Below are 71624 nucleotides of genomic sequence, written 5' to 3'. Positions count from 1 at the left end.
CATTTACGTGATTTTTGAATCAAATTATGTCCCTTTTTATAGTCCTGGGGCTCCATCCCAGCCCACACTCAAAAGCATGGTTTCAGCCCTCAGCTCCAGTGTGAGCCTATTTCTCTCTGCCCAGCCTCTATGACGGGTCCCGAGAGGGACATGTAGCCAACGCAACTCTGTAACAGCCCCAGAATTCCAGGAGGTTTTAGAAAACAAATATGGCCGGGCATGGTAGCAAATACCTGTAAGCTACTTAGGAGATTGAGGCAGAGGGTTCCAAGTTCAAGGACAGCCTTGGCAATTTAACAAGACTTGTCTCAAAATAAAAAGAGCTGGGTATGTGGCTCAGTGGTAGAATATCCCTAGGTTGAATTCCCAAATGGCTCCTCACCTTTCCAAAAATGCATTTTTCTCTCAAGCGAGGCTACAGGTCAACCATATGTTTCTGCTTCAAAACTCAGGTTGGACTCAGCTCCACAGGCCTCCAGCTTGGGCTCAGGGGATGCTCAAAACTAGCCCCTCTCATGGCCATGCCACAAGGGTGAGAACCAGACATGACCACTGTGTCCACAATCTCTTCCTCTGTCACAGCCTCCCATACTACAGGAGTCCACGGAAGTCCCAGGGCCACGACTGCAGTCATTTGTGGAGGAATGTTACTCTCAGAGGAGCTATGAGACAGAGAAGGGAAAGAGACCAACCATCAAGGGACCCACCTGCTGCCCTGTGTGGCTCTGAGCCACTCTGTTACCTGAGCCAGCACCTTCCTCTAGTACTTCTTTGAGTTTCTTTGCAATCTGGGCGCTGGCTGGGCAGCTCGGTGGGCTCACAGCTCCTGGACATCCAGCACATATTTTCACTTCTCTGTGCAAAGCACCTCAGAAACCCTCTAAGTGGAGCGGAAAGTTGGCCAGTGATCAATGGCAGGTGGCAACCGAAGTGAGGATAAAATTCCAGGGCTCAGCCTCTTCTAAAGAGGTATGTGGGCACTGGCTTTCACCTCAGAGCAGCAACATGAGAAAAATTCCAGCTGGGGCCAAGGCCACCCTGAATTAAGGAAGCCACTGAACCAAAGATGTACAAAATGAAATGAGCCTCTATGCCTTTGAGGCATTCATGGTCACCAACACACAGTCCTCTTGTCCTCTTGTGGGCACTGTTAATTAATTAACATATGGCTTTAAATCAGACAGCTGAGCCATGCCTGCAGGGAGGAAGGACTCCCTAGCTATTAATTCTCCTCTCCTCCCATCCTTCAAAACATCTTCCATTTAAATGGAATGATTCAGTAGAGGACCCTCAGCCAAGCTCCCTCGGGGCCAGGTCCTCTGCAGCCCAGGGTGTGGGGCCCCCTGCAGAGCTGGTTGGCTACATCAGACTCCAGGTCCTTCTCATGCAGGCTGTGAGCTCCTGGGCAAATGTCTTTACCTCTCTGAGCTGGAACAAGTTTTCAGAAACTTTGTGCCTAGTTTTCAATCATCCATCCCAGCCACCTCCTGATGGGACACTCTGTTACCTCTCCTCTTTCCAGGTGGGCTCCTTTTAGGACTAGGGTGACAGATATTTATGATACTTTTCCACTTGTATGAAAAATGTCAATTATAATGTATCACTTTCATTTCACTGCACTAACAAATCCTCCCTTGAAGTTAGTAACTAGAAAGCTCATTCCAGAAGTAATTTCCTGATCATCAAATTTTTTAAAATAAATATATTTGTATTTGCTTCCCCTGCTGGGGAACCTATCAGTATACATACTAACCCCCAAAGATTTCATTATTTTTCTAAGATTGAAACAAGTCAGACTCCAGAAAACTTTCAAGTGTTATGCATTTGTTAAAAGGTCATGAAATCAAGAGATGGAAGGAACTTTTAGATTTATCAGAATTGAGATTGCTTATGCAGTAGAGGGAAACATAAAGAAGTTACCAGGAACCAAGACCCAACAGGGACCGGTTCTGTCCTAGGACAAAAACAAAAACCCATACTCATTCCAGAGACTTGGGGGAAGGAGTCGGACTTCCTGGCTGTCTACCCAAATCCCTCTGACCCAGGTGTCTCCGAGGTTCTGCTTCCCAATTGATCCAGCTTGGGCCAGGCTTGGGTCTAACAAAATGTAATCCAGACAGAATCAGTCACCAGTCTTGTGTGGGAGCCCCTGGAAACTAAGGCCCTTTTCCCTTTGAGAATCTCAGTGGCTGCCCCATGGCACTGGGCTTGTTCCCTGAGAGTGAAGCCACTAGCAAGATATCTTGATGGTCTCATCCGTGCACCGGCTGCAGCTGGATCTGACACCTCATTTAACTCACTAGATGCTTGCTAAAATAAATGACAGTGCAGTCATAATTACCACAATGAATAATTAGCTGGCATAAGTCTGGTTGTCCAAGGCAAACTCCTGACTGGCTTCTCTCCGATGGACAAGAGATCCCTTTCTCAATAAAGCTTCTGACAAAGTATTCCTGCAATGCAGTTCTGCTTCTGTTAGATGGAGAGTGAGTCTGTGACTTATGGACAGCTGGACAAAACAGCTTGCTGTTCAAACTTGGCCTCTTTGGAGGTGGGAAGGGGACGCTTCTCATCATTAGAAAGGCAAGGGCTGGGGCACTTGCCTACCATGTGTGAGCCCTGAGTTCTGACCCCAACACTGAAAAGAAAAATAATAATTAGGGGAGTAAGCATTCAGGAACCTCCTGGTTTAGGTCAAGTGCGTGTTTTCCCTGCACTCTGAGGGACTCCTGGCGCCAGGGTGAAGGACTTAGAAACACATGGGCACGGGGTGTACCCCAATAGCAACATCCTAAACCCACAACTGCAGCTCTTATAGGATGCCAAGACCCACAGATGAACCCCCTGCTCAGCAGCCCTTTGACTCGTGTCCCCATCTTCAGAGTGATGGACTAGACTCTCTCCCCGCACAGCACCCACAGGACCCCCCACTCCGACTGAAAGTGCCGCGGACACACTGCCGCTCCATAAGTCAACCATTTCCGGTCTCTCCTAGAATTTCAGCCCCAGAGGCTTTGAGATGGAAACCCCACACCTCTCCTCAAGAGGAGAGTGAAGGGCTGGCCACAGAGAACGCTCCGCCTCCCTCTCCACCCTTCCATCCTATCCACCCTATCACAAATCTCCTCTTGGTGTAGGGAAAGTCACCCTGGCTGCACCTCAGCAATTCTCCTTCCGAAATTGAAATGTGGCCATGAATTTCCTCCCCAGGGCCTCTAACAAAGTGTGACAGGAACTATTATCTGGACAGACAATCCTGCATGACACCAGGGCTGTCTGTGGGCTGGTCAGTGGGTCAGCGGTGGCCATCAGGGGGGCTTATGATGGTCATATTGTCAGGTACCTCCTGGTTTATGAACGCACAAGGGCTTCCCTGGTTCTGCCCTCTACTGACCCCTGCTCTGTCTATGGGCCTAACACTGATCTTGACTCCAAAACAGAAAACAATGCCCATTTATAAGCTATCTGCCTAAATTTTTTGCCAGGCAATACATTCAGATGGCTTAAAAATCAAGATAATATAAATGGGCTCCTCCCTCTCTGAGCAGCCACGCCCTGCTTCTTAGGTAACCACTTCATGAATCTCCAATATATCTTTCATTGATTCTTTATGCAAATGTAAGCAATATAAATATGCATTACCTTACACGCCTCCCCATCACTCACAAAAGCACCCTCCCACCTAACCTGCTATGTACTTTACTGTAAATCACATAGCAGACTTGCATACATGCACCCATAATTACTCCGTGAATCTCTATCTGTATTTCCTTAGTTCAGTGTTTTTCAGTATTCCTTAATTTTCCTTTGGTTTGTGTTTTATTTTTAACTGGTCTCCTACAGAGGGATGATTGGATTATTTCCAATCTTTGGTTCCCACAATGTTGTGATATATTACCTCGATCATAAATATTTGTACACAAATGCCTGCAACATAAATCCACAGGAGAGGGAGCGCTGGCTCAAAGCCTGGCTGCGTTCTTCCTGTTGTAGGGACCGCCTGAGTGTCCTTCACAGTGGCAGCATGCTGCACCCTGCCAGCGACGTGCGGGAATACCCGCTTCCCACCACCTCAGCAGCTCCGAACACTGCCAAGTATCTGAATTTTCCCTACAAGGTAAATGAAAGTGATCCATCAATATAATCAAAGCCACCTATATTAAAAAGACAACCAGAACTCATAAATTAAGTGGCCCCACCAGGTGTCTCCAGTCACATTCAGGGAGGAGAGAACACGCCAGCCCCACCAAACGTGCCAGAAAAGATAAAATGCCTCACGTGGGACCCTCCCCACTGCCAGGCCATCTGGCTGATGGAAGTTCTGGAATTAGCACAGTTTTCCTGGGATTTATTAGTTGGTGACTATTTTGGAAAGACACCAGACATCGAGCTGACGACTTGCCCCTAGCTGAATGACTTGCCCACTGAGCCAGCCCAAAGATGCCACTTCCGGGACCTCGCCAACCCAGGACTTCGGAGGAACAATTTCCCTGCGTCTTCCTGAGCAGCTCAAGCTATGTCAAGCTACCCCGAGGACTTGATGAAGTGGTGAACACCTTGCCATCTGACAGTTAGTGGCCTTGTTTCCCTTCCCGGGATAATATTGGATTTCATAACGAGAGCATCAACAGGAGACAGGCTCGTAGCAACAGCTCATATCTGCAGAACATGTGTTTCTGCTCGGGTCCTGCCCTTTTATGGCTCCACTGATGCTACAATTCTTTCTGCTGCACACCAGCCTGATTCAACTCATCTGTCTTACATCTAATTCAAGTTGAAGTCTATTAGACCGAGCAATTCCTGGCCTATTTGTGTGCTTTTCCACAAACTGTTATAGCCAATTCTCTTATACTACAACCCCACCCCCACCCCCACCGCCGAAACAAAGAGCTGAAAAGATTAGGATGATGTTAAAGAAAATTTCATTTTCTTTTTCATGTCGTGTTAAATGGAAGATGACAATTTGGAATCCTTATAGAACAACAAATCCATCGGACATAAATAATGCACCGTAATTTTTTTTTTAAAAAAGAAACCATAAAGCAGGAGACAGTGTCTATTTTTGCATCCTTGAACACAAAATTTATTCTTTAGAAATCTTAATATTTCTTGATAAAAGTCCTGCCAGGCTCTCATAGCTCAAAATTTAAGGATGCTCGGACCAGCATCTTTGGCACCCTTGTGAGACCTGTGTTATTTTGTGGAACACGTATAACAGGTCCAGTGTATTTTAGAAAATGTGGGTGCTATCTCAGAAATACACCCAGCTTCACCCACTTCCCCACCCCAGTGTTACCATGGCGGTCCCATCCTAACCAGCCTTCTGGGACCTGTACCAGTCCCTACCCTCACGCCATCTTCTAGTCTATTCTTAACAAAATGATCAGAGAAGTCTTTTTAATTAAGTATAAATCATATCACAGCATTCCTCTGCTGCAAGCCCCCACAGCCTTCCTGCCTCACACAGATAAATCAAATCCTCACAGCTGTCCACGAGGCTCCACATGGCCTGGTCTCTTACCTCTCTGGCCTTATCTGGACTTTTCTCTCCCTGCTTTACTCTGCTGTGGTCTCCTGCTGTTCTTCAAACATGTTCTGGCCACCGGGCCTTTGCATTTGCTGTCTCCTTCAGCAGTTTACCGCAGATATCAACCAGCCTCCTACCCTCAGGTCCTTCAGGTCTCAGTTCCATGGCAATGTCCTCTAAAGAACCCCCTGGGGCTCCACCCCCTGTACCCTAGCTACTTCCTGCTTTGCACCAGCCACTTTCTGGTACGTAACAGATACATTTTCTCTGTTTTCTGATTGTCCCTGAGCAAAATGCAAACTCTATGTATCAGGTCCTTCGTTGCTGATCCTCTGCGGTAGACATCAAGCCTAGGAAAGAACCTGGAACAAAACAGACACTCAGTACTTTCTTGAATAAATGAGGGGTTAGTTGGGAAACCAAGCAGAAGCGGTCATGCCTTGGAATCTCAAATGCCAACTGAAATGCAAGCCTTGAACCTCAGTGGGTCCAGACAGAGCAAAAGCCCAAACCACAGAGGCCCAAAAAACCTTTCCTGGGCATCTCCCAGTCTCCACGTTTTTCAGAGAAACTAATCAAACGCAGAGCCCCAGCCTCAGTGAGCATCGTTTTCATCAGAGTCTCCTCGCCTGCTCAGCAGCCACTGCAGCTCCTGGGCCCCAGATGCCCATCTGGTCCTGAGCCCCGTGCCCTGTGCCCTTTGGAGAAGGGAGGCCAGCGAGAGGAGCCGCGGCCTCGCCAGTCACTGCTGAGATGAGCAGCACCGAGTGTCACCCAGGGACGGGCTCTGAGTGACGAGGAGCTGCTCTGTCGGAACATTTGCATAATTGGAAGGCACAGCTAATAGCAATAAAGAAAATTAACACGGACATCCAGCGGTTTATGATGCAGACGATGAAAAATAGAACAGAGGGCGCCCAAGATGCCAGGCTGCCACTCTCTAGAGGGTGACGGGGGAGGGGGAGGGGTAAACCGAGGGCCGTGCTGGGCTGCCATCCAGCTGCCCCTTCTCCAGCTGTGCGCCTGGCCGGCTGCTCCCGGGCCTCCCTGGACTGTAACATGGAGCAGAAGTATTTTTATCTTGGGCGCCATGGAGGGTCCCTAACTCACAGGAGATGGGGGATGCAGGCCTCTGCGCCATGGCGCCTTCCAGAGCAAGGCTCCTCCCAGCATATGCTCACCTGCTCCAGGGAAGTGTTCTTGGAGGTCACAGCCCTGGTCTGGGGGTGGGGACAGTCACTCCCTGCTTTCCAAGAGTCGCTTCTGGGTAGAAGCTCAAGAGCCTGATTTGCCAGGTGTCGAGAGCACATTTCCTGCTAAACAGTACTGCACTGGAAACTTCTGAAGTGCCTGGGTTTAAATACTTATTTAACCCTCCATTCTCCCATTTAATAGAAAGCTCCAGGTAACTGAAATCCATCATCCCATTCTATACTTTTATTGAATTAGGCAGAACCACAGTGTGTGGCTGGCCTAGGATCGCTGGGCTTCACGTTTGTCAGCCTGAAAGCACCCGGAGAACCTTTGCTGAGACAGAACTCCAGGTCCTCTGCCTCCCCCATGTGTATATGTGCCTCAGTGTGAGCGTGTCTATTGTGTGTACTGCTGGGGCTATGGGGGGTGGCGGGTTCTCATCCCAGAACCCCGATGTCACTTTGCACCTTGTTCCCTTGTATTCCTCCCAGGAAGGGGAAACCACAAACAATAAGAATGATCAGTTTTCAGTCTTTCTAACTGTCATCCAAGCCTGTCTGAAAGTTCCCTGCTTTTATTCCTAAAACGTCTTCACCGTGTAATATTGTCTCCCCGGGAGCCCCGAGAAAGCAAGAAGGCACAGGCCTGGGGATGAGGGTTCTTAACAGCTGGTTTGATTGTTCAGGTCTGAGCTGGTCTCAGTAAGGCACAGGGGTTCACCGGGCTCAGCAGCGGATCAATTAATCAGTAACAAATGTGGGCAAGTTCTCAGCCCCTTTCGGGCCATGAGACATGTTATAGACAAACTGCCAAGTTGCTTTAAAGCTGCAAACACTCTGAGCTGAGTCTATTCTAAAAGGCAGCAATTTTGAACCTTCGGGGAGCTCTGATTCTTCCTGAGCTGGTAATGGGCATGTGGGGAGCAGGAGCCAAGGTTAGGTGGCCTCTGGTTAGGACAGCAGAAATGAACATTTGGACAGGAATAGAGGAATCACCGTTGACCTTCGCAATGACCCCTGCACCTCCAGAGGTGGGAAGCAAGATCTTTAAAATGCCTGTGGTGTTTATTAGGCATTCAGCTTGGCCGGGGTGACACCAATCAGGCAAAGGTCCCCTGAATTCCCCCTTAAATGGCCATCATTTCAAAGTGGGCAATTACAGGCATGGCTGGGTGTGAGGAGGCACGGGCAGTGCAGAAAGAAAGAAAAATAGCTCATTTACAAGTGCCTTTTATGGTTCACTGACAGGAGGGATGAGAGAATGGTCAGAAAGATAGCATTTGCCCAGCATTAGCTAGAAATTCGCTCTCAGAAACTGACGTGACACCAATAATGATTGCTACCCATTTGTGTGGCTTCTCCAGTGTAACTTCCTCACACGGCCGTCTGGAGCCTGCTCTGCAGCTTCTGGTGACCATAACCGAGAGACAGGCAATGGCTCTCCCTGTCCATTCCTGGGGTCAGAGCGAGCTCTGCCTCTGGGCCTAAGGTGGAGCATGTGACCTGGTAAATCCTCAGACTCAGAGGCAGACTGGCAACAGCAGGTAACGCCAGTTGATCCCAGAAGGAGGAAGGCTGTCTCTAGAGCCATGATCCTGGGGCAGGAGCTGCTGGGCATGCATCCAACCAATCCCTGAGTCCTGCAGTCTGGAGGCTGACAACCATTCCCTGCTTTCCCATCCTCCTTTACAAAATGGCCAAGTCACATGACCCAGCCCCAGACCCTGGAGCCTTAAGGAGCGTCTGCTGGGGTCAGAGACATCCCATTTGACGAAAGAAGAGGTGCTTGACCAAAAGACAGCTTTCCAACTTCCCTGGCTCCATGAGGGGCTACTCGTAGCTGTCATTTTTCACAAACAAGAAAAGAAAGAAAAATACTCAGAGCTCTGGCACCTAGGGGTACTGAGCCACTCTCAGAGCTAACCACCTTTAGGAGCTTTGTATGAAAAAAAGGGTTTTCGTTATAACTAAGCTACTTTTAGGCAAGATCTTGTTGACTATATTCAACCTTACAAAGCGAGGTACTGGGAGCAGGGTTACAAAACTGAGCCACAGAACGATGCCATCCTAAGGAAGAGCAGAGCCAAATCACTGCCCCGTGACACTGTGTGACTCCTGACTCCGCCTCACCCCTGAAGCCTTAGCTCTGGCCTGTTCAGTCACACAATCCAGTGCATTTTGTTTTGCTGATTCTCTTAGAGTTAGTTTTCTCTCAAAATTGAATATATCAAAATTTATTCCTTCTGCCCAACAAAGGGCGGCATAAACAAAAGCAGGGAAGAGCTGCCTGGCTCACACACAGCACAGATTAAATTAACACGCTATGTGCAAAAAGAAAAATACAAATAACTTGATGGGAAGAAGGATAAAGGATATGAGTGGGTAATTTGCAGAAGAGAGATGCAAACAACCAATAAACATATGAAAAGAGAGGATTCAGTGTATAATCAGACAAATGCAAATGGCTATTAAACTCCCTTATCAGATTAGCAGATCAAAGCTTGGGAGTCCTCCGTAAACAGACACCTTTGTGGGTCTCACTAAATAGGTGCAAGCCTTTGACGGGCGGCTTGGCAATAGCTATCAAATTAAAACAAGAATGTTCAGACCTCTGTGTAAATCAGGCTGCAGGCAGGAGGACAGAAACCATTCTAATCTTTAAAAAGCAGCACAAATCAACTCCATGGGTGATAGAAGAGATGGGGACCGGTGCAGATGAATGCAAGAAGACCACTGCCGTCTGTGGAGGAGGAGAAGATGAAGTGGTTCCTGGACCCGAGGCTGAGTCACCCAGGCAGAGGCGCTGGGCACCGTCCTTCAGAGCTGAAGCCTCAGCAGAGGCCCTGTCCTAGGTGAGGAAAAGAAGGACCAAATGGTATCTGACTTTACTTCTGGAAAGACAGCGTGGACCACTTTTCCCTGATCATCATGCTAAATACAGCTAAACTTTCCAGAAATTAGTTATGAGACAAACATAAGCCTCTGGCAGGGGGAAAGAAGGGAGACAGCAGGGGCCTCGGGGTAGAAGCGATGGCTTGGTAGTGAGTTCCCTGGCTTTTCTCTTTGCCTTATGTAGTCTGGGCTGGGAGCTGCGGAAGCCAGGGGCCTGCAAATGCTAACAGGTCCAGACTAAAGAGAGCTCAGCGAAAAGCCTGCTTCTTTAACCAAACAGCCAGAAACAGGTGGTCTAGCCATGCAGAAAACTTTTAGACAATAGCCACTGTATTCCAGACAGACACACAGAAAATCCTCAGCACCATCCCACCCACACCACACTCTTCCAGCTCTGCCCAGGGGTAGGGGCACCCAAATCTCCCCTGAGGTGGTGACAGAGAAGGCTGAGGGAGGTCCCCCACTTCCTCTCTTCCCCGATGCAGCGAGGACCCTGCTCTCCAACCCCGTGGTGTCTTCAGTGAGGCCAGACAAAAGCCTGTGAAACACCGGTGTCTCCAACCCATAGCGCCCTCAGCAGAGGCTTAGTGCAAAGCTGAACCCCCAGCCCTGCCCAGCAGTATAGAGGGGCACTCTCGCCCTCAGTGGAGCCAAACAGGGAACCAAGATTTATACCTCAGTGTAGCAGTGACCAGGATTGTCACCCCAGCCACCAGCATGACATGAAAGAAAGTACATTAACCCAAAGATTTAGATATAATCCATCTCCTCACAAATACTTAACATGTGTCAAGGTTTCCTTTAAAAACTGCCTATCTTCCCAAGAGCCAGGAAACTTTTAACTAGTGTTAGCAGAGACAACCTACAGCTGCCAGTACCCGGTAACACAGATGCAGGCCTTCTCACCAACACAGCAACGTGCAATTCCCAACACACTGGAAAAGAACGGAAATACACAAAGTCTCGGGGAGGGAATGGAAAGTTTCAGCAAAGAAATAGAAAATGTAATGAAGAACTGAATGCAAAGGCCAGAACTCCAAAAACAACAACAACCATCGAAATGGAGAAATACTAAACAGTTGAGCTCAACAGAAGACTGGAAGAGACAAGGGAAGCCAGCTAATATTTATTTCATCTACTGGAAGAACAAACTGGAAATGACCCGCTCTAACCAGAGAGAAAGCACTTTACTACATTTGACTATTTCTGTTATCTGTGTGTTTCTGAATAACATGTTTGTGTTGCTACTAGTTTAGTCTATATTTTAAGCCTTACCTATCACCTGCCTTCCATACAGTGATGACCACCCAATTCTTTGGCCCTGCCTCTTGTTCAGTGTCCCAGCCACCGTCCAGGTCATGTGCTTCAGACTTCATGCCGCATTCACACGGCCAGGCAGAGAGCATCCGCTGTTGACTCGTGTGGTGTAGACTGTGACTGCCTTGACTTGACGGCTCTATTATTTTCTCTAGAAATACCTGATCCTCCCCCCCAGCTTCCTTCATCTCCTTTGTAGCCATCACTAGCCACCCCGAAATCCTCTGCCCTGCCTATAACCCGCTGTGATCACATCTTCAGGTTGGAGATGGTTTTACGTCTTTCTCAGCAGCACCCACTTCAGAGACGCAATCTGGACATTTCCCACATGTTCCAGATCCTCCTGGGGACCTCCTTCCCCACATCCTGTGTCTGGGTTCCCATAGCACCACACTCACTCCGTCTCTCATTGGGGGGCACCTCCTCCCCCCGTGACATCCTGAGAAGGGCACCGGGGCCATGTCTCTGGGATCCTGCAGGTCTGAAACGGACTTGCTCTGCTCTTGCCCTAAACCCAATGTGACCCACATTCTGTGTCCCCTAGATTCCCAGGAGAAACTCCAGCCCCCACGATGTCACCTACACAGCTAAGGCAGGGCAGACCTGTGCTCTCCACCCTTCCAGGCCCCATGGCGCAGCTCCAGCTCCAAGATCCAGAGCTGTCACAGGACTGTCACAGGGCTGTCACAGGAACTTTCAGGCCCCCCCAGACTGGCCGACCCCCTCTTGCCTTGGAACAATCCCTGTTTTCCCTTCCACTGCCCAGGACAGGGAGGGAGGCTTCAGCCTGATCTGGAGCCAGGGCACCGGCCCTGCGTCAGCCTCTGGAGCCACAGCTGTCCCTGGGCAGCCGCCTGCCTTCTGTGTTCTGGGTCCAGCAGCCTTGGCCCAGGCGTCCTGGATGAGCTGGAGCCTTGCTGATCCAGGGGCAGCCACGGGCCCTTCTCCCGCAGGGCTCCAGCCCTGTTTTTAACTCTCCTTGCCTGAGCAGCAGAAATAAACAAACACACAAGTGTGTGCATGGATCCCTGCCCTGCTTGGGATCCCTGGGCCCAGCTGGCCTGCTCCCGGGCTGCCAAAATCCACATAAGTAGATGCGGGAAGACCTCTGCTGCCTCCACACGGCAGTTTGCAGAACAGCAAAAGAATTTCAGGTCCACAGTTATTTTGTAACTTCTTTTGTTGCACTTTCTATGTCCTTGTGTCTGTTCTCTACTCAGCTCTGAGTTCCACATGAACTAAACAATATGCTTTTGATTTTTGGCTCAGTCCCACAATTCTGTACAATGGGTTATCGTCTCTCAAAGGCAGGTCTCAAGTTTATTAAAAAGACAAATTCTGACTTCACTGCCAAACTATAGAAGTTGAGCCCAGGGAAGCAAACATCTTTTCTAGCTCTTCAGATGATTCATAAATATATTTCTCTTTGAAATACTTGGCAGTGAAAGATAAATGGACCTATCTGATGAAACATAAGACTGGCTCTCTCTTGTGGAATTTAATCAGTTTATATTTAATGGAATTATTTCTTTAATTTAAACTTACCTTCTTATAATTGCTTCTATATTTGCATTATTTTTTCTCCCTTTCCTGCTTTATATGTATTAATCAAGTGTTTAAAAAATTATCCTGTATTATAATTTTCCATTAGAGTATTTGTTTTAATTCTATTATTCTTTAGCTTATATCCTATGGATGACATTTATCTATGACTTATTAGAATTTATCTAAATTATAACTGTATTACTTTAACAATGGATGGGAGTTTCAACTCTTAAACATCTTTTAACCTCCTCCTGGCTATTGTACTAATTTTACCAAAGAATTTAAATCTATATATATTACCAACTTCCAAATAACTATGATTGCTACTCAAGATTAACCTAAATTTCCCCGTATTTACCCCATCTATTGCCCTTCCCTTTTCCTGCATTTTTCCATTTAGAATCACTTTTTGTTCTGCCTGAAAAACTCTCTGTAGTATTTATTTTAATACAGATCTACCAACCATGAATGACTTGTTTATATGGAAGCATTTCTTATTTGCTTTCGAGGGGCATTCTTAACAGAATGACATTGTAGATCAGCAGGTGTGTTCTTGCAGGATAAATATATTATTCCACTTTCTCCTGCTTCCATTGCTCTCACTGAAAAGTTCACTGTCTTTCTTATTGATTCTGCTTTAAAGATAACATCTTCGGTTTTCAGTAGTGTTTACACAGATGAATGGACGCACGTGTCTTTCTGTTTTTCTCATTTGGAGTTCTCAGTTCTGATTCTGATTTAATGCCTCTCTCAACCTTGAAGAATGAATATAACACTTCCAACCAGCTGACCTTTCCTCTCTTTTGGGGTTTGTTATATGTATGTTAGGCCTGCTTGTCTAATGTGTGTAGATACAATAGTTTTTGCTCCCGGTGATTCAATCTGGCTATTTTTAAATAAAACTTACCTTCTGCTTTACCTAATCTGCTGTTAAATCTATTGTATTTTCAATTACAATTATTGTACTTCTCAGTTATCAAGTATTTATGGAGCTCTTTTTTAGATATTCTATTTCACTAAAAACATTACTTATCTTTTTGTCTTTTATTGAAAATGTTAATAGATATTTTAAAGCCTATTCCTGACAACCTCATTAAAGAATATTCGGTGGATTCTCATTTTCAGTCTTTTGTTCTATCTTCTTATTACTTAGTCTTTCTGATATGTCTCATAACATATTTTGGGAATGCTATTTCTTTCCCAAATACTGTACTGTATTTCTGGATGACACTACCTTTCCACAGAAAAAATACATTTTTTTCCACTGACAGCTCTATAGTGAGGATGGATTATTATAGTGATGATTTAAGGCTGGTTTTTATCTCTCCAAGGTCTGCTTTATGTTAGATTGTTGTTCCATCCCTAGATCAAGCTTTCGGGGAACTCGGCAGGAACAACTGTGGATTTTCCATAGCTCCCCTTGCTCAGTGACTAAGCTCTGCTCCCCAAGTGTTGCTGTTTGGGCCTCGTGACTTTGGAGGAAATGTGGCTGAGTCTTCAGCTTCCCAGAAACATACTTTGTGCATAGCATCAGAGACCGTGCAGCTTAGGAACCAGAGAATCCTTCAAAACAGAATCTGCTGCAGAAACTCAGACTCACTTTGAGGAGTTCTGTTTTCTCCTAAATCTTGGGCCCTCAAACCTTGACTTCTTTGGTAGCCCTAAACTTCAAGTTCCCCAGATCTGTGAATCTGATGAAAGGTCCTCATTTCTTGTGAGTCTTGGTCTGTCTCAACTTACAGATCAGCAACCTTCTGGAAGGCACAAGTAAAGAATGCGGTTTATTTCAACATGCTTCCCGCTCTGCTGATCTTGGACCCTCAAGCCCTGGCGCTGTAGGTGTCTCTTTGATGCTTTCAAGTAGGTCTCCGCTGAGCATATTGATAATCATTCTGTTGGTCTTTTTGAAAGATAGAAGTCTTTTTTTTAGAAGATTCCATCTCTAACAGTTAAGTGATAAATTGTGTCAGTTATTAAGGACTCATGAACTACAAAATAGAAATCAGATCTTCCAGAGATGGCAGGCCCTGAGGCAGCAGCCAAACAGAGCTTCCTATTTTTTAACATGCAAATTCTGTTTTTGCAGAAAAATACAGTTTTACATTCTGGTGCCTAATTACCATGGGAATGCTACTTAAAAGCAATTCAATAATACAGATTTGAGGAATTGTAGCATGGATGTTAAGTGCAGATTCTAAATCAGACCAGCTGGGTTCAAATCCTGCTTTTCCCCTCAGCTGGCAGAATATCCATAACTTACATAACCTTTCAGAATTTCTCAATATTCAGAATGCAAGTGATAAGAGTACCTATCTTATGGAGTACTTAGGGGAATTAGGTAAGTGATTAGCTGTAAAACAACTAAATCATAAATCACGAATACTAGCAAAGTGTTCATTAAACACAAACATGTTCCATAAATATGAGCCATTTGTTTTTTATGTATCAGTTAAGAAATAAATTATTAAAAAGCCCAAAGAAGCCAGTTTTCAGATGAGTCCCTTCCAGCTGCCTCTGTCCACAGGCACCACATTCAACGCCCACCTGGCCCAGTCCTGCCACGCTGTGCTGGACTAGGGGGACACTCAGGCACGGACAGCTTGTTAGTTGTAACATGGAGTCGAGAACTAGAATAATTTTTTGATGCATTTATCAATTAAGTCATGTGCCCTGTGAGCCCAGCAGTTAATTTCCATTGCAGGCAGAGGGTGCAGAGCTCCCTCAATCTATAGATAATTCTCTAATGGGTGCATCGGCCTTGGCTTCTCTGTGATCATTAGCAGAGCCCCCCGTGCTCTGGCCGAGAGAGGAGAGGGAGCCCTGACATATCCCTGCTCATCTAAATGTTTAATAATGCTCCGATCTGCAGATCACTGGGTCATCAGACTTAAATTAGCCTGATCATCAAAGCCACAGACTAACAAGAGGAGTGAAAGGGATAACGTTTCTTTAATGAAAATTTCATCAGCGCGGATTTCCCCCTGAATACCAAGGTCTCCGCTCGAAGACAGCATCAGAGCAGAGCTGCTGTGACATTGACCTTTATCCCTCAGAGAAGAGAGCAGTCGGCTGCTTCTCTCACTCGGTGACAGCGCGGGGGGCAGCCTTGCCGCTGAAGGGAAAGGAGGTCCTGCCTCTTCTCAGCAGCCGTGGGGCTTCGTCAGATGGTGAGTCTTCCTGGAAATGCAATAAAGAGAAAAAGAGGAGGGAGAAGAGGAGGGAACGGATGTGAGACAAGCTGCAGACAGGGAACAAAAAAACACAAGGAGGGCCAAGCAGGAAGCTTCCATCCCATCTTCAGACGGCCCCTGACTGGACTCTAAGAACTCAGCCTGTTTTGTTCACTTACAGTTTTGAAATGGTGATGCCTCTTAGCGTTGGGTGCTGTTTACAAACCCTCCTAAGAGCAGAGCCTTGGTCCGTATTCCTCAAAGTGGCTTCGGTCACTTTCTTGACTTCCCTCACCCACCCACATTGGCCCAACAATCACCCAAGTTACAGTCATTCGCTGTAGTAACAGTGGCAGACATGGCACCTCTCCTTTGCCATCTGAAGTGCTTGGCTCCGTACCCCAGCTAGGTCCTGGGCCCTCTGCAGGCCAACACCTCAGCCTGCAGCCCCAGGAAAGGACCGGGCAGTGAGGGGACTTTTCAATCAGAGAAGGAATCTGCTGGGCACACTGGCCCAGCACCTCCTCTCTGAGACTCTTCCCTAACGACAGACAGCTCAGGAGAGTCACATGTACCAGCCAGATGGCAATTGTTCCGAGGACCTGTGCTGGACGTTATTAGTGAGTCCACCCAGGGTTAGCGCTGGCTTCCTTGTAAGTTCCACATCTGAATGGAGCCAGAGCAGGACATTGCAAAGTAAAGCTCAGCATCACTCTGGAGGGGAGGCACTGCCTGCCCACACCTCCCATGGGCAGAGAGAGGCACAGACCATGCTGTCCCTTGCATGGCAGTCACATCCCTACGCTGCTTCCTGATGGCATGTGGGAAAGAGAATCAGCCTGTGGTGGAAAAACCCAGGCTCCTTGCCATGGGGTAATTGTACATTTTCCTGGTTGAAATAATTAAAAGTGCATTACACTTTGATCCCATGAAGCTTATTGTATTATTACATAGATGCAATTCCACAGAGCAGCAAATCATCAGTGCTCACTGTAAGCAAAGTCCCAGCTTCAATAAAGAAGTCATCCCCTTCCTTTTCTAAGTCCCCGCATTAGGGTATCTCTCCGTGGGAAGGCTGGCACACACACTTGGGGCTCCTGATAGCCCTGAATGGAAAGATTTTAATGCCTGTTGGCCTTTCCCTTTCCTATGAAAGACACATTGCAATACATGTGTGCAAGGTCCACTCTACTCACTCAAGAAAGAAGAGATTTCATCAATTAATAGTTGATTTGTCATTTATGCATTTAGAGCTATCGGGAAAGGAGACTTGAATTACCCTTTCGTTTTCAACAGATTTTGTTTTCTGGTAGCAAATCATGAGGCGAACAAGAAAGGGCATATACATAACTATAAAGCAGAAGGAAAACTACTGATTTATAAGAAAACATGTAAACAGTAAGGGAATGCATAACAGAATGTGTTTCTAGACTCTGAGTCTTGCCAAAACTAAAACAGTCTTCAAGGAAAAGTTTCAAACATCGTTGTAAACCCCGATGCATCGTGCTCAAATGTGTTAGCAGACCAGGGGAACTAAAGTCGATCTTTTGGAAGGAATAAAAAACTAAGTCAGAGTTAAGTTTGGATCTTGTAACAGATGAAGAGAGAGTCTTAGGGGCGCAAACACAATATCCATTGTGAAGTTTCAGACAGATTATAGCATTTATTTTGTGTATCTTTCTGCCAAACAAAAAAGTATGCATGCTACATTTCTTTTACTTTGACTTCACTGTCTAATTAATTACAAGAGTGGTTCAGCCTGTGAAGTCTTTGCAGTCACAGGAAGTCATTACCAGATGGCTATTCATGGCATCAGGGGTCAACCAACCCACAGCCTGCAAAGTAAGTACAACAGGAAATGAAAGACTGTATCAACCCAATTAGAAGGCACTATTTTGGTTTTTGTGGGTCCCATTGTTGAAGTCTCTAACCAATAACTTAGTGCGTATCCACACATATCCCTATCAGATTTCCCTGTGTTGGTCTTTGTTTTAGTCAAACTGTCCTGATTGCAACTGACAGAATCTAAATATTATGTCTTAAAAAGCAGAGAAAGAGTTGTCCATGAGCTTTTTAATGAACTCATGTTACCAAAAAACTAAAGGGTAACAATTTCAGGCACAGCTGGATCCAGGTGCTTAAATAATGACATCAGAAGGTGATGTCCTTCTGTCCCCTGGTCCTGTCTTGCTCCCTGTGGCTCCCATGCTTGGGTAAGATCTCCTCTCCTAGCTCCTATTCACACACTCAGGAGCTCCAGTAGAAAGATGCTTTTCTGTCCTATAGCTTCAGCACAAGTCCCAGACTAGAGTTTCCCATGTTGGCCCTTGATCCAATCTCTGCAACTGAAAGCATGGACTTCTCTGTGTTCTGGGACTCACAGCTGTTGCAAAGAAAGTTGTCCAACTCAAACTTTTGAAACATGTTCCCACATGACATTTTATGACCTAGCCTTGTTGGTGACACAGAAGAACAATCACTAACTCAAGGAAAGGGGCTTGGACCCCCTTCTCACAGGAGGAGTGTTTAAAACCACCCAGCCATCTGTTGAAACCACCACACCAGCTAGTCAGCCCAAAAATGCGCTGGATTGCCCCTTCTGCTCCCCCCTTCATTCCTTCCCATCCTCCAAACACAGGTGCGGGGATCACCTCCTCCAGATAATTCACCTGCCTGGAAGCCCTTGGCTCTAAAATGCCTCCAGAAGTGTTCAGTAGGGATCTTTCAGAAAGTAACTGAATCATAATGATGGGTCTATCAGTAGATTAATCTGTTGATCAGATCATAATTTTTATTTTTGGTACCAGGGACCGAACTCACTACCTTGCACTTGCCAGGCAGGTGCTTATGCTGCTGAGCTAAATCCCCAGCCTGATCAGATCATAATTTGATAGCATTATTGGGGGGTAATAGAAGCTTAGGAGATGAGGTCTGTTCGGATGGAGGGACTCACATGGGCATGGCCTGTCTTTTTCCTGCTTTCTCTGCTTTCTGATTGCCATTACATAAGCAGCTCTGCTCCACTGTACCCTCCCCCCGTGATGTTTCTGCCTTCCCTCAAGCCCACAGTAATGGAGCTGACTGGCCATGGACTAAAGCCTCGGAAATCGTGAGCCAAAATAAAACTTACCTCTTTAAATTGATTGTGACACAGCAACAAAAAACTAATGCACTCCGTTTTTATGCCAAGTAAAAACTGTCCAGAGCTTCAACCTCAAGCCACTTAGGGCCCTCCAGGTTTATGAGAGATAGTTGGTTTAGATGAAAACACATTATACATTGAGCCTGCTTCATTCAAAATTTGTGATTATCCTTAGGAGCAAAGGGGAAACTCACCCAGGGGTAAATTCCAACATAAACACATTTTTTTATGTTCTCTTGGAAGACAACTTTATCTTCCACTGTTTAGCTCTCTCCCATTAGTGGCCGCCTGCATTCTCTGAGTCTTGCATTATTTGGAAAAGCTTTTTAATTGTCTTTTAATCTCTCAATTTTCTGATGCATCAGCATGCATAAAAGAGAGATGAAATATTGCTCCCTCTTTTTTGTTTGGCTTCATAATCCTTACGTTGCAATGTGGCCAGGTCTGGTTTGATTCAAACCGTACCACATCTGAGTAGCCCCATTAAAAACAAATCCTCTGGGAGCCTGGTTTGCTTTCTTTGCTGGTGAGTCACTTTATCCCTGTCTGCTCCAAGCATGTACGGTTCAGAATCAGAGGTCAAACACAATGCTGGTTTATTTCTAAGTCTTTGCCAATTACGTGGGTCATTTTTAAACCCTGATTTTTCTCTATTTTTTTTCCCCTAAAGAAGCAATCTGTAACTTTTCTGCCATTAAGAGTGGTGGGCATGTTTAAAATCTTCACTGATTTATAAGTTATTTCAAAGACACCCTCTGGCTGATTTACTTTATCTAACTTAGGGGAAACCATTTTTAAAATTAAAGCTATTTTTCATAAGTCAATGATAGTGTCAGGGCACCTCCGGTCATGAAGACCCCCAGAATTTCCCAAATTTTCAAGTGCAGCACGAACAGGCTGCAGCCAGGCTCCCTGGATTCTCCTGCAGCCACCAAGTGATACTGCAGGAAGAGAAGATGTGACCAGGTCTCCGCATCAGGAAACCGGAACTGTGTCCACCGCACCAAGCTGAGCACTTACTCTGAGCCAAGAGGCTCTTTTAAAGGCAGACTGGGCCTCAGTCTCTCCTTTCGGTTCTCCCAGCCCCCTCTGAAAAGATCCTCTTCCCTCTACCTCAGACATCGACAGGAGAAACTGAGGTCTGGAGACCTAACCTACGTGGCCGGTAAGTGGTGTAGCCTTATCTTGAACACAGAGCCTCACTTTGAGAGCTCAGTCTAATCAACATCCAGCACCTGTGTGGACACTTTTAGGGGGTCCATTAGGTGACCAGGACCAGCCAAAAAAGCAGAAGACACCTCCTCAGTTAGTCAACATGTATTGAACTGTCACCTGGTCTGAAGTCTTATATTCTGTTAGCAAGAAAAAAGGGTGATATTTGTTGGGTGGGGACAGACGTGGCTGAATCTCTGGGCAGAGAACATGGTTCAGCACATGGGCATCCAGAGAGGACCAATACAACAGAATAAGCAAGTCCAGTGTCTGAGATGGCCACCATGAGGCCTTGAAGAGGATGACGCACAGGGCTCAGAAGATGGAGGAAATCGTTTGACACGGCTATTTCTGAGAAGATGATCACCACCTACTGTCATCAGTCATCAATATTACATTTGGTTAGAGTTCAGGTAAGTGTTTCAAAAACTGCCTCAAATTTTTGCATTATTTATACCTCAGGTATCTATAATTTACCTTTTTCTTTAATTTTACTCACTTTTTTTTACATAAAGGCATTCAAACACAATCAGCTGTAGAGCAAAAGCCACTATATCACAGCAGATGGCTAACAGCCACTAGAAAACATAGTTCAAACTAACAAAATACCCACTAGCCATATAAATTGATACTAAATGATTTAAAATATTCACTTCACACTTAAATTTGGCTTCTTAGGGAACTTAGTTATAATTTTAACTCTGTTGAGTTATTGTTAAGTAGTCACTTAAAATTTTAAAGGAATTTAACCAGCCAAAAGTGATTGAATCCAAATGATCCCTGACAAACCAAAATGGTGCTCATATTTGGGTTGGGTTCTCTGTATGGGGTGGTTTCCAAAGAATGTCTAGGAAAACTGATGGCTTCAAATAAAAGAAAATCCTCTAAGATAGCGCCAGTGAAGTGGATCCATTATGAAGTTACTTTAGGGAAGTTCTTTGTTGAAGACAAACGATGGGGAGGTGATGTTTCTGTATTACATCTGTGGCTCATTGATACTAATCATGTGTGCTTGCAATAGGGCTTACACTGACACTTATTGCATATACTTCTGCAAGGCATCCCATAGGACAGGGTAAACATCTTGTCCCACTCGTTTTGAGACTGACCATGTAATTGATTTTGATCAGTGAGAGGGAAGGAGTTCGCGCTGACCACACCTAAGCCGAGGACCTACACAAGTGACCTCTTGTACTCTGGCTGCTACACATCCCCAGCAGCTACACTGCTTAGGCAAGGGTCACATAACAGACACATAAAGTCAACCCGAGACCATTCTATATCTGTAGGTGAGCCCAGCTGGTCAGCAGCCTGAACCACAGCTGACCAAACAAAGCCAGGCAGGACCAGGTATACATCACACTACACCACAGCCTCTTGAGTGTGAAAATCATTGCTTGTGGTTGTAGGTATTAAAGGTTGTAGGGTGTTATGGTTTGAGAACTGGTGATCAACTTAATGCCAGCTGGATTACATCAGCATGCATTGAGAGAAGATGCTCCACCTGAGGAGGGTTGCCAGGATAAATAGGTGGAGAAGAAGGGAGGTGTTAGAGGGATTGAGGCAATAAGGAGGCATTGTGGGTTCTCCTGGAGAAGCTTTGGTCTTCACATCGAGCATTGCTTCCTGGCTCCAGAGGGGAAGACATGTGCTGCCTGGTCTCCAGGATGAACTCGTCACGCTGCTTCCTGGCACGTACCCGACTGTGCTTGTCGTCAGAGGAGCTCGGGGCCTCATCGCTGAGGACAGCTGTGCTGCCTTTCAGGATAGCTCTGCTCTTTGTTGTGAGTGTGATTTCTCGGCTCCAGTGTAGAGCCCTCATCCCACTAGCACAGCTCCTTCATCCTGCTGGCATAGACTTTCTGGCTTCCACCACTGACCCTTGGGGTCTTCCCAGCATGGATCCGTAAAAGAGACTGGCGTGAGTCGTTCTTGTGGGCTCTGGACTTCCAGTTGGACTCGTGGAGGTGTTGTCCTGAGCTCTGGGTTTTTATCTGGACTCATGTGGGACATTGCCGTGGGATTTAGGCCCTTGACTAAATAATCTATGTCTTTGGTGTTGCGGATCGATTTCCTGCATTCTCCGGTGATTATTATAAAAATATTATAAACTCCATGTCCTGATCCTAGTTGTTCTCTGTGTACAATCCCTGACTACAACATAGGGGCTGGTGTGCTACACATTATCACTGGGGCAACAAGTCATCTATCTCCCTCCTTTCTCGTTTGTCCTTACTGAAGGCCAGCTTCCAAGAGGGAAAGGCCCCTCCCGCTGTGCATGGACAGAAGCACTGAGTCGGAGAAAATGCCAAGGAGGGCTTTCTCTCACCAGCACAAACAAAAGCACAGATTTCTGATTTTTCTCAGTCCTCCGCCTACATCAAAGCATGTCATGCAAGCTCTCCCAGCACTTCCCTGGAACCAGGCAGTGTCCAGTACCCTAGGTGGACAACCCAGAAAGACAAAGATTAAAAAGAAAGAGCATGCCCCCTGGTCCGCTCCCTCCATCTTCCGGCTCTTTGATTTCAAAATAAATAACTCATGAACATTTTCATCTCCATCACCCAATGGAGACAGAACTGACAACAGAGGAAACGTATTGATTAGGTGCCGTTCACAAACCTGTTCCCTCTTTTGTAAAAAACTGTAATTCAAGTGCTACGATTTTCAAGTCAGAGAAATACTAAATGGAGGTGTATTAGTCAGTATAAAAGACAGCCCCAAAATAACATCGCAGGGGTGGGATCATTTGGTGATCTACTCCTAAGGAGTTTTACGCATTTTCGGCCCCCAAGTTGGCAGGCTTTGCCTCCAGCTTCCAGATTTCGACTCCAGAATGTTTTTTAGGTTACAAAATGTGCTTGCGCTTACCTTTCCCCTGTGCTGAACTGTCTCTTTTGCATTTGGTGGTGCAGTTTTAAACCCAAAATTGATGACTTTTTAAAGTGCTGAGTCACTAGGATTGGAATGGCCTGAATTTTAGCTGTATCTGGACAGAGACAGGTGACCTGTGACTAGCACAAAAGCAATGTTCAGCATGTCTCTTAATGGGCTAAAAACAACAACCCCACCTGCCAGATGGCTCTCTAGGGGTGCGGAACGGTCCTTCCTTAGCTGCTTTTCCTGGTAACAGAAAAAAAGAGACTTCTGGGCCACCTGTCAAGATCCAGACAAGCCAAGAGACATTTAATACATGTCATGGAAACATTTCTTTCTCTTTCATAAATGAAACATTTTTGTTTCATTTATGAAAGAAAAAGATCATTCATTTCAGTGAACACATAAGACTTAAAAAGCATCCAAGAAGGATGCGTGTGTGACATTTTTGGGCCACATTAACATGATCACCATTAAGATCTCCTCAGTCCCAATCTCCAGAAAAGACATTCCCTCATAAATTTGGAGTTTTAATGAAGTGTTTCTTTTTTCCCAGCTAGACTATAGGCCATGAATTAGCATCATCTATCACCCTCTAGAGCCAGAGACTGAAAAATCCTCAGCCAATTCTTGTGGTAGCTTTGTGACTCCAGGGAGTCCAGGACAGATGAGTTACAAAGAAGCAAACGTCTTTCCTCAGGATGGTGATGTCCCCAAGCATGGGAGCTACATTTTCTTAGGTGGGAGGTACATCTTATGTCAATTATCAGAGTGACCCAAATGTCTGCCTGAGCTTGTGCCTGGCCAGAAGGGGCAGCTGGGAAATGCTCTTCCCCTAGGAATCTGTAATAACTTGTGCTCCCCAACAGAGGGGAGGGTGCAGGGATCTTTCGGTGTTAATATTTGGGTGCCCCTACACACATATACACGTATACCTATACATACATTCTCATATACCCACACGCCATACTCACACACAGAGGGTCTTAGATGCAGCTGCACACTGAATACATTTGTGTGGGAATTGCACAGCTCAAAGCAAAGCATTCAAGTCAGAACTGCTATTGGGCGATGGACACAAATGAACCAGGCAGTTAAGACCACACAGGCCAGCAGCGAGAAGATGTAAAGTTGTCCCAGAACAATTTATTTAAAACATTAGAATAATAATTTGTGTTTAGTTCTCACCAAGTATGGTACAGCACCAACTCCGTGCCCCTGCCAGTGCATTTCTTTCCACTTCCACCTCACAGACCCCTGGGGTCACCCTCCTCCCTCCCCTCTGCCTCCTTCACAGCTCTCCGAAGCCCACTCCTGCCCCTGCCCGGGCTGTGCCCTTACCCCGTGCTCCCAAAGCCTGGGCTGGGCACTGGGGGACCTGGTTTCTGGCACAGGTCCGGGAGAAGCCACAGGTGCTGTCTGGGGTCACCCTCCGTCTTCCCTCCCCTCAGCCCAGGTCCCTTCCCTGCTCTTCTCTGTCCTGGGAACTGGACCCCACGAGCAGCATCTCAGCTCCTGGCCCTGCTGTCCAGGTGGCTCCAGCCAGAAGAGTTTCTGCTGGAGGTCAAGGGCAGGAGGGTGACGTTCTTCCCCACACCGCCCTCCTATGCACACGGTGGCCACGGCCGTGGGCAGCCCTTCCCTGCACCCCGCAGGGTCCCCCAGGCCCCACAAACCCTGCCTTCCACAGCCCTCAGCCCTGAGGCTGCCGCAGCTTCCCTCTCCGCCTGGCCCCCTCCCGGCTCCCCCACCAGCCAGACTCCTCAGCCTCTCTTGTCATCTTGTCCTTCCCAAGACAGGGTCCCCCAGAGCCCCCAAACCCACCTCCTCACCTCACTCTGCTCCTCCTGCTGTGATGACCTCGGGGGTGACAGGCACACGAGGACTCCACAACCACACCCAGCCCAGCTGCTCTCCTGGGCTTCAGCCCTGTGATGCTCACGGGTGTCCATGGGCACCGGATCTCAGCCCCATGAATTCACCCCAAAGTATCCCTCTAGGTGTCCCTGCCTCAGTGCCTGGGACGCCATCCATCCAGGTTCACATGGGAACCCTGGTGGCACTTCCTGCCCCATCTTCCCCCTCATGGCTCTCACTCACTCCCATCGAGGCGGCCTCTGAACCCCTCTGGATGCTGGTTCACATCTTCCTCCTCTGTAGTTCAGAGGCCCACCTTGAGCTCACCCACATGATGCCTCCTCCACCTCCCAAGTCACCTGACCCTGGTCATCCCAGCCTGTGAACAGAGTGATCTTCCCCAAAGCAACATCGCGTCACATTCCTACTTAAGCCTCCTGGAGGCTTCTGAGGACACTCCTGGGTCCCTAACCTGCTGGTAACACCCTGGGACACATGTGGCAGCTGCAAGCAAGATTCCACAAAGTGGAGGCGCTCTAAAATCCAAAGGAGGAGCAGCAGCGAACCCACCATCCAGGCTGGGCTCTTGGCCCCTGTGGTTGCCATGGTGACGACCAACATGATGCAGGCAACAGGGCCTCGCTGTGGTCCTGGGGATGTGATGACAGTAATAAACTGAACACTGCGCCTTAATGGTCAAGGCTAATGGAGATGCTAAAGAACATGCTCTAATTCCTCTGTCCCTTGGTCAGCTGTTTCTCTGGCCAGCAGGTAGCCAGGCGCCTCCTCGTAGACCACTGGAACCCACCTTGCAGCAAGAAGCAAGCATCTCCCCTAGAAATCCGTGCACCCTGGAGCACCTTTGGCTCACACAGTCCTGTGCTGCTCTTGTCACCAACGTGGCAGGTGTTTGAAACCCAACACTGACATTCCTCCTATTTCTTGAAGGGAATCTCCTCCATATTTCCCCACATGTAATATTCCTGTTAAATATGCGGGTATATATGGTGACAGTGACTTTTCTGTGAGTACCAAAAGGGCTGGGTTGTGTAGGAAACGTACACAGACATCCTGATGTAGGCCACCCACACGCTGCAGAGCCCAAGTGACTGTCACATCACTGAGTTGGAGGAGCTCTTACCGAGCTGGTAGCTGGTCTTCTACCCATGGTGGGCATCACTTTGCAGCATCTCAGGCACCTGCTCAGGTTCCCTGTCCTGGAACACTTCAGGGGGAAGACTGCATAACTTAGCATGCTTCAGGTTGCAAATAGCAACACGAAATTCAAAATGGATTAAACATTGGAGCTATATATTGGCTTCTGCACTGGGAAATTATGGGTACTTAGACAAGTTCTGCCAGCTTTGGATGGTGGCCCAGGAAAATAAGTCCGTTGGCTTTCACCTGATCGTCCTCAATCAGTCACAGTGGAGATAAATATGACCCTGCCGTGGATCCATCTCTAGATGACTAAATTCTTTCAAGATAGAATACTTCTTCTGTATCAGTCAGTTTGGAAGCTTCAGAAAGCACCAATTCCTCAAGGTGGTGAACAGGACTTATGGGGATCCACATGCAGAGGCTTGGGTTCCAGGGCCTTCATGGTGAACAGGGAAACAAAATGCACACGCACAAACAGACGTACATATTCACATAGGCATGCACACACGGCATCAGCACATGTACAAGGATACCCAGGCCAGCATGACACACACGTCCCCACATACCAGCACACATTACACTCACGTAATACACATGCACTGGTGTGCACACGCATGTGCACACACAGAGTTAACACATGACTGTGTGCACACATTCCCCAGCTCACATGCAAAGTGTGTTGCAGATCCTTTCTGGAGCAAGAGCTCAGGTAAAATCCTTTCCCCGACCCTCAGCGCTGTTTCCCCACGCTGGGGTCGCAGCTCTAAAAGTCACACAACTAAACAGCTCAGGACCCCGTCTCGGATGCTCCTGAGGGGCTTCCTAGAGGCAGGGCAGAGCGAGAGCCAAGAGAACCACTGCGCTGTCCTCCAGGGGCTGCGGGCCACCTTCCTCCTGTCCCCAGCAACAGATAGAGTTGCCAATTATCAGAAAATAGGCGGCCCCTCTGGGACGGGCACGAAGCACTTTCCTGAGCGCGGCTCCATTCACCAAGCCCGGGGCTGTCCCAGGGGTGTCACTCCAAACTGGCTCTTGGCTTGCAGCCTCTTCATCATCTCCCTGAAATGAATTCCCTGAAACAGAGTTCTGGGTCCCTGTCCAGAACTTTCCTTTGCTTCTAATGGATATAAATTTCCCTAGAAGGATTCTAAGTCGCCCGCCGGCATTTTGGCTTCACAGCATCTGCATTACACATTTCAGAGCTCCCAACCTGTGTGTGTCAGGACTGAGAAGACTGGAGCTTCAGATCAGAAGAACTGGATCACCGCGCTCTGTGAAGCTTAAAGACGCATTTAATTGGGGCAATCCACATTCACTTGTAAGGACAATGAAACTGCTCAGCTGAAAAGTGATTCACTGGTCGGTCACAGAGTCATTCAGCAAGTATTTTCTGAGCTTCTACTCTGGGCAGCACACTGTTGGGTGTGACGGGCTGTACTAAGAAAAGTACCACAATTCAATTAAATGGAGCAAATAATGAGGAGTCCCTGCCATGCGCCAAGGACTCTGCCAGGCTCTGAGGGAAGGAGCCAGCCAGCTGCAGGTCTGAGCACTAAATTCAAACTCTGATGGCTAAGGGGGAGACCAGTCAGCACCGGGTGCTGTAGGGGCAGGTGATGCCTACGGGCCTGCAGGGCTCACCCTGCCTGGAGCCCACAGCTGGGAAGCGGGGGTGGCCTGGGAGGCTTGCACACCGACCCAGGCCAGGGCCCTCAGAACACAGCCAGCCCCGCCCCACTCAGGACCCCGGAAGTGAGGGGGAGGTGGCTGTCACTGCTGGGGGAGGGGCACAGGACGCTTCAGTCCCTCAGGATGCACTGAGGACTGTGGCCCTCATGGCATCCAGGGGGAGCACCTGGAGTTCACCAGGACATGAGGACTGCCCTGCCCCAGGAACATGACTGGACCAAGCTGTGAGCCACCTGAGCCAGCAGAGACCAGAAGGTGTGATGCGCGGCTGCCCCTCTGTGCCCAGCTGTCCCCATGCAGTGAGAGAGGACTCTGCGTGGCTACTCTCCTAGCTGCACCCTGTCATCTGTGAGGTCAATAAGTGGTCATGAAAAGTTAAATATCACAATGGAACTAATTTGCTATAATAAATATTAGCGATCCAGGTTTAGAAGAGGAGTGGCCCTCCACTAAGGGCCACCGATCTCCGTCTAGAGCCAGTGTGGGCTGGGCTGACCGGGTGACAGTGTCACTGGGGTCCTCTAGGAAGAGAACAGGGATGGTGCAAAGACCCTGAAGAGCCCAGAGGACCCCAAGTGTAACCAAGCAGCTCCAGCATCGTGGTGCAGTGGCAGAGAAACCTGGGGACAGTGAGGTGACCAGGGCTGATGCTGGGAGGGCAGGGCTGGTCCTGAAGGACAGGAAAGTAGGAGAGGAGAGGAGAGGAGAGGAGAGGAGAGGAGAGGAGAGGAGAGGAGAGGAGAGGAGAACAGAGGAGAGGAGAGGAAAGGAGAGGAGAGGAGAAGAGAACAGAACAGAACAGAGGAGAGGAGAGGAGAGGAGAGGAGAGGAGAGGAGAGGAGAGGAGAGGAGAGGCCCCAGGAGGCACAGCAGCATGAGGAGAGGCTGTGAACTCTGCTGGGTCCTCCTGTCCTGAGGCCAAGACTTAAGCTTCCATGAGGTCCCCACCTCCCTGTCCACATGGACCCCAGCTCCCCCCAGTCTAGGTCAACAAGCAGCTCCAACCACCAATCTTGTTCTCCTAAAACCTGAATCACAGAATGACACAGGCAGCCCAAAGCTGGCGTGGACTCACTTTGATGGTGACCCAGGGACCCTAGGAGCTGCCCAGCTCTTCCCCTCCAATCCCCCAAGTCCTGGGCTCACTGGTGTCCTTCTAGTGACTGTCCCCAAAACCTCAGTCTTGAGGCTGGGGCCAGCTCAGATGTAGAGTGCTGCCTGGACTCACAAAGCCCTGGGCTTGGGGCCAGCACAGCACAGGCCGAAGCTCCCGAGGAGCCCAGGCTTTCCTGCCGGTGCCCTCCACCCTGCCACGCTAGGCACAGGCTGGGGCCTCCCCTCCCTCCCTTGTCGTCCAGCGCTCGGGGTCTCACTGCGGGTAGGGCCGGGTCCCCCAGAGGATAGACAGCCACTGCCCAGGGATGCATCGAGCTTCCCCTGATGGCAGTGAGACAGACAGCAGGAACAGGACACAGCACAGCCAGGTCAAGGGACACACGGCAGCTGTCCTTTATCCTTGGAGTAGAAGTCTGCTTTTGTTCTCTCTTATAGAAAAGAGGAGCTGAGCAAAGGGGACCCTGTCCCTGCCTTGGGGGACACAGAGGACTGGTCAGGGGCTCGAGGAACAACCACAGTAATCCTGTCACCCTTTGCTTATGACTGTTCGAGAGTGGACATCATCCAGGTCCAGCCAGGGGAACCCAAGGGGGAGCTGCCAGGCCTCTGGGAAAGACTGGAGAGTCTCAGGGACGCAGGGATAGAGGCCTGGTGTCCTGGAGCCACTGAGTGCGTCAGAATGGAACGGCCTTTTCCGGCCTCCTTGCGAGGTGTGCAAATCAAGGCCTCCACACCCAGCACCTGTGCTCCTGAGTCTATGGTGGTGCGTGGGCCATCTGGGGTGTCATGACCGCTGAGAACTGAGGTGGACGTGAGCTTCCCATTTGTGATGGACTCTCCAAGCTGATGTCTCTGTGGGTGCAGGGGGACCGGCCACTCTCAGTGGATGTTCTCTTCCCTGCCTTCCCCAGCACCCCAGCTCTCATCACCATTAGCATATTGACCTGGCTGGGACATGCCCAGGGCTCTGCTTCCTGCCAATCAGATGCGCCTTCTGCACCTGTGGGAGGAGCCAGGGGAGGGGTGCTGTCCTCCTTCCACAGGGCAGGGAGGCTTCGGGGCCCTGAGCCTGGGTGAGAGTGGGTGAGGAGGCCGAGGCAGAGCTGAGGGCAGGGACAGAGGCTGAGCTGGGCTGGGGCTGCTCGGGTTTTCTGCAGCCTGTTTATCACACCATGGTCCTGAAATTCTCATGAGCAGGAATCAGTGCGCCCCATCCTGGGGGCACTTTGGGTCCCTGAGGTGCACTGAAGACACCGATGCCTGGGCGCTGCACCCCGGGCTCTGACTTGAGAGATCTGGGACCCAGCGTGGGCATCGGAACTTTAAACCTTGCTGGAGTCCCTGACAGGCGCCAGGCTGCCACTTAACAGGAGGAAAACCTGAGCAGGCACCCACGGTGTCCAGAGGGTTTCCCCGGGCAGCAGGCAAGGGGCCCTCACGGTCACCTCTGCAGTATGAACGGACCCTCCTCCCTGGTAAGTGTCCCCACCCTGAGGTCTCTGGGCTTCCCCGGCCTCACGCTCCACCCGGCCCTACGGCTGCCTTCCCGGGCAGTCATGCTTCCCGTCCTCCCTCTCCACCTCCTCCTGCCCTCCTTCCCTTTCACCAAAGGCAAACTCCAGCCCAGGACCCAGAGGTGCTGACCTCCCCTGGCCTCCTTTCTCACCTCCTCTCCTCTCCCTCCTCTGGCACCCATCCCAGTTCAGTCCCCGAGCGCCCAGGCCTGTGGAATGGGTACACAGCAGACAACTCCGAAGACTGGGGCCACTGGGGCTTATGCCTCTCTCTCCAGCTGAGGCTGCTCCTCTCCCCCAAGTCACCAGCATCTGCAGGTCACCCCACTCAGAAGCCACTTCTCCACGATGGAGCCTCCAGGAACACTTTGAGGAGATGCCAACGCCAGTCCCCACCATGGCCACCCACTCACATGGCTCCTGGGATGGTGACCCGGCCCCTCCTACATTTCTACCAGAGCTCCTCCAGCCTCCTCAGAGACCACAAGAGTGGTCAGCTCCGCTGTGTTTCTCACACCCTGGCATCAGGATCCCCTGGGGGCTTGGGAGAGCTCACAGCTGGGCCCCAGGGTACCGTCATCATCTGAAGCAGAATCAGAGCCAAGAATCAGCATTTTTAACCCGGCCGAGGCAGCGTTGCTGCTGCTGCTGGGCTGGTCCCATGAGGACCAGCTCTGCACCGCAGCCCGCCCTCCTGAGGACAGGACCCCAAGTCCTGTGTTTCCTCACTACCTCCCCCTGCTGGCTGAAGAGCCTTGCAGTGTCCGGGGGCCAGGAGGGCCACTGTTTTGTGGCCTCTCTTTTTACTTGCCCCTTGTTCACCATCTCCAGCCTCACTGAGGATCACCTAGATCTGCCCCCAGGGCCTTTGCATGGCTGTCCTTGACACACTCTTCCTCCGGGGTGGCCCTTCCTGAACCCCTGCCTGGCCTTGCCCTTCACCCTTATTGTCCTTTATAGTGACCATCACCGCCACGGCCTCCTGCAATCGCTGATCTGATGCCTACAGCTTGTCCTCCAGGGGAAAGTGAGAGCAGGGACATCAGTTCCCTCCTGTCCTGGCTCCCAGAGCCTGCTGTGGCCAGTCCTCAGAGAGCACCACCTTGGCCAGCGAAGGACACAGGGGCAGGGGCAGCTCCCTCTGACCAGGCCCAGGCTCCGGAGGTGCCTCATCCACTTGTTTTCTCTTCTCTGGCTCTCAGCAAGTGATAGCTCTCCCGTGGTTTGTTTGATTGTCAACATTTAAAAATGAGAAAACTTTAAAAAACCAATACAATGCATTAAGCAACTGCCCCAAAGCCTGAGGGGAACAGATGCCTTTGGGGGTCTTTGTTGTCATCAGTTATCGATTGAGCCCTGACTGTGTCCTGGCGCCACCAGGACGCAGGGTCCCTGCCCTGGGGGTGTCAGGAGGAAGAAGGCAGAGTCCAGGGGCTCAGAAGGCTGAGAAGACGGCCAGGCTTCCCACCTCAGACCTCGCTTCCTCTGTGATCTCTTTACTTCAATTTTGCTCACTTATTGTCTGAGTTTAAAAGGTCACAGGGAGTTTAGAAATATTCCTTACAAACAGAAAATAACCTGCGGCTCCAGGATTCTCTGCACACATACAAAGCCTCGGTGGTTTCTTACACAGGGTTCAGCCCAGCCGTGCTCTTCGGTTTCTCCTTGATGTCTGCTCCCGAGGACAGACACACTGCCTCCCGCCCCAGGCTGCTGACGCCAGTGTTCCTGGCTACAAAATATTCTACTCCCTCGATATACAACCATCGGCTTCAACCGTCCTCCACTGATGGACAAACACCCTGTCTTCTCTTTTTGCTATAATGCTAAGCAAGTCTGTTCTGGGGCAGGACTGTGAAGCTCTGGGCTTCCAAGAGGTCCAGTTCCACTGGTTCTCCAGCTCCACCAATTGGCCAGGGTGGTGATGGGGATCCCTGGTGGTTGTCGGTGGAGAGCAGACCTGCTGGCCATGTTTCTGTCTGCCATTTCTTTGTACCAGACAGACAGAAGATTGCTGGGTAATATTTTAGGACTAACATGTCACGCAGCTCCTTGGTTTAAGCACCCAGCTGGCATGGTCCTAAGCTCATTCTTACGTGATACTAAGGCTCCGTGTTTCTGCTAATGCTTCATCCTGAGCTGCCCCGTACAGCGTATCCCCAATGGATGACTTTTCTTTCACAAGCGCCTGTACTATTTGGAAGGAGCTGCTCTGCCCTGAATGGGCATTTAAGAGGCCAAGTACACTGTGGTCACCATAGTGTCTCCTTCTGGAAGGATGAGTCCACATAGCTTTAAAGCCTGTAGACACTCATCATGGGTTGATAAGACATTCCTACTGAACAGGACCCTGATTCACTGTTTTCACATATAATTGTGCTGATTTCTTGTGGGTTAGTTTGTTTCTAAGTTGGTCTTGGAGTCCCTCTCTGGATGGTGGCTGCAAATGCTATCCCTGCTCTGATGGACTCCGGAGTTGGGGCCACAGAGGGTCACAGTGTGCCTTTCGTGGACACACCTTGTGGCTTATCTGAGCAGACAATGCAAAGCCTGAGTGTCCAATCCTGACCCAGCATTCCTCTCACCTGAAGTTTGTTCACATTGCCAAGGTCCTCATGGCTCTTATCTGACCAAGGCAGCTCTCTGTATCCTTCCTCCATCCTGTAGTCAGCTTGTGCAGGCCCAGCCCCCACAGGCACCATGTTCAGCTCAGGATAGGGTGCACTTCTGCCTGGAAAGGCCTGAACCTCAGAGGTACTGAACCCGGGGTCTCCCATCCTCCCTAAGGGCTGACGCTCAGCCTGCATGTGCTGGGTATTTAAGGTGGCTCCGATCTAGGGGCTGTGGCCCCAGCTATGAGCAGCCTCTTCCTGTTCTTGTTCTGCCTCTGGGGCCAGACCACGGGCCTGCCCTGAATGACATCGTCCCGTAGACCCTCACCAGGAGCTGTGGCAGCCCCTTACAGGCTGTCCTGGAAGCCCCTCCTGCCTCTAGCTCAGCCTCACCCAAACATTGTTCACACGAAGCCCTTCAGATCCAGACCCCAGGATCCCACATGTGAAAAGAATCCACAGTTAATCAATGGATCATAAGCTGGTCATAAACATAACTCTCCAGCAGAAGACCTAGTGTGACCAGTTTAAACTGTCGGAGGTAGGTGAGGGGTTTCAGGGGATGATGATCCACAGGACTCTCCTAGTCCTGGGTCAGAACCCAGAAAGCAGATGAGACTCATGCTAGGACAAGAAGGTGCCCGCCACTGTGTTCCTTGTGGGCAGGTGGACAAAGCATGACCATGGCATGCACAGGCTCCTCCGATGTGACCTCCGTGACACAGTAGCGTTAACACTGATGATGACAACACAGATAATCCCTCGTTCTTTCTGGGTGCTGGGTTCACTTCTATGCATCCAGATGCAGGAAGAGTCAGGGAGAAGAGCTGGATCAACAGGCCCAGCGTGGATGCAGCCAGGCCAGTGGTCCTGGGGGCACTGGTTTCCAGAATGAACAGGAGATGCATGGGAGGCCTAGTGGAGGAGCTGACACACTGTTTTCGGGGGGCTAAACAGGCCAATTTGCTCTGGTCAGGCTGATGAGCTTGGAGGCCTTCCCAGGTCCTACTCACTGATTCCACTGGTCAGCCCTGCACTGGCTCTGTGATGTCCAAATCCTGTCACTACAGTGAGTACACTGACCTTCCTGGTCAGTGTTCCCCTAGGCAGAGTCTACAGCTCTTTGTGAAAGCAGGTGGATACATGGGGCTTGCTCTGTGACCCAAGCACATCACAGGCAAGGAGAGCCCTGTTCTAGACATGACAGGCAGGTGCCACCTGTGGGACACATTCCTAAGTGAATTTCAGGCTCTCACTATGACGTGGGTCTCAAGGCAGTAGCAAATATTGGCAATTAATTGTCCCAAGAGCATCTATGATTGTTGTTTTCAAAGCCAATGTCTCTGAGAAACACTAAAAGACAAACGCCAGCCTGGGCCCAACTGGCAGCAAATGGTCCAGTGAGTGACAACTTCACAGGCCCCAGAGTGTTCAGTCTAATGTTCTGGGAGCCTGTTCAGTGGCTGCAAACCAGCCCTGAGGCAGCAAGTCTTTAGTCACTCAGAGGAGGCAAAGATGGCCCTCAGCAGTGACACTGAGCATGCAGGGTTGACCTGGAGCAGCCCTGAGCCTGCTGCTGCGCCTGGTCCTGGTTTCTTAGCTCACGTAACCAGGCTGGGAAATCGCAGGTGTCAGATGGTTACAGTCCAGAGTGGCTGCTTGAGGATGCGGTTAGCCAGATAAAGCTCATCTGACGCCTGCTCAGTCAGCTGTGAGGCCCCCAGAACTGCAGGCACAGGCTGGGCCAACCCTTGAGAGCCCACGGGGGTTGCTCCCCAGGGCACACTTGGTAATGTCTGCAGACAGTTTTGGTCGTGGTAACGCTGGGGTGTGGGCCACTGGCATGGGGCCTGAGGTCAAGGATGCAGCTTAAACCTCCTACCACGCACAGGACAGTTCCCCAAACAGATTTATGGTGCCCAAACTGTCACCAGAGCTGAGGGAGAGAAGCTCTGCTCCGGAGCCACAGTGGCCATTCCGGTCCATTTTCTGGACAGAGCCCAGATGTGCACAGCTGGACGTCGCCCTCTCCATCTGGGTGTCCCTGGCTTCACGCAGAACCAGAGCCGTGCGTAGCCAGGGCTGCAGCTGCCCTCCTGCTCCCCGCTCCTGTCGTTTCTTCCCACCTTCCGATTTCTGTCACAGGAGAAACAACGGAAAAATAAAACACTGGAGAGTCACTGAAAATTTTGTTTTCCTCAATAAAAAAAGATGCAATTTGAAAGTGACTCATGTAAAGCAAAAATTAATGAAGACAGAAGACATGAGATCCATCAAGAAATCGATCAAGCAGACATTTTTGGCAGAGAGAAGCCTCCAGCTGAGAGCTGGTGGGTCACAGGCGGGCGCAGTGAGACGGACCAGGGCTGTGGGCAGAGGCTGCGGGGACCGCGGGGAGCCAGGGCCTTGCCGGACAAGCCCAGCTTCTCACACTAAACCACCTCAGCGCATGCAAGCAGTATCTTACAGCACTAAATGATAGCATTCAGCAGAAAACATCAGAAAGCGTCACTCATAGTGAAGAGGAATATTGTTTGTGAAATTGGAAATTAATATATATTTATTGTGGGTGTGTGTGCTTATGCTGGGCTCCAGTGTAAAATATATTTCTTACAGTTGAAGCTCCTTGAAAAGCATTCGAGTGGATTTAATGATGAAAGGTTTGGAAATAACTAAGTATCTGTCGGTAAATTTTGCCAATAAAAGGAACAAGGAAATTACTCACTCTAGGAGAATGCAAAGATGTAAAGGAAAGAAAATGCAACCATATCACAATACTTGGCTCTGGGGAGAGCAGTGTCTCCCTGGCTACATGACATAAACACTGCTAATGATGCAATTAAAAACAGTGGTGTCCTCTTGCAAGTGATGGGAGGCGGAGGAGCATGGGAGATAACCTGTCTTAGTTACTTTTCTTGCTGCTGAGACAAAATACCCAACACAAGGTTAAAGGCGGAAAGGTTTATTTAGTTCACAGTTTGTAGAGGTTTCAGTCCATAATTGGCTGGCTCTCAGGCAGGGTGACATGGCAGAGGGGCAACAGTTCCTGGCAGTGGAAGATACCAAGAGCAATGAGAGGAGAGGAGGGCAACCCTCTTTCCTTCCCTTACACTGTATGCAGGACAGCCACCCAGGGCACATGTGGCACTCATGCCCATAATCCCAGCATGGGACCGTGAATCAATCACAAACTCTAGACTCAGGCACCTCTAAAAAGCCCACCCCCCATAACCACGTAGGCTTTGGGGGACATCCAGACACAAACCATAATATAACCCTCACCCAGCTTGGTGAACATTAGATAAGAACCTACGGTAAAAACTCTGACTTGTTTCTTCTAAGATTTCAAAGAAATTTGCAAAAACAACTAAAGGATGAACTGTGGCTATCTCTAGGAAGAGGTGGCCCGAAACAGATTCTGTGGCACTTGATTTGGTGGCTGATATATTGCCTTAACTTAGAAAGAGAAATCAAGTCCAAAAACCTCTGGCTAGTGAGGGCCCAGTAGAGTTTGCAAGAAAGAGCCTTGGGGCAAGGTGGTCTTGGCTCACTTACAACTGTGTATCTTGAGCCTCCCCAGCTTTTGCAACCAGTTTATACATCTCAGAAACAGGGTGGGCCACATTATTTTTACCTGTCCTACTGTGCATGAGTCTCACAGTGCAATAAATTGGGGTTCTAGGCCACAGCCACCTCATCTCAACGTCAAATATTATCCCCAAATTAGTATAAGAAAGAAAATACAATATATTATACTTTAATATGTGTACAACCATGTACACATATAACTACGCACAGAGAAGGTATCAGGATGCACATACAGGTTTGAAACCATGTTGAAGAAAAGCTACAGGCATTTCTGAACCCCACAGCGAATGGGGTATTACAGCTGTGTGTTACAGAACTGCTTATTCCAACACCCACCCTCCCAGATTAGTGCCAGAAAGGACAGTTTTCCAATAGTGACTTCCACAAAACGTGGGAGGCCAGGTAGGATCCCCGGGAGGAAAGGGGAGGCCTTTCAGGAGCTACTGAGAGGACAAAGGCAGCTTGTCGCCTCATAGGTATCAAGTCCTTCAACAGCAGAAGTGCTGACCTCTGCTGATTAGACGGGGGCACACCAAAAGGAGCCTCCTGTCTTGTCCCAAGCTCTCATATACCCTCCAGTGTGCCGGTACAGGGACACTGTGTTCCCAAACCCTGTCCTCCCTCCATGCCTCCTGTTGAATGGGAGGTGACTCGTACCCTTGAGCCACATGAACCAGGAAAACCTGAGGTAGCAGAGTACAGGACCAAAGGCTAAGTCACGCCACCCAGGGCCACCCCACCACCTCGGACCATCTGTGCTGAGACTGTCACATGGGAGCAAAGCATCCTTTGTCCCACTATCTCATAGATATTGTGGGTCTCTGCACAATCTGGTGAATTTATACTCTAATAACTATGAGTACATTTATTACTTTAGGACACATTGGGAAGAAAAAGCCCAGCTGTGCAGAAAACCTGGACAACTCTCCTCCCTGTTGTCCCCAGCCTCACACAGAAGGCAGCAGAGGCTCTTGCAGACACCAGCTGACCCCAGGACACACTCTGCTCCCATAGCAACCACGCCATTGGGCTCCATATCCAGATGCTTATCCCAGTGCCCGCTCTGCCTGGCGGTGAGTTGACCTCCCAGGGTCACACCCTGGATTTGCTCACTGTGACCTGTGTCACACACGAACCCTGTAATTAAGTTCCTGGGCTTCCCGCTTCTGCCCCAGGCATCTGCACAAAGCTTTGATTGTCCCTCAGAGTCTGACCCTCACCTGCCCTGGTCTTTGGTTTCTGCACACGCCCACAGCCTGCCTCGGATTGGAGGTCACTCCCTCTGGAACGGGCTGGGGTGCTCTGTGCATCCTGATCCCCTATGATCCCAGCATGTCACAAAACACCCCAGCCCAGCAGGATCAGACAGACCAGAAGTGGACCAGATGGAGCATGGTGACGTCAGCATCTCTGACAGTGGGAAAGATTAGAGAGCCCCTCTGTACCCAGGCCAGTCCTCTCTCCCCAAGTCTAAGCGACCCAGGCTTCACTATGGGCTGAACACTTCCTGGAGAGCAATGGGAACGATCCCAAAGGCACTGACTGGCTCTCGCTGACACCTAACGTCCTCTTCCTCCTGCCCAGTGTGTTCTAGTCCTAGCCCTCAGGCCGGTTCTGAAGTTGGGAATGGTGACTCTACCAGCCCCATGACTTGTCAGAAGCCCCTGAGATGATACAGAAGCCCACTGGCATGGGACAGCCATAGCGGGACCTGATGAGGCCACTGCGGTCACCCTGGAGAGGAGTTTGTTCCTAGAAGTCATGCTGAGCTGAGCAGAGGGGGGGAATGGGCAACAGGGGCAGTTATGGAAACCCCACAGGGCAGAGCCTGTCGCTGCTGTTGCCCAGACCTTCGTGTGCCCTCTCTCTGCCACCACAGGTCACTCAGCCTAGGGCCAGGGCTGACCGGCTAAGGACTGTGTGAAGCCGGCTGGGGTGATTGATCCCAGAGCATCCCTGAGGCTAAAGGCTGTGGATGAGCCTGAGGGCGGAGCCCACAGGGTAGAGGGAGGCCTCCCCAGGAGGTGGGGAAACGCAGGATTGGGTAAAATGCTGGAAATCAGCCTGATTCAGCTCTGGCCTGCTCTGAGTGTTCTCACAGCTCTGCTGTGACAGCCGTCACCCTACTTCTGGTCCCTACAGAGCTGCCATCTCAGCTGTCTCTGTGCATGAAGAGGAAAGCGTCTGAAGCCCACCGTGCAGTCAGAGATGCTGCTGTCAATGGAACCATCCCTGAGCCCTCTTCCAGGGCTCCCAGCCTCGAGCTGTCCGCAGTCTCTGAGAGCCAGGACTCACACGTGTCTCACACCCTTCCTGACTGTTCCTGGCTTCCGAGATTCTGTTCCTCACGTGAGTGAGCACTGCCCCTGCAGGTTTGTGATGGGGGATCCAGAGGGGACCTTGCTTCTCTCAGGGTCCCCTTGTCCCAAGAAGCAAGTACTCGGCAGGAGCCTGACAGTCATGGCAGGCCTCGAACAGCCTGGGCAGGGTCAGCCAAGCAGGGAATCACTGTCCTGGTGGCACTGAATTTACCTCAAGGCACCAGTGTGTGGTTAGGGTTAGGGCTTCCAGCGGGTGGCCTTCTAGGAACCCCAGCCCTGGCTCCTGAGGCCACAGCCCCACCACCGCCACCACCAGCACTGCCATCCCCTCGCTGACTGATGGACAGATGGTTTCCATGGCTCCTGTGGCTTGGGGGAACCTGGGGAAACACACAAAGAGCTGCAGAGCTTGTGGTGACATAAGGTGTCCTGAGACCCCCAGTGTTATGGCACAGTGTGACATTAATGCATTAACTAGCAGCATTAACAAATTCCCTGGTAGAGACTGTGATGTTTGGGAAAAGGGATCATTAGATATTTGCAAACACTCTGTGTGCTGAGGAAGGGCCTCGGGCTCTGACAAATGATAAATGAGAAAATTAGAGGCTTCAGGCAAATGTAAATACCATCCTTTGTACGTCTGTCCCTTGGCAGGAATAAAAAAATGTTTCCTCAAAGCCATGAGGCATTTCTTCTGTTCCTTTCACCACCATGAAAAATGACTGGGACTGTTTTACACACGTCTACATGTCTGGGTAGGGCGTCCCCATTCCTAGCAAGGCCTTGGCAATCTGTGCAGTAGACTGCAGCTTCAAGTCCCCATTGCTCAGCCTTTCTTTCAGTATCACCCTGGAAAGACTGGCCAGACTCCACCCAGTGTTATGGTTTATGCCTAGATGAACCCCACAGCCTCAGTGCTCATGGGTGGAGCACTGTGGAGCTGATTGAATCATGGGGTCATGATGCTTCTCAGTGGATTAGTCACTGACGAGTTTATAGCTAAACATGATGCTGGAGATGCAGCCTGGTGAGAGGAAGTGGGTCACTGGGGTTTTACCTGGCGGGATCTAACTGCCTCTCCTTTGTCTTTGGTCTTTCTGCTGCTGTACCAGGAGCTCTTTTTCTTCTGCTCCTCTGCCCTGCCCTAGTCCGACTATGGACTGAAACCTCTACAAACTATGTGTCAAAATAAATCTTTCCTTATGCATTCCTTAATTATTTGTGTATTGGGTATTGTGTTGCAGGATAAGCAGGTAACTAACATGCCAAGCTGCACAGTTGTAGCTAAGACAGAGCTGGGCAAACAGTTCTCCCAGGATTTATACAGGAAAAGATTTAATAAAGGACTTATAATTCATAGGATTATTTCATAATAGTCACCCAAAAAGTCAAATGCAAAAGAGTACGGGAGATCTGTCCATACACTAGAGACCCAAAGAATCCAGCTGAGGGCTGGAATCCCTCTGCAATGAACGTCCTGTACAAGTCCAGCTGGAGGCTGAGAGCCCACAACATCTCATGCAAGTCTGTATCAAGGATCTGTACCAGGAAGGCCCAAAGGGTGGTGGTGGAAGCTAGAAAGTCTGCACCAGCAGGGTGAAGGATCTATGCCAGCAGCTGAGGGATCTGCACTGAATCCAGAAAGCAATGCTCCAGGTAAGGACCAGAGCTCCCCCGCAAAGAACTGCAAGGATCCAAGCTCCTCCAACAACGAGAACACCCAAGCTCGTATCAGGAAAGCCAACACAACAAGCTTCTCTGGGAGAATCAGCAGCACCATCTTCCCCTCCATTTCTCCTTGTATGCTGCTGGCCACAATCCTCAGCTGGGCCTTCCACACCCAGCGCCATGCTGACTCAGTTCAGCTGGGTGTGACAAGCTGGCCACTAGTTAATCCACCACAGGCAGCAAGGTTTCTTTGTCACCCAACAGATACCACGGTCTCTTCAGCCACATTGCCAATGCTCGGTTCCCACCTGGGCCCCTAATCAAGTGCTCCCACCACCCTGCCCGGTTCCCCACTCTAGCACCAGGAGCATCTTGGAAGTCGGGGTGAAGGTTAAATAAGCCAAGAGATGAGAGCACGTGAAATAGTGTCCGGCCGCTCCCACCCTGCAGAGAGAACTCGGCCTGCCCCACCAGCACCTCCTCCCCGCAGCTCCCACCTGGGACTCCAGAGAGAGACTCTGCAGCTATCCTGGAACCTCAGTGTCCCTGACTCGGCATGGCTCTCGGGGTCATTCTCAAGGTGAACTTAGCCTGGTCAAATGCCAACAAAATCTGGGCACCGAGATGGTGTTACCTCCACTGTTGAGTATCTCAGAGGAGTCAAACACAGGTCAAATGTGCCTTTCAGAGGAGAACTGGGCAGCGTCTGGAAGATTCCACGGCCCATCCAGGGCCAGCACTGCCAGGCTGTGCCCTGCAGGATCCTCCACTCGTGTCTGTGAGGGAACCCGGACTCCAAGGGCTGCTTCTGTTTGGAACCCATCAAAACACCAACAAGTGGGAGGAAGCCATTGGCTGCAGGATTCAATCACTGTCACATGCATCCTGGTTTTGGTGTCCTGGTAAGAGCTCCCATGATGCCCCGCCTCCTTCCAGAGTGACCCTGATCATCCCACTGCTCAGCTCAGTGTTCCCAGCCCAGAGTTCCTGGAGGAAATTTCTCCTATAACTGATTTTTCTTAATCTTATAACCAAATTTTAATTAGTGAGAAAATAATGAAAACCAGTTTATGGGAAATTTTTAGACTATCACTCACATAGAATTATAGCCAATGCGTCAGTTAACAACTGAGCTTTGGAATCGGCAAGATTGGTGTTCAAATCCTGGCTCCACAGTGTCATTTACCAAAGAGGTCACTCACCTGAGAGGTCCCTCCCTTCTTTGGACTCAGTTTGAGGACCGCAATGAAGACTCAGGAATGACACACAGCATCACTTGAGGAGGGTCTGCAGACCAGCAGGGGCCTCAGCACTGAGACCTTTGCTAAAAAGGAGGGTTCAGGACTCATGTGAGTGCTACTGGGTGGGACTCAGAGTCCAGTAAGGCGTTTCAGAAGGTCACAGCATGTACCGGTGCTGGGCAACCAGGCTCCCCACAGCCTGTGATTACATCGTTCTCACTAATAACAAGTTTTACCTGGTTTGCAGGGGGTTATGCTAACATCGGCCCAGCTGTCCCCTGAGTAGCCACACTCGCCTTGTCCTCCACCTTGACTGGGCCCAGCACATTGATACTGGGAAAGAGCATGTTAGGGAGTCACCCTCCCCAGAGCTCCCAGGGGATGGAGGAGTTAGGGAGCTGGAAAGAGAAAGAATAGAGGCCAATGTGAGCACACCTGTAACCCCAGCCCTCAGGGAGGCTGATGGAGGAGGAGCAACAAGTCTGAGCCAGCCTGGACAACTTAGCAAGAATCTGTCTCAAAAACAAAAAACACCTGGTGAAGTTTAGTGCAGAGGCCCTCGGTTTAATTCCCAGTGACTCAAAAAGGAAGAAAGGGAAAGAAAGAGAGAGAAGAAACTGAATGAGGGGGCTTCTGTGGAGAAGAAAAGAAAGCAAAGGCCTGGAGAGGGTGCGTGTTAGAGGCAACATTCCTCACTCTTCCAGCTTGGAGAGACGTTTACTCTGGCTTAGAGTTTTAGTGGGTTCAGTGCATGGTTGGCTGCCATGCAGAGACGGCCTGGTGAGAGGGCCTGGCAGAGGAAATCTGCTCACATCATGGAAGCCAGAAAGCAGAGAGAGAAAAACAGAGCCAGGACAAGAATCCACCCTTCCGGGTCACATCCCCAGTGACCCACCTCCACCCAGTCCCCCTTCCCAACATTCAGCATGAGCTCTTCAATGGCTCAGTCCACAGACCCACTCTCCAGAAGGCCGTCTCTGATTACATGGACGATTTGGGGAACATTTTCAATCTAAACCATCCGACGGAGGGATAAGGAAAGCAGGAAGGGGATCGTCATTGAGGACAGGGGAAAGGCAAGGAGGCAGAGGGACAGGTGAGTCCTCGCCGGTCAAAGGGCTGCTGAGGATTAGAATCGGGAGAGGAGCCAGGCCTGGCTCCTTTCATGGACCAAAACCACCAGGAACGAAGGGGAAAGAGACCTGCCTGCTGGCTCCTCAGAGGAGACACAACTGTGAAGTGGATGAAACCCAGAGGTGACAAAGGGCTGAAGCCACTCCACAGGAAATCAGCTGGGAAAGAAAAGAACGCAGGGAAGAGGGGCCACTTTGAACAGGGTCAAGGGTGGCCTCTGTGAAGATGGACTATGAGACTGGACTGAGCACTGAGAAAGTTCCAGCCTGGAAAAGGCTGTCAGAGAGCACCAGGGAGGGGCAGAGCCCGGTGCAAAGGTCTGGAGGCAGAAGTGGCCTGGATAAGCTCAGGGGAGAGAAAGGCAGAGGAGGGCTGGGTGTGGAATCCAGGGAGGCGGACAGGGCCTCCAGGGCCAGGGTGAGATTCTAGGGGTTCACATAAAAGCAGCAGAAAGTCACAGAGGGATGATTGTGGCTGATGTGCAGGTCAGAATAGTCGCTCACTGACTGATGGGTGGGAACAGGCATTGCACGCGGAGTGGGAGCCATGAATCCAGGCTAATCCCAGATCTGCAACACATGAGATCTTGAGCAAATTTATCTTTCCAGAGCCTCCGTGTCCCCAGCTGTTTTGGCTTATATCTAAATGTCCCCCTGAAGTCTCATTCACTCAAAGCTGGGTCTTGTGGAAGATGATTGAAGCTAATGCTGGAGCTAAATGTGATGTTAGTTGGCGGGGCCTGGCCAGCAGAGGCAGGCCTCTGGGTATGGCCCACAAGTAGCTGGCTCCCACAAGTGGTTAGGTGCCTCCTTTGCTCTGTGCTTCCTGGCTGCCCTGACATGAGCTGCTTTCCTCCAAAGCTGGGCCTGCTGCTGTGCTGTTCCGCCCTGGAGCCAGCTAACTACAGAATGCAACTTCTAACAACTGTGAGCCCGAATAATAGCTCTTCCTTTAAGTTGTTGGTGTTGGGTAATGAGTCCCTGCAAGGAGAGTGTCCAAGGCATCATCTGTGAAAGAGTGAATCACAAACCAGCTTAAGGTTGTTCTGAGGATTAAGTCACAGGAATCCACAGCAGAGCCGAGGACACAGGGTCAGTGTCTTTCTGTGACTAGATAACCGACCTTGACCTTCGCAGACTGACACCCATGACACAGGAGGTAACTGGGGCCAAATCAGCAGGCCCTGGGCTGGGTGGGACCACACCGCCCCGGCCCCTCATCCCCGCTCTCTGGACGGTGAGGGTCCCCACACGTGCTGCCCCTGGGACTGCGGGGTTACTTTACAGCTCCCCACAGGCTGAGCGACTGATTGAAGTGATCTGACCCAGGATGGAGCTAACGGGACTGGACAAAGCTGGCACGGCTCGCTCAGCCGCAATCTGGGACATCCCGGGGCGCAGCTTTACCGCTAAAGCAGCTGCAGCGAGCTGGCTGCCCGGCGTCCAGCAGCCCAGGCTGCTCTAGTGGAAGCTGCCGCCCTGCCCAAGGCAGCTCCGTGGCCTCCACCTGCCCTTCCAGGTGGGGGGAATGAAAGGGGAGCCAGGAGGAGACGGGAGCGTGGGCCCTGCAGGGCAGCTGCTCCCGGGAATTCCCCAGCAGTGACCCAGAAAGTAAAATACAGCTGGTGAGGGAGTCTCTGCCCACCAAGAGGGTCAGATGCGTCGCTTAAAACAGCTCAGGGTCTGGGTGGCACATTAGCGAGCGGAATTCTGTGTCATTGCGGCCTCAGTCACACACAAGCAGAGCCCCGCTTGAGAAGATGTGCACCATGCACCTTAAAGGTCCCTTAAAGACCTTAAGGACACAGTAGGCCTGTAAATTGGGCTCCAGGTCCCTCACTTTTCTCCTTCCCACAGACCTCCGTCCTCAGGGAAGCAGCTAAATTAGTGGGCGGCAGATTTCCGCTCAAAACACGTCAGTGATCTTCATTCTAACACCAGATGGGTGACGTTATAGACACTCTACATCACCCATCTTGAGGACACCCCAAGACCACGTCGTAAATGTTCCCATCAGTGTTCTCCTTGAGGGCCCACACTCTAACCCCTTTCGGAGTATAGTTTTAAACTCTGCCTACTGAACCTCTTCACACCTAGATGTTTGTGGCACAGAAGGAAACTCAGAGTCCAGGAGGAGAGGGGGCTGAACCCACCGACTACACTTCTGGAAGCATCCCCAAATTTTTAGGCACCTTTCCAGGCCACAGAGGCCCTGCTTGAGCAGGAGAGGACGGGTGTGGGAGGCAAGTCCCTCTTGTCCTATTTGGAACCCAGGCTGGTTAAGCCAGGCCTCCGCCAAGGCTCCTTCACCAAGCCTCTGCCAGCTGATTGCGGCATCTCTAAATGAGGAGCAAGGAACCGGAAGAGGGATGTCACAGAGGCTCATCTGCTGACAACTGCCTAACCCAGGGAGCAGCCTGAGCCGGCCTCCCTCTCCCTTCGGTTCCCCGCTGGATCCGCCTACAGAAGACCAGGCTGGCTGCATGAGCTTCCTTTTCTGTATTTGATTTTCTTACTCTCCAGATAAAAGAGGAAAAGTCAAAACATATGCATAGTGCATAATTAGAACACTTGGGTTGGTTTAAGCTCTATTCATGCAGTCTCCCAGACAGATATTTGTGTAGGAAAGGCACACAATCATAGAATTAGATTCTCTTCCAGAAAAATATAAGACTGCAGCTTGCAGGAACTGAAGGCATCTTACCCAGCTAGTTCCAACTTTGTCTTGGGTACTTGTGTCGCCGCATGTCCCATTCTGCAGCCCTCAGAACCACACATACATCCCTAGAGCCCGGTGATGTCAGAGGTGCCATGAATCACAATGACAGCTCCCCTGGTATCCAAGAGACCTGAGCAGGCTGCAAAGTCACCGGTGGGCCCCCTGTGAGAACCCTCCCTGCATTTCAGCATCCAGCAGAAGGGACTGAATTGCATCGGAATGACCCACATTATAAGGCGGCTAATGACCCAGTTAACCTCCAGCTAGTTCCCTGCCTCTGTGTCCTGGGAACGCTGGTGTTTACTCCGCTGGGGACAAACCGTTATGAATGTGCCAGTGGCCGCCTGGGCCAGTGTTTTCATAGCAGTGGGCTGAGGGGCCAGGGCCCCTGCCGAATATGAATGAGGTCTTTTCTTTTCCCTCTCTGCTCTGCCTTGATTTGCATGACTAAGCTTTCTGCTCTTTTTTCTTTAATGTGTTTGTTTGTTGATTACTGATCTGTTTCCTATGGAGGAACAAACTCTTTGCCCACCAGGCAGTGGCCTAAATCTGGCAACAGCCCCAACTGTGTGTGAAGCAAACTCAAGTCAGACAGCCGCACTTACACTTGCAGGGACAATTCCAGGGGACTCTAGACAGCCCAAGTAAGGCAGGATCAAAATGACACTGGTCTCCAGCAGAGTTTTAAGAGGAGTCTTGGCAAAGGAGGCCTCGACCATGAGAAGGGAAGGGGAGATCCTCTTGGGGGTAAAAATCCCGGCGTGGTTTAAGAAAAGGCTCAAAAGCTTCTTTAAATGAGGCTGCAGGTTCCCTGGGGAAAGGCTGTACCCAAGTGTCACAAGTGTGCCTCCCAACTCCATTAGACCAGTGGCACCTTTTTAAAGTAGTATGTTCTCATTTCCACGTTAGCTGAAATTTGAAATGAAATGAAGCTCGTAGACAATATAACCTTCCTACATGTCTTTTTAAAAAAATTCAATTTAGTGCCCTAACTATAATACGAAGGGAAATGTAAGGAAAGTGATGCCTGTGAAGTAATTTTCAGTAAGAAATTGCTAAGCATGCTGTACCAAAGACCTCATTTAGCGCTACAAGCAGCATGCGGGAGGTTCAAATGTCCCGAGGCACAGTGCTGCTGGCGCTGTCACCACTGGTAAAGTTTTGAAGAAAACCAACACAATTGATTTGCTCCGTGCTTGCCACCCCAGGAAACTGAGGAGCCCACCTAAACAGGACAAAATATACCATCGATTCCATGCCAAATGGATTTTTCACTTGGAGCTCTAATTATTACAAATACGGTTTTCTGATAGGACCGTCCAGAAGGACCTTTGGCATTCATGCAAAATGGAAAGGGATTCTGCACGGGGTGGAGCTCTCCTGAGCTCTGTGGCCCATCAGCTGCCACTCACTGACCAGCGATTGTCGCCAGACCAGTCCAAGCGTCCCTGGCCACTCAGATCTGTGCTCACCACAGACCAACACAAAGGTGCCCACTCATGTTGGTGAAAAGGAAGAGCTCTTTAGTCAAGCTGCTTCCAAGGAGGTGCCACAGTCTCATGTTTTCCAGTCCAGGTGGGCAAAGGCCATTTACAGTAAGGAAGAGAGGGAGGGGAGACAGGGGGACACTAGACAACGCCAGGCTCGCTGCTTCTCTCCTGAGACTTACCCTTGGGGCCAACGTCTGTGTGTTATCCAGACCAGGGATGGCGAAACTTTTAGAGACGAGTACCCAACTGCAGCCCTAAACCCACTTCTTTATTGCAAGGTGCCACCTGCAATTAAACCTGACAGCTCAGCTGCTGGGCGCTGCTGGTACCATAGACAGCTAAGTTAGGTCGAAATGTTATAGGCAGGTGGACAGGGCTGGGCCCTCAAAAGTCAACCCAGAGATTAAAACTCATTACAACTGTGACTGGCATCTATTAGAGGCCAGATCTCAAATAAGGACAGAATGACCAGGCCTTACACAGTCTCCTAAGGGATAAGGGGTAACACCTGGTCCAGTAAAGTCTAGGTAGACATCAGTCACCGCGGTGGGTGACCAAGACCCCTGGACCACTTCTTCCTAAACAGTTCTATTTCTTTCCATGAACACCCGCTATGTGACTTGCTTCCTTACTGGGTCAGTATTACCTTAAGAGGCTGTATTTATCATCTTAGTGATTGATCATAGCTTTAACCACATTGTGTCCACCTGACTGTATTCTATAAAACTTTCCCTGAAAAGTAGGGTCCTCGGTAACCCACTCAGGTCCCCTGCTGGCTCTCTCAGGAGCTGTATTCCCCCCTCTCTGTATTTCCACTGTTTATCTCCATTGTTGGCCCAAATTTATTCTTCAGTTTTGGGGAAAATGAACTCCAGGTATCAGACCTCTGGGAGGTTGGGAGTTACACTGGTTTCCCTTTTCATTTGGAGGCCCCACACCAGCCCCGTGAGATTATCTCACCTAGTGATGCTGTGGTGTAAATACATTCTGCATAATGACAAAATTGCAAAATGACAGTGCAGTCCTCAGAATTTTTTCAGATTCTATAATCAACTATGATCAACTGTCATCTGCACTAGAATAAATATCCCTGAGTACTTATTATTCAAAGAGTATATAATATTTTTGGAGCTGTGGTTTCTATGGGACACACGCCTACACTGAGATGTACTGATGGGAAGGGAGGCATGCATTTCCATTAGAGGGGAGGGCGATGAATTCTGCCCAGGGCAGGACCAGACAAAATTCTTGGTGGGGGACTCGAGGCTTTTTTTGAAGGCTAAGAAGAAAGTGTGGGCTGGGAGGGTGATCCTAGGCATGGGCCCAAGGGCAGGTTTGGAGGCTCCCCAGAAGAGGCAGCCTAGCTGCCAGGAGGATGTGGGAGGGGAGCTTCAAGGGCAAAAGCCCCGAGGTAGGATTGAGGTTAGCATGTTAGCCAATAACCTTCAGAATTAAAGTGGGAAAAAAGAAATAGAGGAAGGAGGAAATGGGACAAGGAAAGTCATAATTTTAAAATTGCACTTTTAAGGAAAACAGCTTCAGGATGCAATCAAAGTTACTCAAGGTTATAAAGCCTTTTTCCCTTCCAGAAAAAAAAAAAAATATATATATATATATATATATAGCGCTGAACACAACAAACCTGTAAATTGCTTTTCATCTATAGATTGAGCCTGAGGTTGCTTCCCGCCACAGCCCTCCATCCTCAAGGAAGCAGCACTAATGAGTAAGCAGCGGGCCAGTAAACTCCAGAGAGTGCGCAAATGGTTTGCAACCCAGCCCCTGCGTGTGACCTGACAGGCAGAAGGACACGCATCCGACATGTCTCTCAGTCAGCCCAAGACCACATAACAACCCCCAGCCCCAGACCATACTGTGCCCCATGAGCACCCACACCCCATTCTCTCTGAGTGTGGATTTCTGTGATTCTGTCTGATCGACCTTTCTATGCCTCCTGCAATTCTTTTCTGTGTTGTAAGCCAGAAAACCTACATCCTGCCCATAAGTAGGATGAACTGACCTGCCCTTTAGGGGACTCCTTGGACTCTGTCAAGTGACAGTGTCTAAACAGACAACATTAGCAATTGTAACCAGGGCAGCACTGACTGTGGTCTCCACCATGTCCTAAGTAAGCTTTTTAGGAAAAGCTTTCCCTTAACCTCAGAGGAGAAGTAGAAATATTGTCCCCATTCTCCAGAGAAAACCAAGCCACACAGAAATCATGCACCTCTTTACAGTCCCCTGGGGAGTCAGCCATGGGCCGGGATGCTTCTCCCCTGTGACCATAGCGGCAGCTGTGGAGGGGAAGGGCTCACCCAGCAGTCACCCCAGTACACAGCTGGGTCTTCGAGAGCCTGGCCACCTATGTGCAGAAAGACAGGGATGCTTGTTCAGCACCCGCCTAAGCCAGGCCCCTCCTGAGACCTCCACTTTGGCCAGTTAACTTCATCGTACATGATCCTCTAAAGTGGCTGGGGGTCTCTGACTGACACCTTGGGACAGAGCGGGGCACAGAGTCACTAGGCCATGGTGGTGGGTTAGTGGCTAGCTGGCCCAGGGTGAAAATCTGGCCATCTGACTCCAGAGCCCTGCTCTTCTATAACACACATATGTGTGTGTTTGTATACAGTATTGTCACAGACCTACATGCCATGTGTTCCCACATATGTGTGCCAATATGTGTGCTGTTTGTGCAGGTATGTGTACACCAACATGCATGTGCATACGCACATGAGCACACGTGTGCAGGCACACACAGAACGGGATTTTAGTCCGAGGAAGGTTTTGTTACTGGTCACACAGTTTGTGAGACACCAAGTAGTCTCAGGTTATTGTGGGCCTCCCTCATTGCAGCCGACTAAGGCAGAAAATCAAGTGCTGAAATTATAAAAACCAGGTTCCCAGTCTCTCCAGTTACTGTTTGATTGAGCCCATCAATCAAAGAGCTGAAATCCAGGTTCTCACAATCAGTGAAAAGCACCTTGTGGGGCTTCCTGCTCACGCTTTGCATGGCCCGAGGCAGCGTGTTCCGTGCAGGGTGTCTGCTCCGGGCAGCTTCCTCCGTGTGCAGGGAGCAATAGAGTGACCCTCGGCAGGGCCATCACGAGGACTGGTGAGATGACACCCGTGAGGTGCCCAGAGCCATGCTGGCTCACAGTAAGTGCCCAATAAACGCCTGCTGCTAGAACAGTGCCGGTGCCCACGCACCTCCCGGCACAGACCCTGCGAGCCCTCCAGCCCCAGCACCAGGGTTGTTACTGTTGCCCTGGAAACTCACTGTCCCACACACGGAATGAAATGTCACCTGTCAGCCAGGAAACCGCCTGGCCTTTGCTTCACTGTGTGGGCTGATACAATCAAGGCACCACAATTGTTTGCTTTGCTTTGCTGGATCCTTTTCTGTGCAGATCCACAAAAAGGCTGATAACTGCACCTGGTCTGTGCTTTGGTAATTTTAAGAATGCACAGGAAATTGAGCGGCTGAGTTGAGGGCCGGGCTGTCAGTCTGGACAGGCCAACAGAAGGCAGAGACTTGGGTTCAAGAAGAGAACCTGGGGAGGGGTCAGCATAATTCCAAGGGCTGCCACAGTCGATGGGAAATTAGTCACCATCACTGCTTTGTTTGTGCCAGAAGGTTCCAGCTAGAGAAGAGGTGGGAGGCCCCAGCAGTAAGAATAAAATGCCCAGCGCTGCCCATCCCATGCCCAGATAGAGACCCAGGTCCCCACCAAGACCACAGGGCTCTGAGCCACCGGCCCTGCCCACCTCTCCACCTGAGTCCACACTGCCCCTCGCCACACCCAGCTCTGGCCTTGCCACGCCCAAACACCCTAAACCTTCCCTGGGGATAGGAGTCAGCCCTTGGCAAGGGCCAATCCTTCTCCATCACTGTAGTTTTGTCTTTCTGAGGATCACATATAAATGGGATCATGAGGGCACGACGCCTTGAGGACCCCTTCCTCGGTACAACTGAGCAGCTTTCCACGGGGCCATGAATAGTTTGTCCATCTGTTCCCTCGCTGGAGGACTGGCGGGGCTGTTCACAGCTTCCTGGTTTGAGGAGGTTCATGTCTTCGGACTATTTTTGAGAATTTTACATCAGTTTTACTCCGGACACTGTAAAACCCTTACGGAACGTGCTGCACCCCAAAGCCCCCTGCTGACAGCTCCTTAGCTGTCAGGACTGCGTTCAACAGGAGAAAACCAAGCTCCCGATGTTCCCCAGCCCTATGGCAAGCCCTCCTGCACCCTTAGGTGACCTTTTCTGTCTCTTCCTTTCAGAAGGGCCAGAGCTTTCTTTTAAAGAATCTGAAATAAGTATAAAATCCAAAGATCCTTTCCTGGTGGCTTGGTGAGATCTGGAAACCACTGTGCCCCTGAGCCCGCGGGGCCTTGGTTCTGCAGGCTGCAGCTCCCTTCCTCGCAGGAGCCATGGAGGACTCGATCCCTCCAAGAGCGCACGCCGGATGCCTGGCATCACACAGGGACTGTCAGCATCTACTCAGTAGGAGTCCGTGGTTGGCACTACAACAGCTCGTGAGCCTAGGAACCAATTCCATGGTGCAAAGTTTCCAAGTCAATGCTGGCTGGGCCTTTTTATGCACATCACACTTAAAGCTTTGGGGTCTGTGCCACCTGCACCCTATTCCTGTCCCGCTCTTGGTAGCTGCCTGTGCAGGGCTGGCTTCTCTGTGGTCCAGGTTTGCTCACTGAGGGAGGGAACACGTCTGGCCGCCCCTGCAAGCCATGCAGCTTAGCCCCGCCCAGTCATCTCTGTATTTGTAAGTGTGAGTCCTCTCATCTGCTCTCTTTATTGTGAGTGTCATTTTATAACGAGCCTGCATCCTTTTCTCTCCTTCCCCCAGGCGGAGCAGCATCTTGGTTTGTCTGTTATCCTACACTGAGGCAGATCTGTTATTTGTGAGCTTCACCTCAGGACAGTAAGGAGTCACCATACAGGAGGACTACTGGGCAGCGCAAAACCTGCTGTCCCCTGGACCCCTGCCCCTCATTGGACTTTTCTCCTTTTTCAGGCTTAGGGGAATACAAGGATCCTCATCCTTAAGAAACGGCGGTGAGGCGATGCTGTATCTCAGATTTACGGTGGGTGAATCCAGTCTGGGCGCAGGGGCTGAGGCTGGGTGACAGGTAGGTGAGGATGATCCTCTCTTTACTTTTGTGGATGCTTGAAATTGCTGGGATATAAAATAGAATTGGTAAAAGACTACAAAAACTATCTACAAATCCCAAGTGAGCCCCACAGACAGTGCATATGATCAACGTGGTACACAGTGGTTAGGAAGGTGGACTCCTGGGCAGTCCACCAGGTCCAGATCCTGGCCCGGCCGTGAACTGCGACTCGGGTAAAGTGCTCACCCTCGCCTCCTCCTGCCAGGATCGGTGAACATGGTGCCTTTGTAATGCGACATCGGTTCCCTGTGGCTGCTGTAAGAGGTGGCAACACACTCAGTGGCTTAAAGCAACACACACTCCTTACCCTACAGTTCTGGAGTCCAGTCAGCTGGCTCTGCGTGGTACTTTTGAAGGCTCATGGGACAATCTGTTTTCCGACCTTTTCCAGCTTCTGGAGCGGGTGGGCTTCTCTGGCTCTTGGTTCTTCCTCCACGTTCAGAGCCAGCAGCACGGAGTCTCCTGCCCCTCTTCTGAGGACCGTGTGGGTCACACTGTGTCCTCACCTAGATAGTCCAGGATAATCTCCCAGTTAGGGATGCTCAATTAAGCACAGTGCTTCTTTAGCCAGTCATAAATTTAAGGGATTAGGACACAGTGGTGCATGCCTATCATCTCAGTACTCAAGAGGCCAAAGCAGGAGGAACACAGCTCAAGGCCAACCTGGGGCACATAGTGAGTTCAAGACCAGCCTAAACTCCCTGGTGAGATCCTGTCTCAAAACAAATAAAAAAGAGGTCATTATGAGGATTAGGTACATCGAACATTTATAATTGTAGCTGGCACACAGATAATTAATTAAATATTATAATTATGTTATAATTATTATAACTACTAGTGTTCATAAATCAATTTTTAAAATACTAAATACCAATTGTTACAATGAAGCATACTTCGTAACTGGAGTACATATGGAATCTCTCTTAGATTACTCTTTTGTTCCCATTTGATTTCATCTGAAATCCTCTTCCCTGCAGACTGGACAGTGGGTAAAATGGCTGGAGCGAGGACTACTATTTTGTACCATGAGGTATCCAGGACACAGAGGCCTTTCATGGCAGAGGAACAAAAGTGAAGAAACGCAACTCCTAGCACAGAGCACAGCCCCATACTCGGCCTTAGACTGCCCACGCCTAGCCTGCACGGGAGACAAACATCAATCTGCACTGTGCATAAGCTTCAGTTATCTGTGCCTGGGCCACTCGCAGCAGAATGTAATTCTGCCAGTCCTTTCATTTTAATCTATTTCTCATTTTTATCAGTACCGGGGATCGAACTCACGACCGCCTGCTTGCAAGGCAGGTGCTTATGCCGCTGAGCTAAACCCCCAGCCCCTTAATCTATTTCTCAAAAGCCATGAGAGATGTCAAATACACGGGAGGCCACAGAGTGAAATAAGGAAATAGCCTGCGTCTAAGACCAGAAGGCCCTGGCTGCCCCTCCTCCTCCACACTGTGGAGTGAGAGGGCCCGGCCGTCTCTCCTGCTTGTCCCCACTGGGCTTCACACTTCTTTTTAATCATCTTCTAAAGCAAAATCGATGTGAAAAGAAGATTAAACTGTGTCTCTGAAGCCACGTGGGCAGGAAGTGACATGGTCAGGTCGGACCTCTGACCCACGCGGCTGCCTCCCATCCCCCCCCCCTGCTCCGCCCACCCGCAGGTCCTCTGCCTGCCCCTCCCTGCATCAATCACCCTGTCTGCAAACCTGTCATGCGGATGCCTTTGCCTCCTTGCTCAGTGGCTTCCGGCCCCACCCTAAGTCAATACCTTTAATCCAGGTCCCCCAGAATCACCCCTGAGATGAGGATTTCAGAACAGCTGGTCTGCTAGAGAGTGAGACACAGGGAAGCATCAGGAGGAGGGGGAGGAGGAGGAAGAGGAGGAGGAGGGGGAAGAGGGGGAGGGGGGAGGAGAGGGAGGAGGGGGAGGAGAGGGAGGAGGAGAAGGAGGAAGAGGAGGAGGAAGAGGAGGGGGAGGAGGGGGAGGAGGGGGAGGGGGATGGGGAGGAGAGAACCGCACCATGAGCCCTGGACTCCTAAGAGCTGGGCCGTCTGCCCCCCAACTCCTGTCCCTTGCTGGCTGTGAAAAGTCCCCGCCCCCCAGAGGCGGAGCCCACGGCAGCCAGAGGGAGGACTGGGCAGTCACCCTGGCCCCATGGCTGGTTCCCTCACCCTGCGTGGCTGTGTCGTCACCTCTCCGTCCCCAGCATGTCTGCTGCCTGCATGGACGACTCCTCGCCTCGTGGCTGATCCCCCACAAGTGGCAGACATCTGAGTTGCCAGGTGTTAAGGATCTGCGGAGACACCAAGTTAAAGTGGTGACATGAATGAGTCTCCAGCACTTTTTTGAGAAATCATAGGTTTACAGAAAAATGCAGCAGGAACTGGAGGACTGCCGATTCCCCAGAGGAGAAAATGGTTTTACTTAGCAAAAGCTTTATAAGTCTCTGGAAGTCCCGAAGATTTCTTTCAAATTCCTGCCTTTGTGTTTCTCATCACAAATCAGAACAGGAAGGCTCTCTCCCGTCCAGCCTGGGCTGGCTGCTGACGGGAATGTCCAGCAGAGACTGTCCAGCAGAAGGGGACCCCGGGGAGGGCCTGGCCTCCACAGAGCCTTTCACAGGGAGCACGAGATGTCCACTGGGTGCTCCCCCTGTCGGACGGTGTGGTGGCCAGCAGACCCCTCCAGGCTGCTGTCCTGTCCAAAGGGTTGGACAGGGCAGTTGATGGACGTGAAAGTTTAACATTTACTTGGTTAAAGAAAAAGAAAAAGAAGTGATGGAGAAGGTGAGGTGCTCTGAGAGAAGAAGAGAAGGAGAGGGTGGTGGCGGTGAGGCCAGCGGCTGCCATCCATTGTCAGACCCAGAGCAGCCTGTTCAAACCCACTTGTTTTGAATCAAAAGACTCGAAGGCCGCATTCAGAGCTGGGAAGCCGTTCTTTGCATGTGTCCTGAATCTCTGTGACGGACAGATCGATCTCCACGGTTGACAGGTCACATCCCACTGCCCAGCCATTGGCCATACCCTAGTCTCCCGTCTCGCTCCCCTTCAAAGTAAACCCCATGGACCCAATAAGCACCCAGCCCTGCCCCCCAACCAGGAGAGGAGGGACAGTAAACACCATTTGAGCGCAGGACAAGCTCTTTCCAGTGGGTGGCATTGGGAGTGTCTTTAATCCAACCCAAATTCCTCATCCGGCACATACTGTGAGCACCTCCTCTGTGATGTGTGGGAAACCTAAGCACCCTCGAAGCTGTAGCCTCATGAAACAAATGCCGTGGACAACACCGTGCAGAGCTCCCACGCCCACCCAGGTGCTGCTGCGAATTCCAGCTGGTTTCATGCCTTGTGCGCCCAGGAACTCTGTAAATTCACACGAATCCTCATAGCCCAGCTCAGCACACCCCCATGTGCTCACACTGCCATCCAAGGTGGGCTCGACGGTGGGTGTGGGGAATTGTTGGTGCCCACCCACATCCCCAGCTCGCCCTCATCCCCCAGTCCTGAGCTTGCCTGCATCCCGTGAGCAGCAGGGCCCCATCTGGCTACGGAGCTGCAATGAGATCACCCACCGCTGGACAGCGACCAGCCAAGTGCCGGCAGGGGACCCACCGGAGCCCAAGGACACTGCAGAGGCCTTCGCTGGGCATTCACGAGCACTGCCCTGCATGCTTTCTGGGAGATTCCGGAAGTGACCCTGTGTCCCCTGCTGGACAGGAACAAAGAGGCTAAACAGGACGGAAAGGCACAGGAAGAACTTGGGCCCTCGACCAGCAGAGTCTGCGGCCCACCCGCTTTCCGACACCAGTTATATGGAGTCAGCCGGGAAGCCCCTAGGAAAGGTCTGGGCAGAATTAGCAGAGTTAAAATTATCCTCATTCCTAGTTCATCATCCAGGGAGTGTGGCAGAGAACTGTGAGCCGAGAAGTTTGTTTGTTTGTTTTAATGTGATTATCCTTGATTTCTAACTCTTTGCTTTGAACAAGAGAATTAGGCCATGTCAGAAGGTATCTAATACCTTTGTGTCACGTGGATGTCACATAAGAAAGAATACTCTTTTCAAAAGAGGGGATTAATTAGTGCTCCTAAAAGAGTTGGATTTTGATACATGGCTATCAAAAATTAATGACTAGGAACTGGGGTTGTGGCTCCAAGGTAGAGCATTTGCTAGGAGTGTGTGCCAAACTCTGGGTTCAAATTCTGGTGCTAAAAGTGTGTGTGTATGTGTGTGTATGTATGTGTGTGTGTATACATATGACTAAAAATATCACAGGTGCAAAGCCAAGTAAGGTGGATTGCAGGTAAGTCCAGAGCTCTTCTGTGGGGAACTAGTTAACTTCAAAGTATCTCTTACTCCTGAGACCTTTTTTATTTTCAAATTAACTAAAAGATTTCACTGGGGCGGGGCAGTTGTAACTTTAAAGGAACAGAAGCAGAAGGTGCAGCATTCCCACACACCCTGGCCTCTCCTCCGGGAGGACACTGACCAGGTTTCTTCTCTCCTGAGACCTTGCCGTCCTCAGCACGTGCCTCCCCGGGGCCCAGAGGACCGGGTCCGGCTCCAGTGTTCATTGAGTCTGCATGCAGCTCCGTGCAGGGCCGGTCCCCTCCCTTGGGGACATCTCCAGGGCCGCCCCCTCCTCTGGGGCAGCTCTGCAGGGGCGGCACCTCCACGTCCTTACCCTTGCTGGGCCAGTACGGATCCATTGTTAGCAAGTAAAGTCTAAGGTTCGCCGTGTTGTGACCACTGGATTGTGACATACATCCACCATTAAGAATATTAGTCCGTGGCTGCACATGACAGGTATGCACGGGGCATCCAGAGAGACAGAGGCACCTCCCATCGCATCACCTCGCACCTCAGACCTGCTCTCGGGTACCAGGATGTGCCTGCATCTCTTGTGTTGGTCCTGTGACCTCAGACGAGACAGCGCTTGGGAGGATTTTACTGTGTGACCTTTTAAATGGATTCCATTCCCTTAGATTTCCCAGTGTCATTCCCAATGTAGTCCATATGGAGCTTTTTGTTTTGTTTTAAAGGGAATATACGAGTTTGGTGAGAAGGCGGGTCTGGGCGATGCTTCTCCCGTGCGCTCTCCCTGCACACAGCACCTGACTCGCGCATTGGAAGGAGAGAGTTGTGCTCCATATAAATGCAAAACGCTCCAGACACTCAGGGGGATCTGTGCTTTGCTTGAACGATGCAGCAGCTTGCGAGTGGGCAGGACTTGGTGGAGTGGCCCCGTCGCAAATCCACTGTCACTCCAATACTCGAGGTGCAGGACTATGCAATCTGCCTTCGCTCACTAATTTCACAGTCCAGGGGCCGAGCCGTGAACGGCTCAGTGTGCATAATTCCCATTTTAATAACAATTTCCCTAATCTGCAGACACCCCCTGATGACATTTTTGTCACCTTTTAAAAAATTCAAATGCCCTATTCTTACAGGGTTAAAATTCAGCTTTGCTTTTGTTTAAACATCTGTTTAATTTCATGACTTTACCAATGGAGTGTGTGTGTGTAAGTATCTTGCAAAGCTTTTTCTGGCTGGTTTGCATTTTTTAAACCCAAATGAATTGCTCACATATTCTGCATTCATAATTCTTCTGCACAGCTCTTAGTAAGGTCGGAACCCTCCGTGCCTCTGTGATGAGCATGGAATGCATTTGAAACGCCTGTGTCTCCCCACTCATCGAAAGACAAGTTTTCTTCTCTGGGTTTCTGCAGACCTGAAACATTCTCTTCTATTCTGTAATGAGCTGCAGGACGCCGGGAGGGTCATTTAGGACCATAGCGGGGATGAGTCTGAGGTCACTGAATCAATGAAATTGCCAGGCAGGCTGGCACGTTGCAAAGAGGGAAATCTGGGGAAATTCTGATGGCCCGATTTCTGAGCCCCGGACGGTCTGTGCAGGGGATGAGTTTGCTTGCGCCCGTCACCAGGCCATTCAGCTGTGCTCCCACCAAGGACTCCGCCCAGAAGAGACAGCCATGCAGGTCAGACGCTGCGATGAGAGTGTAGTTCCGGACACAGAAAAGGCTGACTCTGTTTGTTTTCCCTCTTAAACTGGGTCCCTAGAACCCAGGGTTCTCATTGCCAGACATTTTTAAATGAGAGTTGATAACTAGAAATCAATACTGCTCACCCCGAGTTTTCATTTGTGGTACGATTCCTTTCAGGCCTCTGAGACTCCAGGTGAAGACTGTCGCTGGCTTCGTCCAGCTCCTCGGGGCTGCTGTCCTTCTTCTGCTTGTGTCTGTGTCCCTCTGGTCCCCGCCGGCCTGGGCACAGCTGCTTCTCCACAGCAGTGGGAGCTCTGATGTCCCCCGGCTGTGTAGGCCTAGGAGAACCTGCTCTCTCCACTGCGTCATCCTAGAAGCTAACGGCCCCTGTCAGGCCGTGTGAGTGTTAGTCACAGGTGCTGGGGGTCAGGGGGGACAGATGCTTGGGGAAGGGGGTTCTGTTCAGCTCATGGAGAGTCCTTGACCTCCACCTTGCTGAACAGAGTGTGGATGGGTTTCCCTGCAGAGCGGGCTGATCCAGGGTTGTGCGACCCATTTTCTATTTGCTGCCACAGCAGATGGCCTCACGTTTGACAGTCTCGTGGCTTGTCTTCTCCACATGCATCTCGAATAGCTTCGGCTCTTTTACTCATCTCTCTGGTGCTGATCCGTGGTTGTGTCACGCCTCTGCTGATGTCCATGGGACGTAACTCCAGCCCACCACAGCCTGGACCCCTGTCCCAGCCCCTCATCATGCACGAAACAGCAGTGTCCCCAGCTCATCCCCTCCTCCACCCGGCACCTTCCCATGCCCCCCAGACCCCAGCAGCAAGGCCCCACCAAACCCCCAAGAACAGACAAAATGGTCTCAGGTGACAGTCTCTTTAAAGGCTGACATTTATTTTCATGAAATCCAGCAGCAAATGCAGTTGGAAAAGAAAACTCACAGCTTCACAAGTATTTATGTTTAGGGTGCAGGTGTAGGTTAGGTATTGAGAAAGGGAATCCCTCCAGGGCAATACGATTAAATTATATACAAACATTGCAGGGAGGGGAAAGTCGTGGCAGTAAACAGATCACTGAAGTTTACAAGACCCCGATCCGTAAGAAAAAGTTCAAATTTGTCATAAAACACGTCAACTTTCAGCACTCGGTCCTTCTCCTGGCCAGCGGCTGCCTCTGCATGCCCTGAGCTCCTCGTGCGCATCTCCCCTCATGTCCTGCCCCTGTCACTCCTCCGAGAGCCAGCTCGCAGCTCACCTCCTCCAGGAAGCCTGCTGCAGCAGTGACGGACGGCCAGGGGCCTGGGCCTCTCCTGGCTGCCCGGAGGGCCTGCTCCCGGAATGGCCCTCTGCCTCCCTCCACAGCCTATCAGAATCCCCACCCCCACCGACCTGCAAAATGCAGGGGTTGGTCTCTTGTCATAGACAGCTCAGAGATGGCCTCTTTAGCTTGGATTGTAATTGCAAAGATATTTGGAATGACCCACCCGCCCTAAATGAAAAGCCCTTTCGGAATAATAGGCAACTGAATTCCAACCCAAAAAGCATAGGCAAAAAAAAGAAAAACTAGATACATGAGTCACATGATAATACTTGGAGGTAAGGCAGCTGCAAGCCGGACTGGATAGGACAGCTCAGAGCAGGTCTTCAAGAATCTGTTTCTTGATATTGAGTTCTGTGTTCTCTGCTCATATACAGGCAAGTCCTTCTCTGCTTGGTGGTGCGGTTTCTGTTTTTGTTTTGTGACACTGGGGATTGAATTCGGGGCCTTGGCCCTGAGCCGCCTCCCAGCTCTCCTCTTTTATTTTTGATTTTCGGACAAGATCTTGCAAAGTTCATACACTGACCGGGCTGACCTCAAACTTGTGGCCCTCCCCGCTCACCTCCCAGGTGCTGAGGTCACGGGCACGCGCCCCCATGCCTGCGTGGCGCCTGGTTTAGATCCTGACAGCGGCAGGCCCTGGCTCTCCTCCCCACTGCTTTTCACTAAGTAGTTTGGATCACGTGACTGTCGGTGACCGATGTGGCCAGGGAGAGTGGGGAATACACGGATCAGCTGGAGCGGGAGCCTGCATTTAGGGTTAGAAAGAATTAGGGGCCCAGTTTCCCTCCGAGAGAACAAGAAGGGGAGAGGTCGGCAGAAATAAAACCAGGCCGGGGCTCCAGGAGAACAGGGAGTTAATGCTGGCAGACAAAACCAACAGCTGCCTGTAACACATTTGGGGGGACCCAGGTACCACATTCAAGTCACCATGGCACCCGAGGGATGAGAAGGGAGCAGGACTGGGTAGCTGTGGACGTCCTGCCGTTGTTGTTCAGTCGAGAGAACTGTATACGTATACAGGTGGAGCATGTAAATATTTTGAACTGAAGGAAAATATTTTGTAAAGCGTGAGGTGCTGTGCAAACCAGCAGTCATGTGGGAATTATCACCAAGCACCGAAGTTGATGGATCCTTATCCCCCTGGTTTCTATAGCAAGAGAAACTTTTACTTCCCTGTTTTTAAATAGCAAACTTTCCATTTGGTGGCTTAGTCCTTTATCCGAGAAAGAACCTGCATTTCTCTGCAGAGTGCGGCTCAGAAGCGCTGGATCTAGAGCTAGCGCTCCCGAAATCTTGCATCTGATGTGGGATCTGCCGCTGCATCTGTCCTCAGCCTCTGGTAAACCAAGAGCCTTTCAGGCAGGAACCGGCTGAGGAAGACGGGCTTCCATGCTGGCCGGAAGTTGGGAGGGAAGACTGGGGTGCGGGTGGGGAAACTCTCCCACCCCCTGAAAAAGGAGAGGACGTGCGAGGATGCAAAACCCCACTTAGCTGCAGGAAGAAATAGCTCTCTCCCTTCTCTTTCTGTGACTTACATTTTCTTCGACAGTGGAGCAGGGTCCCTGAGTCCCATCTCCCCCATTCTCTCTACGCCCTGTATTTCAGACACAATCTCTGGTCTTTCAAATTTTTAGGCCTATTACATTCTCTGAGCCTCTGTAATTGCTGTTCCCTCTGTTTAGCACACTGTTCCCTCTATCCCTCCTTGGGCTCATTCTCATCCTTTAAGATTCAGCCCCACCTCACCTCCTCAGAGAGGCCCTCCCAGATCACCTAATCTGTGACCACAACTCCCTGGGGTCTCTCGTCTAAGCATCCTACTACCATTCACACTCTGCCTTCATGACCCAATCACATCCCAGGGCCTCATCTCCTAACACCATCCCACTGGGGATGTGGCTTCAGGATGGAACTTTGGGGGACACAGACACTCAGACCACAAACCTAGCTGGGAGCCCCTGGGAAACAGGCACTGAAATGTTTGTTGACTGAATTCACTCCTCCATGAATGGGGGAATGGAGGTGAGGGAAGGTGTTGCTTTGCCCTTGAGTTGGCCCTTGTCTTTTGGAACATGGAACAAACACGCAGAGTCCTTACAGCCAGAAACATGTTGAGTGCTGTGATGGTTATTGTCTGCTGGGGTGAGCTGAGGTACCATAGTGAGTACCAGGCGAGAGCCCTGTTCCTCCAGTGGGATGGGAAGTGCTCTCTGGCCTCACATTCTCGAGGGTGTCAGGCACGGTGTCCCACTCACGGCACCTTTGTCAATACCTCAGCCACTCATCCAGTGCTCAGGGAGCCCCAAAAGATATGGGCTCCTGTTCTAGGGAGCAAAGATCTAAACATGATCCAGCCCTGACTCAAGAGCTCTCATCTAAAGTGCCAGGCGCTGGCATGGAGGTCATGAAGGTTGGCAAGGTTGGCGTCCGGGGCCAGGTGGTTGTACTGGGCGCTGCAGAGTGCCCCCAAGTTGCTCCCTGGCCCCTGGCCCATTCATTCCTCCAGTGGCTGGGAGTGACCCCAGCAGCTCCTTACTGCGAAGGAAGCGGCCACGCCCCCAGGTACCACCCCTCCCCAGGAGCACCCAACATCCCGAAGCGGATTGGCTCTGAATCCAAAAGCTCAGCTCCCCATCCTCACCGGGGTGCCCGAGGCCTGGTGGACCAGGGCGTGTGTTGTGCATGAGGCACAGGGCTGCCTCTTCCTCCGGCCTCCACGCCCTCTTCCCCCCATCACAGATACCTTGGTGGTCACACCTTGGCCTCCAGAGTCTGCACTCCATCTACACTGGGTGGGTAAGGGTGGACTGCGCTGTAGACACCCACGGAGGAGCTGACCTGCTGCTCAAAGCTCAGCCTGTGGCAAGAGTGACCCTTTGCATGTGTCACCCTATTCCTGGACTCACGTGTGTGGGGAGGAGAGGTGCTCCTCATGATTGGGAAGCACTTAGGACAGCGTGCCAGGGTGATTAGAACCAACTTACCCCAAAGCAGGCTGGAGTCACTCCCTGGTAATCAGAGCCCGCAGTGGCTCCACTGACCCAGCCCTGAAGAGCTTGAGTCCGACACCCGCTTCCTGGTCTAATCAGGCTGGCGCCTCAGGGGCAGGCAGCTCTGCAAAACCTGCCACCAGCTGTCCCAGCCTCTCTGGATGTAAACCTGATATTTGCAAGGAAAGAAAATGGGTGTGGGAGGAGATGAAATGAGCTCCCCTCTGACCTTTGCTGTTCCAGACGTAACTTAGATGAGTGTCTCTGTAATGGGCGACATTGGCATTTTGTGCAGATTTTATTGTGTGGAGCTGTCTGAGCTCTTGCAAGACTTTTATTGTGCTAGGCTCCTGCCCAACAGAAGGCAGTTCCTCACCTCTTTCCTTGGCATCATGGCGAGCAGAAGCCCTCGCATTCACACTCACACAGGTTTGCGTGCAACTCCAACACTCAACATGCGTTTAAAACCGCGCGTGGGTGTGGGGACTCCAGCGGCACTGCTGCCTCTGAGGCTCTCCAGAGGTGCCAAGCTGTTCCGTTCTGACTCTCATCCGCCTCTCAGAGAATCCCACTAAACCTTCACCATTTCTGCGAAGAAACTGCAGAAAGAACTTGCTGAGTGTTCTGGAACCTAAAATTAGAGAAATATAATAAAATGTGAGAGGAGGAGAGAGTCACTGCAGGCAGCCAAGAAGTGTTCCTGGGCCTCTCACTCTGAGCCGGGCTTGGAGCTCTCTCTGTGCATGGAGCTCGTGTACACATCAATGGAGGGAGGAAAGATGCTAACCTGGACTCGGGGATGCCAGGCCGGTCAGTCAAGAAAAAGCACTCAGTGCAGGACAAGTCAGGAGAGCACCCTGAGATGAGGCAGCGCTGTGGAACCTGCAGACAGCATCTCCGCACGGGTCCTGAAGTCCGTGTAGGACATTGTGTGCAGCATTTCAAAACTGGGATGAATGGAATGGCGAGGGATCAATGGACAGGTGCATGTTGGGAAGGGAAGGGATGGCACAAATGGGATGAAGTGACATAGTGTGATCGTTTAGACTGAGGATACCCCAAAGTTCCCATATACTCCCAGTCAAGGCTTTTGGGGGATGGCTGACTCGTGGGGTGACACAGTCCACTTGCTGCTAGGAGGAGGCCTGGTCAGGAGAGACAGAAGTGGGTGTGACCCCAAACCCTACAGCTTCCGTCCCAGCCCTCCCTGCTGCTCTGTGCTTTCCGCTGTGACGTCAGCCGCTTTCCTGTGCCAGACCCTCTGCTCTGCTATTTCTGCTGAAGCCAGCCAGCTATGGACCGAGGCTCTAAGCTGTGAGCCAAAAAATAAAAATAAAATACATCTCCTTCTTTAAATTGTGGGTGCTGGGTATTGTGTCCCTGTGACAAGGAGGAGACTAAAACAGATGGGAAGGGATGAGATGGGGTGGAGGGGCAGGAGTATTATCAGATGGTAAAAGCAAGTCGAGTTCCTATTTTAGCTTTGGATATATAAATAAAGCGTAGCCCGACTTGCAGTGTGGCTCAAAGCACAGTATAAGGCTCCAGCAGAAGAGGCTGCTTTCACAACAACTGACCTTACAACAGGCACGAAACTGAGTCATGAGTCAAAACCTTGGCATCATATTTTTGGGGTAATTTGCACGCATGCAGCCCTTGCATCCCTGGCCGCTGTGTCTTTGTCAGTTTTGAGGACCCCCAGCACCCAGGGGCGGCAGGATGCAACTGTCCTCCTCAGGACGGAGGTGAGGACAGCAGAAGCCGCAGGGCTGAGCACTCTCGCAGGTGATGCTGAGAGGCATCCCAGCCCCGCCTGCCACACGGCATCACCACTGTGCATCTCCAGGTGCCCCTGCCACCCCAGCCCAGGCACTAACAGGGTCCAGTGTATTGAAAAGAAGCTCCCCAGCCAGGCTCCATGGGCACCAACGTCCTAGCTTCTCTCCGGACCAAACCCCTGCTGCGGCCACCCACGTGGTTTTCAGTGCTGTCACCCTTCCCAGTGGCACTGTAGGACCCACGGGAAATCTTTTCCCATCCCTGCCCCATAGAGGACCCAGCAGGTGCAGCTGCGACTCATTTCGGAGCTACATGGGGTGGCCACAGCGGGCTCCCGGTGGTCACGGAAGAACAGCTGAATAAGCCAAAATAAGCCTCCTCCAGACTCACCCTGGCACCTGGCGTACTGGGCTGGGCTTGGTGTCTGGATGTCCAGCACTGGATGGCCTCAGAGAGCAGGGCAGGCACTTTAAAACCAGCCCACAACTAACCCGACCCTTGGGGCATCTTTAATGATGAAATGGTCCCTTTTAGAATGAGTGGCAAACTTCTGTGTTCTGTCCTGACAACAGATGGTCTTGCAGGAAGCCAGAGCTTCCTCTGTCCATCAGCCAGTGGTCAGCAAATGCCAGGTTTGACCTCGTTCAAACCCCTGAGTAACATGGGGTTCAGGTGAGATGTTACCGAACTTGGGGGATGGGCCAATGAGTCACAGACTCTGGATGGGGAGGAGCAGGAGGCTGTTGTCATGGTTACACACCAGGACTCTGAAGCCATTCCCCCTGATTTCAAATTCCAACCCCACCATTTACCATCTGTGTGACCGTGAGCACATCTCAAAACCTGTTGGAGCCTGAGTTCCCTCACCTGCAGAAAATATGCATAAGGCACTTGTAAGGAGCCACTTTCCCAAGTCCATATGTCCACTGGCATATTCACAAGACATCATCACATGAATGTCACTTGTCATTTACGTTACTGTCATCACCCCGAAAAGGACAGGCGGAAATCCCTGATGCTGGTGAGGTTTGTAGATGGGAACTCCGAGGGGCCGCACAGAGCCCACCCCACTAGTCACAGCGCTGAGGGGCACAGCGAGGAGCCGCTGGGCCACAGGCCCTTCACAGCCCCGAAATGAGAGGGAGGCTATGCTTTTGCACAGGACACTTGGGTGGCCAGGACCTCCCACCTTGTGACTTGCAGAGACTGCCACCAGCCAGGCTTCTGAATCATCAACCTGGGAACCGGTGCGCTCTCTCAGATGCCTCACTCCAAGACCCGCAGGGTGAGAACCTCTGCAAAGCTGTGGGCCAAGAGCTGCCGCCTATGTCCCTCAGATAGCACCCAGCTCTCACCATCACACTCTGGCTGGCCAGAAATCCCGCAGGGCTGGCCTGCTGCATTCTGGTCCCACCCACAGCCCAGCAGATGGAGAAAAGCCCACAGACTGCAAAGGACACTGCTGCCAAGCACCATCGCCTGTGATTAAGCAAGACGTCCAAATCAATATGCAGCTGGAGTCATTAAAGACGAGCACAGTTGGCGTCGGGGCATCACTGCTAATTGAGTTGGTGTCGACTCTTTTACATGCGACAAGGAAATTAATGAGTGTGAGAGCCTTCAAGAAGACGTCGGTACCCTGCTGCCCGTCCCCTCTCTGAGCTGAACTCACCTTCTCCACCCCACCCCAGCCACCCTGCAAGGTGCCTGCTGAACACCCCAGCCCTTGGGGCTCACAGCACACCCCGGATACTCCCGGGCTCTGAATACGTTTGCCCTCTGACCCGTCGGCACAGATGCAGCCTGTGATAGAGACCAAATGCACCAGCTGCATGCCAGGTGTGTGTCCTATGGGGACAGAACAGAGATGGGGCACTGTGTGGGATTCACATGTGGCTCCCCTCTCCAAGCCACGTGTTCCCATGAGACACGGGAGGGAAGGGTGAGCATGGACGGGGCTGTGCTGGCCTCAGGGCCTGGGCTGAAGATGGGGCTGGGAGGTCACCCGGGGCTTCTCACCTGGGACACAGAGCTTCTTTAGAGCTTGGGGTGGAGCCTCAGAGCCATACAAACACAGTGAAGGTGACATGAGGATCTGAATCCCCTCTCCAGCCACCCTCTGCCAGTCCAGGGCCAGTGCCCATGGCGGGGTGGGCATCCCGCTGGGAGGACACCAGCCGTGGCTGTGAGCCTGGGCTGTCCCTGCCACACGGACACTGCCAACCAAGAATGGGGAGCAAGGTCATGGGGCAGACACAGTGACCTTTCCCCAGTGGACCGAGAGCAACTGTCTTGGCAGAGACCAAGGCAGAGACGAAGGCTGGCCCGGCCCTCCGCACTCACCTGCCGCTGGCAGGGCCTTCTGGGCAGAGGGCTGACTGACATCCCTGCCGCAGCTGGAGGACGCACACCTGACCCCTCCTCCGCTGCCCTTCTCGCCTCCACCTCTCACAGGGACACCGTGCTCCACAGCAGAGTGGGGGGAGGCAGAGCTAGGACCCTGCCACCCAGGGCCTGGGTTTCTCTGTCCTGCTCAGCGCCATAGCTGGAGGCCCCTCGGGGTGTGTTTGGATTCTCTCAAGCACCCCCCACCTGGCCCTGGGTCCCCCGTCCACCTGTGCCTTCTCCTCCCCCGCATCCCAGGAGCCCCTCTGGGTTTACCCGCTGTGAGGCGGCTCTGGGACTCAGACCCCAAGTTCAGTACTTGGAAAGCAGCAGGCGGTAAGCCAGTCCCCGCTGGGGGGGTCCATCACTCTGCTTCACCCCACGGGATCCTGACTGTGCAGCACACACACACACACACACACAGGCTCACACTCACACTCACACAGATGCCGATTGGGTGCCACTGCCACATGGACAGCAGGGGCCCTGGGCAGCCAGCATCTGAACCGCATGGATTAACATGAGAGAGCCTCACCCTGAAGCTTTTAACCTGACAGACAAACAGGTGTCAGGCTGGTTGCCATGGAGATGAGTGAGGGGGCCACCAGGGTCACCCCAGAGCTGGAGGCTCCTCTCCGGGCGGTCCTTCGGGGCTCTGCGAGGAGGCACAGGTGTGGACTGGCACGGCAACGGTGCCTGGCTCGCCCCGCCTCATTCCCATGAGTGGAGTGAGTGTATATGAGTGTGCACATGTGAGTGTGCATGTGTGAGCTTGCACACACACATCCAGGCCACTCCATGCACACAGAACGTGCCCGACCTGTCCCAGCCACACCTTTATTCCGGCAGTGCCCTGTGGCTCGGGTTCCCACACAGATGGGCGCTGCCTTTGTGCCTGGCAGCTCCCAGCTCAGCAATAATGCAGGGAAGCTGCCGGGTCGGGCCTGCCTGTGCCCCCTCCCACTGCCCCCCGTCACCCAGCCCCATGCCCCTCTCCTCTCCGTGGCCTCCCTGAGTCACTCTGCCCCTCATCCTCCCCATCTATGACCTCTGTCCTGCAGGTCACTTCCCCCCAGCCCCTCCTACACACAGAGAGTTCAGAAGCCCAGTCCTGCAGTCCTGCGGGGGAAAACTCGGGCAGTGGCTCGTGCCCCTCTTTATTAGCTTTGCAAATAAGTCTCGGGTCAGAAAAAACATATGATTGGGGGGACAATTAAATGCATAAAAACATAAATTGATCAAATCCAGCCAAGATTCTTTAGCCTTCACTTTGGTTCCCCTAAAAGAAGAATCAGAGACCATGACTCTGCTGCCAGCAGCAGACCCTGAAGATGATGCCTGGAACCCCACAGGGCGGAAGTGAGACAGGAGGGGTGAAGGCCAGCCAAGCACCGACTGCCAAGCAGATTCCCAAAGGGAGCTGCCCCACTGAGGCCATGCTGCACAGAACCAGCACCACGGCCGGGGGCTGGGCACTGATGCCCAACTTATCAGACATTGCTGAGGCTGCCCTGGCCCCTGCCCTCTCACCACAGTCCCCCAGCAGAGAAACCTTTGGGGGAGAGCCAGGGGCCTTGGGGATGTGCAACAGCTTCCCCCGGCTCGGAGTCCCCGGTGAGGCCGGCCAGGCAGCCCCAGGCTCCACACCTAGACTGCAGATTCCCCCACCGCCTGCCAGGAGCTCGACCTTCACAAACAACGGCTGGGCCACCTCCCGGGTGAGTCGGGGGACCTCAGCTCTGACTGTGTCACACTGTGCTTGCTCTGGAGACCCCAGCAGGGATAAAGAGATGAGGCTCCTGCCCTCGGAAGGGGACGTCCAAGTAGGGCAGGCGGACCAGACACAGAGGACCTGAGCCTCACGGAGGTCGCTTTAGAAGGTGACACGCAATGGAGATAAAGAGCGAGTGACCACGAGGGGCTGGAGCTGGTGACCCAGAGAGGGAAACGGAGGGAGAGGCTGGGGTCTCTACAACTGACCAGCCCCAGGGACCGTCGCTGGCCCCTGTCGGCCATTCTGGCTGTGCTTTTTTCTTTACAGCTTTGCAGTCTGATCCCCAGCCCATGTGTCTGTCCTGGGTGACGCCCTCATGTGTGAAGCTCAGACGGGGAGACGGAGGTTGCCAGACATCTAATGCAGCCCACGGTTACAACCCACTTCCCGCTGTGGCCCAGCGCACATGCACGCACGCACATGCGCACCCCTGTTTACACGGACACGTGTTTCCCGGCCAGGGCTCGCCCCCGCCACACAGTGCACTCTGCGATGTCCTCGAGAGTCTGTTCTGGTCTGTGGCAGACACTAAGTGCCGGCTCCGCCCTCCAGGTTGACTTCACGACCTGCTAATGCGTCCATCCTGCACCGTGACCCACTCAGCCCTGAGGAGCATCTCTCATGTTCCGACGTCCCTGTCTGGTCCCATCTGCCTACTGCGAGGTGAGCCGTCTCCACCTGTCCAGAGGCGGAGCAGGCTCTGCGCCCTTGAGACCCTCAACGTCATGGGCCCCGGGGTGTGCTGGTCATAGCCGGCACAGACCCAGCCTCCCGATGGTGGGGACGTCACTCCCAGAGCAGAGACACACAGGACCTTGGCCTGAGGCTGCTCGGCCCTGTGGCCTCCTGAGTCCACAGCAGCATCCCCAGGATGGCCATAGGGGACAGCAGAGCAGGGACAGCACAGTGAGCACAACGGGCTGGGAGCTGAGCGCATCTGTGGCTGCCCAGGAGCCGCAGACCCGGTCCTGCCCCACATTCAACATCAGGTTCTCAGGAGCTCACAGCCAGCGCCTGGCCCAAAGTGACGTCGCCTGGGACTTCTCATCCCAGCAGTGGTCAGCACCATTGCACTTACCGTGTCACACCCCGGAGGCTGGCCGTCTCCTCACTGCACACTCACGTGATGTAGCTGACCGCACCAGGTGGAGGGCAGCCGGCCAGCCCCTGTCCCCGGCCTCCTTCCATTCCCCTCCCGCCACCACCTTCACCCTGACTGTCCCCTCCCCCTTGAGGGTTTCCCTCCCGGGCCCCCAGCCACAGCCCGCTGCCACCTGGACCTGCACTTTCACAGGCCCCCGCATGTCGCAGGTCAGTGTCTGGCTCTGTGTGCACCCCGGGGAGCAGGGGCCCTCAGTCTCCCCACCGTCCCAGAGGCCTCTGTGTCCTGCTCTTCCTCGGACACTCCTGCTGGGCAGCGGTCACTGTGCCCTGGACCAGTGCTGAGGCCTCTGCCTATAATGGGATGTTTGTCTTCGGGCTCCTGACCAACGCCAGAGAACATTTCATGATCAGGGCGCCCGCTCGGTAGAGGCTCCATCGCTGCCTCCCTCTCAAGCAGGCATCGAGGCGCCCACCTGGGAATGAGGGCCGGCACTTCCAGGGTGCGATGAGAATTCGGGGAAACAGCCCTGCTGCCTGCATCCCGTCTCCTGCCTGGTGCCTGGAAGCCTCGTTCTGACTAATTGGCTGTCCAGGGCTCCTCTGTAGCCTCCTGATCAAGGAAGGCCCAGTCTTCTCTTTCTGGGAGAATACATTATTCCCCCAGGGAGACAGGTGGCCTGTGTCACATTTTGTCATTTTTCAGAACTCTGCCCATTCATTTCCCTGAGCGCTCTCCCTCCTGAGCACGCCGCCCCTCCCTCCCATTCCGGTTCCTCCCACTGCGGCGTGAGGATTTGGTTGGCAATGACCGATGGCCACAGGTCCAACCCTGTTTCCTTACTTCTAGCTTAACTGCTGGTAGTTACTCAACACATACCTAACGAGCCCCTGGTGTGTGTCAGGCGGCAGAATGCAATAGGGGACAGACACAGTCCTGTTTTTGTGGAACCACAGTGGAAGAGAGGTAACCAAAAAAATAAATACACGAGTTTTCTGACTGAGATGCCTACTGTGAAGGAAATTCAAGTAGGATGGTTGGTGAAAAGTGATAGCTTAGGTGACTCCTTGAGCCAGTAAGGAAGATTCAAAAATAATGTCTGAGATTGGAGGGTAAAAGGAAGCAACTTTGTAAAAAGATGGAAAAAGGATATTTTAAAGAAAAGCAGTAGGTGCAAAGGCCCTGAGGCAGGACAGTGGAGGCCTGGGGAAACAGAAAGGAAGCCTGAGAGACTGGAAAGGAGACCAGGGCCTGGAAAGTCCCTGGAGTTGTACTGATTGGCTAGGCTCAGGTCATGTGTCTACCCGTGAGCCAATCACCATGGCAAGGGCTTGCAGGGCTCTTGTTGGCTTTTTCCTGGACTTGTGCTCCTCTTTGTGAATGTGGGTATTTTCCTCTCCCCTTCCCACAAACCCAAGGGGGAGAAAGGGACAGGGTGGGGTCACATTTGGAGAAGGATGATCTGTAGTGAGAAGAGGCAAGAGAGAGCTACCAAAGTGACACTTAGATGACTCTATTTGGTCCTGGGGAGAGGAGGGGATCCGGTTTGCCCTGGTGGTCGCAGGTGTCCAGGACAGTGAACCAGCTGGTGCAGTCCCAGGGGCCCGTGCAGAGCTTATCTTCCAGAGGAGGTGCCAGACAGATAATCAGGTGCATGCGGCAGCATCACTTAGCATCTGGGTGGGCAGAGAACAGAGCCCACCCACCCCAGGGCTGGAAAGGCAGAGGAGGAGCTAACTAGGTGGGGTGGTCACAGACAGCTGCTGAGGGTGGGTGGGCAGAATGTGCAGAGCTGAGTGCCCTCTGCAGTTAACCACAGCATTTCTGGAGGGAAAGGGTACAGCCAGCAAAAAGAGCAAGTGCAAAGGCCCTGTGGTGAGAATGTTTGGTGTGGCCAGAGTGGAATGACACAGAGGGAGGCAAGAGAGGAGATCTGACAGCTATGCAAGGCCTAGATCTTGGGCTCAGGTTGTGTCTCAGCCTTGGCAAGGAGTCTGGATTTCCTTGAGAGGGAGAAGTACCCAGAGAAGCACTCGGAGCAGGAGAGTGCCGTGATCTGATTTGCATTTATGAAGAGCACCCCTATGCCTC

The 71624-nt window shown here is 51.2% G+C and overlaps 1 long non-coding RNA gene across 1 annotated transcript; it reads right to left on the bottom strand.

The window, feature by feature from the left end:
* Positions 1-29831: 29831 nt before the first annotated feature.
* Positions 29832-54050, bottom strand: LOC111756181 (uncharacterized). The gene is made up of 4 exons (XR_002790658.2): positions 53881-54050; positions 45480-52886; positions 41604-41725; positions 29832-34960 (listed from the first exon to the last, which is right to left on the bottom strand). It is a non-coding gene; the product is annotated as an uncharacterized LOC111756181 (long non-coding RNA).
* Between the last annotated feature and the right edge of the window lie 17574 nt (positions 54051-71624).

This window comes from Cavia porcellus, unplaced genomic scaffold, assembly GCF_034190915.1.
Source record: "Cavia porcellus strain 051 isolate PalLab524CR breed Dunkin Hartley unplaced genomic scaffold, mCavPor4.1 scaffold_5, whole genome shotgun sequence".
In the NCBI taxonomy this organism is placed as follows: Eukaryota; Metazoa; Chordata; class Mammalia; order Rodentia; family Caviidae; genus Cavia; species Cavia porcellus.
The sequence above is the reverse complement of the archived record's forward strand: the minus strand, read 5'-3'. Positions and strand labels throughout refer to the sequence as shown.